The 72,089-nt window shown below is 41.4% G+C and overlaps 1 protein-coding gene across 2 annotated transcripts; it reads right to left on the minus strand.

Annotated features, from left to right (window-relative positions):
* Positions 1 to 600: 600 nt before the first annotated feature.
* Positions 601 to 44,460, minus strand: oprl1 (opiate receptor-like 1). Of its 2 annotated transcripts, none has more exons than XM_048242191.1 (4): positions 43,943 to 44,460; positions 43,295 to 43,501; positions 27,949 to 28,301; positions 601 to 2,321 (listed from the first exon to the last, which is right to left on the minus strand). In XM_048242191.1, the coding sequence occupies exons 2-4, from the start codon at positions 43,495 to 43,497 to the stop codon at positions 1,798 to 1,800; spliced, it is 1,080 nt and encodes a 359-aa protein (XP_048098148.1). In that variant the 5' UTR covers positions 43,498 to 43,501; positions 43,943 to 44,460; the 3' UTR covers positions 601 to 1,797. The 2 variants fall into 2 exon arrangements, with proteins under 2 accessions (XP_048098148.1, XP_048098147.1); XM_048242190.1 differs by having other exon boundaries at positions 43,295 to 43,504.
* Positions 44,461 to 72,089: the final 27,629 nt, after the last annotated feature.

The raw sequence follows: 72,089 nt of genomic DNA on the forward strand, positions 1-72,089 counted from the left end.
CATGAATTTCACTAGAGATGCAAAGCATGCAAATTTCACTCATCTTCTTTTGACAGCTCTGCTCATAGAAAGAAAAAAACTTCCTGAATATTCTGACACACTCAGTAAGCCATATAGATAACCATATTAGTGAGTCAAATGTAACTACAAGGAGATTGCTGTATACCTCGTGAATCAGTAGGTGTTTTTCTGCTGTGGGGAATGTATCGTTAGGGGAACCTTGTTCCAAACACATCTCCTCTGTGGTGCCAGGTATCACATAATATTTTTCCTGAGAAGAAAGCTGCTTAAAATATTATACACTATGCAGTGCTAATGGGGGAATAAAGTGCTACATGATCATGTGATAGCTTCGACCCTCTTCAGATGTTTTCACAGTGTCCCCAGGGTGCTCTCCGTGCTGTGGTCGATAAGGAAGAGAGATGCCAGAGGGAGAAAAAGACAAAGAAACGGAGTGCCTTTTTAATCACTGCAATTTAATTCATATGCAGAGAAAAATATATGACTCAAAATGTTAAAAGCCTCAGCAGTCATTAACTGTCCGACAACCAACTTTTCCTGTCCACTGGTGAATATATATATATATATATATATATATATATATATATATATATATATATATATATTCATAAATAGCTAATCAATATGCAGCAAGTGCACAAGTAAACATGTCATGTTACGATATCAATTACAGTTTACAGCAGTTACAAGTATGTTTACACTATTTCGCACACTTTTTAAAAAACTTTTTTTTTTGTCTCTTTTTTTTTTTCGAGATTTGGCTTCATCAACAGTTTGTAGACATTCAGCGGTCTGGCAAAGCACACCCTGCCTAGAGCAGCCCCCAAGAAAAAAAAAAAATAGGGAGGGTCTCCATCAGGCGCTGAGAGGCAAGATACTGCACACGGCGAGAAGAAAAGACATTCGAGATAGAGGTCATGAGAGTCTGATGACTTGAACAATACTTACACCCATACATACAGGAGTACAAGGTATGCATATATCAATATAACACCACAGAAAGAAGATTGATCTGCAATACTTTTGTCCTGTTTAAATCACTTGCCCTAACATTGAGCTACAAAACACTATGCAATATAAAATGTCATATGATTTCTTTCTCTTTTTTTATCAGGAAAAACGACAAAAATACAGAAATTAGTTTTAGCTATTTCACCTTTGTAGCAAACTCAGGCTTAAATTGCTAAGTCTCGGGTGTTTTTTCTTATATTTTTTTCCATGTCGGCCTACCTCTGCATTACCATGAATGTCACCCAACAGGCTGCATCAGTACTATAAATAAATAAGATAATTGATAAAACATATAGTGAAGCACCCGCTGGCATCGATCCACATACTTCATACAGATAGCTTAAACAGACATTGTGCAAAATTTAAGGCCATGTAGGTCAGTCTTTTTTTTTTTTTTTTTGTTCCTCTCAGGTACAAAACTGATTATTTCAAATGTGACAGAATGTGACAGAAATGACAAACAATCCAAGCTAGCAGAAACAATATTATGTACAAAGCAGTGAAGCCCGAAGACGGCGAGAAACTGAGGAGACGAAGCTGAGGACACTGTGTACGTAAGGACGTGAATAAGACACTGAGAGGAGAGCCCCTTTGTCCCGAGAGAATCGGAGGTCACGCCTGGCGTTGACCTTGCCTCTGACCCCTGCCTGTGCAGGGGCTCGCGTGGTGCTAGAGCGTGGTGATCTGCGTCAGCTCGCTGTTGGAGCAGCCTGTCCCCTGATTGGCTGTCGGTTCGGTGCCCATCAGGGGCAGTTCCACGCCTAGTCATGCGGGGTTCGTGTTGCCGTCTACTGTCTTGCAGTTGTAGGCCACCTCGCGGGCGATGCTGCGCATGCGGCCTGAGGGCTGGCCATCCAGACGGAACGGCGACGGGTAGCAGAACTCGCCAAAGCAGCGCTTGAAGTTCTCATCCAGGAAGGCGTAGAGCACCGGGTTAAGGCTGCTGTTGACATAGCCCAGGGCGATGCAGAAATGCATGAGCACCACCGTCAGCAGGCTGTGCAGGTTGAAGCCCAGCGTCTTAGCAAGCGCCATGATCTGCACCGGCGTCCAGCACACCACAAACACGGCCACCACCACCAGCACCATGCGCGTGATGCGCCGCAGGTTGCGGTCCTTCTCCTTGGAGCCAGACAGGATGCGGACGCTGCGCAGGCGCTTCACCATCAGGCTGTAGCACACGCTGATGATGGCCACAGGAATGAGGAAGGAGAAGAGGAACACGCACGTGCCGAACACCGGGTCCCAGTAGCTGCGCGGGTGGGGCAGGGCGATGATGCATTCGATGCCTGGACACACAAACATGGGAGAGAGGGGGGTTGGTTATACAACAATCCAAGCAGGTCATCCTGATTATATACTGTATTTTGACAAATATATATATTTTTTCACATATACACCAAGTGTTTTTTTATGAACAAAATAAAGTGATGTATGTCCTATGTATAACACATTCTTCTTGTTACAAAAGCAATTAGTGGACTGTACTCTGTGCAGGGCATCGTATACGTCATACCTTGGATGGGAGGGTTCTCCTGTTGCCAGGCAACACATTTCCCAACTAATTAACCATCACTCATAAAAATCTTTTAAAGATGCATAAATGAAAACCTGCAGAACTGACGATGATTTGCTGACGCACACCGAGAGTTGTTCACAGAGAGAAATTTGGTTTATGTTAGGACATAACATCATTGCTGATGTATGAAGCAGAGGTCAAATGGCAATAAGTCAATAGATACTGTCTGGACAGTGTGCTGAAATATAGTGCCAAATTTGGTTTAAATTTGTTGAACCCTTGCTGAGATTGCTTGGACCGTCTCCAGTCAGTGTGCCACATTTAAGAGAGAAATATGTGAAAGCTTGGGCCACTGGAGACTCTATTCAGCAGTGAGAAAAAAAATAAAGTGCTTTGAGCCTCAGGAATGTAATGAAAGATATCCCAAAATAACAGCAATGCAGATAAGACACTATATCGTTCTTATGGTGTGTGTGTGTGTATGTGTGTGTGTGTACAGTATGTGTGTGTGTGTGTGTGATTACAGGGGGAAATTACAAAGATTTTCCTGAATCAGCGTTTCATATTTGAGAATTCCTGTACTGATGCCCAAACCAGACAGTAAGACAATGGGCTGATGCAGTGGCCAGGTGGGCAGAGGATGAGTAGGCTGGGACAGCTTAGAAAATGGCTGCTTTTGTTTCACTGGAGATGAATCATGTGGTAGGTGTTTGTAGGGCAGTAGTTTTTTGAGGATGTACAGTGTGGGATGTCGTCACACTCGTAAAAATATAATCTGAGAGGAGAGGAACTATTATGTTGTGACATGTTGTGTGTTATCCTGTACTTGGTATGGATTGTATCTATTTATAAATCACAGAAACGTCTGTTTGTTTGTCTATTATTCGCATATCTCTTGAACCGTTCATTCGATTGATTTCAAATTTGACAGGTGTCTTACTATGGGCACGAGTAAGTGCAGTGCCAGTAAGTTTGACGTTGTCTGGATAAGAAAAGCAAAAGATATTGTTAAATATATCGGTAAAAAAAACATATATTTGCTTTCGCCGCTCTACTGTAGCCACTCCCCCGTCTGTGTGTTTGTGTGTTATTCTCATATCTGTCAACCGTTCGTCCGATTAATTTCAAACTTGGCAGGTGTCTTGCTACGGGCATGAGTAAGTGCAATGCCAAATCTGACGTTGTTTGAATAAGAAATGCAAAATATATCGTTAAATATATCGGTAAAACCAAATTACCAAATTTCCCTCACGGGATCAAAAAAGTATGTATACTTACTTATACTTATACTTATATATATATATATATACTATATAAAAGAAGCAACCATTGGCTTTCGTCGCTAGCCCCTCCCCCTCCCCCACTGTAAGTGCTGAACTGGATCAGTTACACTGGTAAAAAGTTAAGTGAGTGCAAGATGTGTTAACATGTCTGACCTCAACAATAAAGACCCCCTGTATGCGGTTTGCTTGCATAAAATGACTTTGCGGATTTTGCAACACGCCAACACACACAGGTATGCAGTGGCTCTTCAAAATGACGTAAACATTATGTGCAATAAACGGACACTTCGAATAGCCCAGGCTACTTTGGACTGTCTTTAGACTTTGAATAAACAAACGACAATTCCGACTGCAAGGTCCTAAATTGAAACGAGCGATAATGGTCCCGAATTAAAGAACGTCTCAGAATGCCACACATGCAAAGCATAACCAGAGACAAGCAATGAGTGGCAGACAGAGTGTGATGTCACCAGTGGTGGAATGTAACGAAGTACAAATACTTCCTTACTGTACTTAAGTAAATTTTCCACGTATTTGTACTTTACTTAAGTAAAATTTATAGTGCATACTTTTGACTTTTACTTAGTTACATTTTACAGCAATTATCTGTACTTTTACGCCGCTACATTTCTACAACACCATCGTTCCTTTTTACGATACATTTTATGATCAGTTTTTTTTTTTCTCTGACAAACACGTTTGTTTTACCAGGGGCGGGGTTGCTACCAAAGATTCTGGAGCGCTACGTGCATTCTTAGAAACATAAGCTTCTAGTCTAGACCAGGCAAAGCGTGAGCTTGTAGCCATCTGCATTCGGTAGGCTATATTCACCAGACCCATGGCTACACTGTACATGCAACTGTGTTCTGTGCCTTTCTCTGTCTGTTATCTGCAGCGTTAGGGCCTCCTCTCCGATGAGATTGCTATCCGCGGATCAGCGAAGTTACAGGCTATGCCCATGCTTCTGTCACACGTCTGATCATTTGCGGCACAAATGAATGGTAGACTATTAATGAACCGGTGGCCGGAAAAAAACGTAACATTTTCCAGATTAGGAAATATTCCTTAATTGTGTGTGATCAAATAAAGATGCATAGCCTACAATTGGGTAATGTGAGCGTTCATTCAATGTCTATGCGTCTGAACCTAATCATAAAGACACCTTTCTCAGCAACTTTTCTGTTCAATCAGCATAATTGGCATTACGATCCACCCGACGTTTCCCTTGTCTACCCCGTTAAACTTCAGGCTCTCGTGTTTTGCTGACTGATATTACTCAGCAGATCACCCTAGTTAGATAACCAGTATTACAGTCTCTAGAATTGTAGGTCAGAATGTAAACTGGGCCACAGATGGTAAGCACAATTGCATTAGCTTAAAACTATCTAGTCGAGTATAACCTAAAACTAGCTTAATTAAAATGCCACAGCCCATACTGATTTTTCGTTTTAGAATATAGTATATAAATCATTATGCAAATACTTTTACTTTTAATACTTAAAGTACATTTAAAAGCAGGTACTTTTTACTTTTACTTAAGTAGGGTTGTCATTGTGGTACTTTTACTTTTACTAAAGTAAATATTTCTCTGTGTATTTGTACTTTTACTTAAGTACTGAGTTTCAGTACTTCCTCCACCACTGGATGTCACTTATAGGCCACCTATAAACTGTTTTTGAGTCACACTGTTGCAAATTTCATATGATGATGCATCATACCACAAAATGGTTTGTTTTTTCTATCATCAAGCATATAGCCTTGACTCAAAACAGCTGTTAGGATTATGTAATTTTTATTTGTAAAAAGTGTCACATGCAGCCATGCTTAAATTCTGCTCACTTCACATTTATTATATCATTATGTAAGGGATAATGTATAGAACGCCGGTCATTATGGGGAAAATAAGTCCTGACAGTCCTAGGGACTTATTTTCCTATTTTCCTAGGGACTTATTTTCCCATGATGACCGGCGTTCTATACATTATCCCGCTTATTATACGGCTACTTGCCAAAACGAAAAAAATAACTCCATGATATGTCTCTTTACACTTATTTGTTACCGTTTCGTCGTGGCTTTTGCTGAGAAACAAATAGTTCGCAACACACGCTGAACTTGAATCAAACATTCTTTAGAACACAGCTGATCAAACGTCTGCTTTCACTTTTGAATGAAGTTCCAAGCACAAACTCCGTTGCCATTGACAGCGGTCATTCTTGTTTTCAGAGGTCCTTTCCCAAGAAATAATGACCGCTAGAACTTTCGGAAATCCCATTCAAGTCAATAGACCATTCTACTTGAATTGTGAAGAGCCGTATAATAAATTGTTTTATTGAATGCTTACCTGGAATTATGTTTTTCCCTATCATCCTATTTTTAAAGCAGGCCTACCTGCAGGCATGTAATTGGGCTACAGGAATAGCATGTTTGAACGGGCACTGCACTAGTAATTACAATGCAACGACACAGTGCCTACAAACAAGATGTTACTCAATAAATAAACATAGCTGTCCACAGTTTATCTGCACTGAACACTGTAAATAATTTGACAATCCAAGCACTAGTTCTGATAGACAGAGTTTCCAAAGTTCATTTCAACCTTTATCCTTTGAACAGACATTTACTCCTTTTGGCTGCCAAAAATGACACATTCAATTTATTTCCTCCAACTGCTCAGAGGAAAACCTCTCCCTCTGCAGCAGCCAGACACAGTGGCAGCCATTATCACACTTCAGTCGAGACACTACTTCAAAACACCATCCAGCCAAAAATCTCCTCATTGATTGTGACAGTATTTTAATCCCTGAATCCCCTTCACTTCCGTCTGCCTCCATTGGCTCTTGAAAGCAGTCCCCGTGTACGCCAGACGTCTGCTACCCCAGAGAATGACCTCCCTCCCCACTCAGATGGCAAATGGGCATAGACAGATTCACCAGTGGGCAAGAAATGACTTTTTGTTCGTTTTTTTTTTCCTTTCTTCTGATGCATGCATCTGGTTCCCTGGCACTCTGAAGGACCCAATCAGCTCCTTGCACTTACAGTGTCTTAATGTCAATTGGGTCATGCACTAAAAGCCCTTCTTGAGATGCTTTGAATGTACATGTAAAGACAAGGTGTACACTAGTGCCTATAAAACGTATTCACCCCCCTTGAATATTTCAACTTTTACTGTTCAATTTAATCACTTGATCAATTTAATGACTTTATCAATTTAATTTGGCCTTTTTTTTACAATAATTGACAAAAAATTCACTAACCTTGTCTTTGAGTTGTTTGGAGTATTTTTTTTGTCTTCATGGAGGAATTATAGTCAGGAATACTGATTGACCAGTGACTGGAGCTTCCAGATGCAGGTGTCTTTATATTACTATACTCCATTTCACTATTTTACTATTTACTAATACTTTATTTTTTAATTAATTAAAACTACTTTGTAGAAATTTCCATTCACTTTGACATAAAAGAGGGGAATTTTGTAAATTATTGTAAAAAAAGGCTGAATTAAATTGACAAAGATTCCATTTGTTAAAGCAATATCCAAGGGGTGGTGAATACTTTTTATAGTCACTGTACAAGAGGCATGCAAAGGTTTGGTTAAGCTTTTGAGTCAAGATTGCTTTTGGATCCAGTAAATAGCAGGAAGAGAATCATCTGGGTGTTTTGAAGTAACTATTGTTGAAAAAAGGAGGGTATGGATGGGTGGGGGGATGAAATCGATTTGTCTGCGCGGGCGAGAGGCCGAACTCCATTGCAAACTCTTGAGTGTGTCCACTGAGCTGTGAAAGGGTTTTACTCCAGGCTGCCGTGTCCGGGTGAGGGAGGTCGGGTGGATGAGGCGCAGACCGAAAAATAAAGCCCACGCTCTTCCTCATTTCTCTGCTGCCGTGGCGCATCCCATCTCTGTTAGAGACAGAGAGAGAAAAAAGGAGCCTCTATCTGCGGCTGCATCACCCTATTGATTCCATCCATTCCTCCACTCGGGGTAATCTAAGAGGCGCTCTCAGGAGGCTCACAGGCTCTCACACAGTCCACACCACCTGCCTAAAGCCCTCCTCCACCTTCTCTAGGTGCTCAAGATTGCAACTGAACCCTGCCATCGGAAACAAGGCTACTCTGGCTCAGCAGGGAGGCCCATGGTGCATTGTTAACCCTCTGCTACAGGCTGTCTACAACATGTGCTGTGCATCTTACTACTGTGTCTTTGGGTGATGTACTACAGGCAGAGTTCTGAAACACCACATTTGGCAGAAATCTGATAAAAAAAACATGAGCTTGGTAGATTAAACTTTTATATAACACTGACCCATACTTCCCTTGAAAATGAAATGAAAATGTCTTGCAACTGGTCTCAACTGACTTAATTACATTGCGTGAGAACCCTAAAGCCCACACAATCATGGCACCCTGACAGACTATTACAGTATAATTTCTGCAAGTGGGTCAATCTTGTCACACACTGCACATTGCATGATGTTTTTGTCCAACTAAATAATGCTATCAGTGTCGCAGAAGGCTTCTCTTTTTTTCACCCCCCCACCTCCTCCCCAGACAAAGGGCCACCTCCTTCACAGTCAGCTCAGTGGAGCATCTGTTTGTGGGCTGCTTCCTCCTCCTCATTTCCTGGTCCTCTCTCCTTTTTTCTCTCTCTCTCCCTCGGTTATTCCCTCCTCTCTCCCTCTCTCCTTTCCTCTCTCTGTCTCTCTCCTTCGCTCATTCCCTCCTCTCTTAGTCACGCCAAAGGCAGCTGGGCAAAGCAGCGTCAGACGATGAATAAATAAAAACACAGCTGGGTGCTGGGGTAGTATTTGGGCAGACATCATTACATTTAGTTGTATCCTTCGTCTTTTGGGTGCCGTCATTCATTTTTTATTTAGTCATTTGAAAACTTAATTTAGCTTGGAACTGGTTTGGTTTTAGTTTGAGACATATTTGACTTACATTCAATTTAGCTCCTTAACTTGACTGCAATATTATTAGACTTCTGTTTATTGTGTTTTCTATTGACTCTTTCAGACATAGTTATGGTAAATGAGTATAACTGTCTTTATTTTTCCAAATGGCTCATTCAACAGTAAAGTCACACTACTCAACTCTTTTTCATTTCTTTAAAGGAAAATTCTGGTATTTAGCACTTTCCCTTTTCTGGTTTGTTTTGGATGAACTAGAGTGGTGGACACCGAATTTTGACGATTGGTCCTGTCTCAACTTTTCTGACTCGTTTTGAATCGCCTTTGACTAGTCAGAGTGGCTGCCTACAGGCACGCTCAAACATGTCCTAAAACAACCCTCTTCATAATGCTGCAGAATGCTCCATTCACTTGAATGGGCCTTCCCAACGTTCGGTGGTCTGCTAATTCTCAATAACAGACGGTTGCTAACTATAACAGACCGCTGTCAAGGAAAATGGGCTTTGTGCTTCTATTTCACATCTTTCATATCACTATGCAAGGACTGGAACTTCATTCAAAAGTGAAAGCAGACGGTTGATCAGCTGTGTTCTAAAGAATGTTTGATTTAAGTTCAGCGTGTGCTGTTGTCAAACTATTTGTTTCTCACCAAAAGCCACGATGAAACGGTAACAAATAGGCTATAGCCTAGGCTATGTCACATCGTGGGGAGTTTATTGTTTCGTTTTGGCAAGTAGCCGTGTAATAAGCGGGATAATGTATAGAACACCGGTCATTATAGGGAAAATAAGTCCCTTCAGGGCGGAACAAGACCCCTCCGCTGCACGTCGGGGTCCGGTTCGCCCTGTCGGGACTTATTTTCCCAATAATGACCGACGTTCTATACATTAGATATTTTGAGAAATGCTGAATAAACCACAACCAATTTCAATACTTCGACACGGTCACCGTTAGACTAGGGGGGAGAAGGAATGGGAAAAGATCTGGGCACAGTTCTTCCAGAACTTCGTGCCAAGTAAAAGCGTTGAATGAAACGAAGCGTAGGCCATAGTGTGACATGCGTAAAACCAATGGTGTAGAGATGACGCCACAGGGTTTTATTTAAGTAAGCCTACGTTTGCATGTAGGCAATTTATATTCAACAATACTTAGGCCTACTAAAATAAATATTATTTTATTGCATTTGTATTGTATTTGTATACGTAAGTTCACAACCAGCAAGTCGGTTGGACTAAAAGGGGAAAAAAATAAATATTTGGGTCGGTTCTAAATTGACAGGGTCGGTCGGGTTACGGCAAACGAAAATATTTTTAAGGATGGCCTCATCCAACTAGCTAAAATCCACCTCCGTCATATGCTACAATGTTGCTATGTTCTGAACGTCTGCATTTTACAGCTTGGATGCAACGTGACAGTTCATTGAAACTTAACCAGTTTGGCAAATTAATATACAACTGTGATACGGCCAGCAAAATCAAAAGCAAAAAAAATCAGCTGTGTTCTAAAGAATGTTTGATTCAAGTTTGATTCAAGTTCAACTTGAATCAAACATTCTTTAGAACACTTCTGATCAACCATTTGCTTTCATTTTGAATGAAGTTATATTGCATTCCATTGCCATTCCATTGAAGTTCCAAATGTGTGAGTGCAATGAGTGTTATGAAAGATCAGAAGCACAAAACCCGTTGCCATTGACAGCGGTCTTTATATGTTTCAGTCATTACATGGTACTTATTCCACTGCTTGGTTGAATTTGTTTCTCAGCAAAGCATGACTAAACAAATAAATGTAAAGAGACATATCATGTGGAGTTTATTTTTTCCTTTTGGCAAGTAGCTGTATAACTAGATGTACAAAATATGACAGCCGCTCAGTCCTGTACATCTGTTCGAGAAAATAAATCACACTTATCAATTTGTCTCCATCTCCTACTCCATCCCTCCCTCTTGAAACTTTTGTGTATGCTTGGTTGACATGCCTGCTTGTGTGTGTGCGGGCCGCACAGAAAGTAGCTTACTGGCGTTGCAAAAGGTAAATAGATTTGTAGCCCTAGCCAAAAAATTTTTAGCATTGTTATAAAACCTTTGCCTGGGTTTTCCCATGCTGCCTTACGCGCGCAATTTTATTCACACTGCTAAGCAGCCTGGATTCTATGGACTTCGTTTTCACCTCAATGAAGGAACCAATCACAGAACGGAGGGAGGGCAGCAAGACGATGACGACGCCGAAGCCGTTATGAGCTATGTACAGACGCATTTGATAGACATTCGTAGCGCCCAATAAACGGCTCTGGGCATTTGTAAACCACGTTTCAAATACGAGAAAATGAATGTCTAGTTCCCAGACCCCATCTCAATTAGCGTGTTTCCATCCAACTTCCTAATGCGCATTTAATCTATTCGAATAAGAAATCCCGGTTGGAAACACGTGAAAAATCCTAATGCGCATCTATATTTGATTCGCTAGAGGGGGGTGGATTAACTTTCAATGCGCATAAGGTATAATGCGAATAAAGTTGATGGAAACGGTTTATTCGCATCATATGACGTAACCTTCAGAGAATCTCAGCAATTTCTGTCGCTTCCCTATAACATTTAGGCAACTTGATGTGTTCTCTTGCTTGTTTCCGTAGAATAAAACAAACTGAATACACACATCGGTGCACAATTGTTTTGCTGACGCTAAAGTTTTCGCCAACAACTCGATCGGCACACATCGCAAGTTTATACAACTAGTGCAGTGCCCGTTCAAACATGCCATTCCTGTAGAAAACCTGTAGCCCGATTACATGCCCGCAGGTATGCCTGCTTTAACAATAGGATGATAGGGAAAAACATCATTCCAGCTAAGCCTTCAATAATGTATACTGAATATTATAATATATTAGCCTATAATTAATGTGCAGTAAGCAGAATTTAGGCATGACTGCATGTGATTTCTACAGATCAGAATGGCATAACAAATGTTTTGAGTTAAGGCTATAGGCCTATAGCTTATTGCATAACTTTTCTGATAGTGAAGACAAGCCATTTTGTGATCGTTTGACATTTGCAACGATGTGACTCAAAAGCACATCGCTTTATCGCTCTATCGCTTGTTTCAATTTGGGACCTTGCAGTTGAAAATGTAGTTTGTTTATTCAAAGTCTCACGTCCAATGTAACCTGGGCTATTCAAAGCGTCAGTTTATTGCACATACTTTTCATGTAATTTTGAATAGCCACTACATACCCGTGTTTGTTGGCGTGTTGTTGCAAAATCTGTGTAATCATTTAATGCAAGCAAACATACAGGAAGTCTTTATTCTTGAGGTCAGAGATGTGATTTAGTGCTGCCAAATCTCCGCTTATCCTCTCTCTGGTCCTGCACGCAGTGCTGTGTGAGAGGGTGGCTATGGTAGAGCGGAGAAAGCCAACGTGTGCTTCTTTTACCGACATATAACGATATATTTAGCTTTTAATATCCAAACAATGTCAAACTATGCACTGGACTTACTCATGCCAGTAGCAAGACACCTGCCAAGTTTGAAATCGAACGGACCAACGACATGCAGACAGACAGACATGGCTTGTTTGTTGGGATAGGCATCCGACAACGAGTACTCGGGGCAACAGCCAGGTCTATCATTCATCATAATTCTTCAAACCCTGACTTGTGAATCTAAAGGTCTCCACCCACTGTTGGTCAGTGAAGTAGAGCTATAATCGGGCCTTACAATTTAGGCCCGACAAGACCCGAGCCCCACAGAAATCAGCCCGAGCCCTGAACGAGCCCGAGACTGACAGCTTTTTAAAAGCCCGAACCCGTTTACAGCCCGGCATTATTCAAATGTCCGCACGCACACAGCTCTTTTGCCTTTTGTCAAGAATGAGTAACATTTGACATCATTTATTCATGACTAACGTAGCCTAGGCCACTTGGAAGTTGGAACAAAGAAATCAAATAGCCCAAGTCCTCTCAGCATTCTGAAGTTTGCGGGAACCCTCCCATACGTTCTTGTCTTAGTTCTTGTTCTTGTCTTAGTTCTTTCGCCAGCTTTTCAAACCCCTCGCCATTTACAATATTAAAAGGCCTAATGTCTTTACAGCAAAGCTGACACACTTCTTCTCCGTAACCATTTGTTTCACCTTTGCAGGGTTTGATTTTGTTGCTGTAGCCTAACAAACGTGATCCTGATGGGCACTGACAGCTTTGATCAACATGCCTTATCAGCGACGAATTCCCTGTCGTTCTACAGAATGTTGCATCCTTTGGATTTTACATAATCACTGGCTCATTATTCTCATTATGATAAAAACTTTTCCACACCTCAGACTTTGCTTTCTTTGCCGGTGCAACTAAAACGCCAGTCACAAGAGGCCAGCCTCCGTTTCACTTCCTAAGCATCCATTTCTGCATCTTTCTGCGCTAACCAAACGCATCACCTGACCGCTCATTTAGCCTACCGCAAGCCCGGAGCCAGCGTGAAGTGATAGAAATGAAGCTCTACAGTGAAGTGCCAAATTTGACAAAAAAACTGCCGAGACCTTGGTCATTCCCAAGTGTATGGCGGTCTCCGGCGATGGAAAGCTGCCAACACCCGATTGCGCAATATAAACATTCTCCGCCTTCTCCTTCTAATCGATATTAAACAAAATATTTTCAAAATGAAGGAATGAATTAGGCCTATAGGGCCTAGGCTATTCCGACCGCAGAGAGGAGGGCGTCCATTTCACTCAACATAGGCAAAGTGTCCCAAAATACTTAGAATCAATAGGTGTTGGAAACGCTGACTAATGCGCATTTAATTTATGCGCATTACCACGGATGCGCATCACTAATTCGCATGAGTTGGATGGAAACACGCTAAATGAGATGAGGTCTGACGTTAGCCAGGCTAATAAAACCTTTAAAATCTCGAAACAATCACAAGTAGGGCAGTTCATCACAGTTCATCCATTGCAACTGGACTGATGAAAGGTCATGTACACCTGTAGGCTACATTGTATTTGGGAAAAGCAGAAGGTATCAGCAAAATGTTTCATTTATTTATTTATTTATTTATTCATTTATAAACAAAACAATCCCTGTCAGTTCCATGCAGTTTTCAACAGCTATCAAGAACAGAGGTCATGCCATGGATTTTTGTGAATGTTTCTTCTTCTACATATGCAAGATTTTAGTCATCTTTACTTCATATGATATTCCACTTTATTGTCAATGCACAAATTAAATACCAGTAGTCTAAAACGAAATGCAGTTTTACATCTAACCAGTGGTTCAAATAACTGGCATATCTAAAAGGGTCTTCATCAAATGCGTTGCTAGACTGTTCATGCACATACAGTAGCTGAAGGTCTGTGGCTAAAGCAGCCATAATGAAAGTGTTGTCATTGTTTGGATACTTCACACACACATGCCTAGCTAGAATCAAAGCACATCGATTCCCCTCTCACACCCTACACATGCACTTCAAACAAACCAACAAGCGTCTCAGTCTCTCGGATTAGCATTGCTGTTTATTGTTAAACTGCAATTTTCAGCAGCCAGCGGAGGGCATTTAGCCTACTATGCTTCTGGACAATATTTTGCGTCTCCCCTAATTCTGAAGCAGTGGCACCACTAAATGAAGTGGAAACACTGAGAAGAAAGTTAATGTTTTAAATAGGCTACATCAATACAATATATAATAAGTGAAGTGAAACAGGACGGGCCATAATAATCTCTGCCCTGATTGCGCGTCTGCCCTGATTCTGATACCGTGGCAGTATTAATTAGAGTAGAGGAAACACTGCATCCATCGCACAGAATGATTTTTGTAGCATGTGCACAAATATGTGTACAGCCCTGCCCTGGATACATCTCTCAAAGTGCGCTCTAAAATATTTGGTTTAAATGGAGATGCAGATCATCACGGGTGTGTTAAAAAATCTACATTGCAGTTGACACATTATTCACTTTGACAAATTTACAGTATGTAGTCAATTACGTCGCCTCAGCCCTAGTTACTTTACTTTGAGCCATGCTCTTCCTTACTTGAAACACCTTTGAAAATAGAGGATTGAAGTAGCCTAGTCGGTGATTGGGAATAAACATTAACTCAGATGCTTTTTGAGACTTTTTGTGGTCTTAATGCAACATTTTTCAAAGCACTGACAGGGCCACCAAGGACTGAGCAAATCAACAGCAGAAAAGCCTATTTAGCAACAGAAATGTCCCAGCCCGGTGTTTAGGATGCATCATAAACAGGTTATCTTTCAGGTAGGGGTAGGCGATATTGACAAAAAATAATATCTCAATATTTTTGGGGATTTTGACGATAACGATAATTTGTCGATATCCTTTACAAAACTGTTTGTGAAAGTCCGAGTTACTTTACAGCTTATTATTTATGAATAACATCATTACAATAATAACCAATAACCTAACCTGTGACTTTTTAACCAAACCAATACATTGTCACTCATTGTGACACATTTCCAATTCTGCCCCCACTTTTGTGTGTGGCAATGACATGGTCTAGCCAGCTACATTAGAGAAGATAGAATTAACAGTTTCCCAAGATAAGATACTGTAGATAGAACAGTTTCCCAAGAGAAAGTCTGAAGCTAAACCTTTACTTAGGTTTCACTGTAAAACTAAGTAGACCTTACAGAATATAAACTAATGAATTATCTTATGGCTAATGTATGAGAAATCCCATAAAGATGCTAGATAGATAGATAGATAGATAGATAGATAGATACTTTATTGATCCCCAGGGGAAATTCAAGGTCTCAGCAGCATACAGACAACACAAACACATTCTTTAACAGTAGAAAGAGTAATTAAAGTATATAATATAAAAACACAACTAAGCAATAAGGACAGTAGAAGATAAAGAATATGCTAAATATACTAAAATACAAATTATACTAACTAACACTTAATCTAAATCAATTCTAAAAACAGTATCCACATAGTGGTGATTAATCAATCAGAGGCGCTTGCAATGACTGAGGCAGGGACTGAGCCTGTGATTCTCTGTGCATAGTAATGTATGGTAAGGTGCTCTAAGGTGCTCTGTGTGAATGAGTGTCATGGTGGTAGTGCAATGGTGATAGTGGTCATGGTGATAGTGCAAATGAGTAAGTCCAACAGTGCAACAATGCAGAAATAAAGTAAAGTAAAGTCTATATATCTATATATTTAACTATTTAAAGAAAATGTATAAGTGTGGCCACAGTTCGGCTGTGGCATGGAGGGGGGTTATGCATATGTGCTAATGTGCTAATATAGCATGCAAAAAGTGAGGCATAAAGACATTGGTAAAAGTGGCTAGTGGACAGACAGTATCCAAACATGGAGGGGGTAAAGAGGCAGACAGACTATGCAGAGAAGTCTATCTCTCCTCTTCCCTTAAGTGAGGCATTGAACAATGGCCCTGGGGACAAATGACTTTCTCAGTCTGTCAGTTGTGCAAGGCAGTGAGCGAAGTCTCCAGCTGATCAGGCTCTTCTGCTTAACAATAGTGCTGTGGAGTGGGTGACACTCATTGTCCAAGATGTTGATCAGTTTGTTCAGGGTCCTTTTGTCAGATAGTGAAGTGATGCACTCCAGTTCAGCTCCCACTACAGAGCCAGCTTTCCTTACCATCCTGTCAATTCACCCCGCATCCTTCTTCCTTGTGCTTCCTCCCCAACATACTACTGCATAGAAGAGGACGCTGGCAACAACAGACTGGTAGAACATCCTGAGGAGCTTACTGCACACATTGAAGGACCGCAGCCTCCTCAGGAAGTACAGCCTGCTCTGCCCTTTCTTGTAGAGTGCATCAGTATTGGCTGACCAGTCCAGTTTATTGTCCAGGTGGAGACCCAGATACTTGTAGGTGCTAACCACCTCCACATTGACCCTATCAATGTGGACTGGTAGCAGAGTGGGCTTAGACCTGCGGAAATCCACCACCATCTCCTTGGTCTTTGAAGTGTTACGTTGAAGATGATTGAGTTTGCACAATTGCACAAAGTCCTCCACCAGGCTCCTGTACTCCTCCTCCTGCCCGTTCCTGATATACCCCACAATTGCAGTATCATCAGAAAACTTCTGCATGTGGCATGTGGTGTTGTAGCAGAAGTCAGATGTGTACAGGGTGAACAGGACTGGAGAGAGCACAGTTCCCTGTGGCGCTCCGGTGCTGCAGATCACAGTGTCAGAGAGACAGTTCTTCAGTCTGACGAACTGTGGTCGCTCGGTCAGGTAATCTGTAATCCAGGTTACCAGGTGAGCGTCCATGCCCATCTGCAAGAGCTTGTCTCCCAATCTGAGGGGCTGGATGGTGTTAAAAGCACTTGATAAATCAAAGAACATGATTCTCACAGCATTTTTCCCTTAGGTGGGAATGTGTCCTGTGTAGAAGATAAGTGATGGCATCGTCCACGCCCACTTCCTGCTGGTATGCAAACTGTAACGGGTCTAGTGCATGGCGTACCTGGGGTCTGAGCATACCTAAGACCAATCGCTCCATTGTCTTCATCACATGTGATGTAAGAGCGACAGGTCTGTAGTCATTAAGCTCACTAGGGTGTGGCTTCTTATGGATAGGGGTAAGACATGATGTCTTCCACAGTGTTGGAACTTGTCCAAGGCGTAGGCTCAAATTGAAGATGTGCTTCAGTGGCTCCCCCAGTTCAGCAGCACAGGCCTTGAGTAGCCTTGGACACAGTCTGTCAGGCCCCGCTGCTTTATTGCTGCGCAATTTCTTTAGTTGGACTGTCACTTGATCTGTTGTAATGGTGAGGGGTGTAAGGGGAGGGGCGGGGGAGGGGTGCATCTGGGATCTGTGTGTCTGATGGCTGTTGACTGAGGTCGTTGTCACCTCATTGTTTGTGATCGCCATGTGGGGAAGGGGTGCAAAATCCAGTGATGGTGGGGGTACGATATCCTGTGATGATGGAGGTGAGTGTTGCGCTGGTATTGGGGGTGTGGGGGGTGGGGGCTGGGGATGGTGGACAGACCACCGCCATTGGAGCTGGAGCAGGGCAGTCAAACCTGTTGTAGAAGTGGTTCAACTGGTTCGCCCTGTCCAGGTCCCCCTCCACAGAGCTGCTGTTCTTCTTCAGGCCAGTGATAACCTTCATGTAGTCCCATGTCTCCTTCAAGTTGTTTTCCTGCAGCTTCTGTTCCACCTTCTTTCTGTAATCCTCCTTAGCTTCCTTCAGCTTGAATTTGAGTTCCCCTTGCACACGCCTCAGCTCTGCCATGTCCCCCTCTCTGAACGCCATCTTTTTCCTGTTAAGAAGGATCTTGACATTGCTGGTTATCCAAGGCTTGTTGTTGGGAAAGCAGCGTACAGGTGGGAACAACAATGTCCATGCAGAAGTTCAGGTAGTCAGTTGTGCACTGTGTGACCTCCTCTAAGTCCTCTCCATTCTGTAAAACACTCGAAGCAGTCTCTCAGAGCCTCATCCACTGTCCACTTCCTGAAGGTGCTAACGGTTAGCATAATCAATAAAAATTGATATTTAGAGCGAACTTCAGTCCATTTACAAAAGGGTAACATCAGAAGAGTTCTTTGTTTATAACTGACTATTAAAATACTCAAAGGCTAGCCTAATGTTTACATATAATATCGTGTAGGAAAAAACGTGACTAACTCATCAATGCCACTTGAACAAAGTAGCTGCACAAAATAAACATTAGGCGTGTGTGTGACAACGTGGACCACTAATCATGTGACTTGGTCTACTGCAGCCAGGGGCTTCTCTCGCATACACCTCCTGGTTTTAGTGAATGTATAGGGGTTCAATGCGCAATTTCTAGTGTTTTCCCCCTAAGTAATTTAAATAATTGATAATGTCAATTTGCACATTGTTAAAACAGCAATCACGATATTATCGTAGACGATATATATCGCCCACCCCTACTTTCAGGTATATTTTCTTTTTTTTTTTTTAATTAAACTTTTTTTATTGATCAAACTTTAAACACACACAAAAAAGGTCCACACAGTACATTATGTTGTCCTATTGTACATAGTTTCCCTATATGCCACCTTGACATCTCCAACAGAAAATATGGTCCAAAAAATAACAGTAATAATAAATGGAAATAGAAATATAACGGCTGTCATCAAATACACCTTATGTCCCTTTCATGTGTACCCAGAAATCATCCCAGATCATTCGTTTCTCATCATTCAGCCTTTCCAGCATGCTCTCATATGAGGCTGCTTCAATTACGGCATTGACCCAGTCTTTTAATTCCAAAGTTTTAACACACTTCCAATTACGTAGAATAATTCTCAACGTTGTGATGCAGCAGAGTTTTACCACAGTGAATGCCTGTTTTGATATGCTTGGTACCACTGACTTGTCTCCAAGTAAGCAAAGTCTGGGATCAGCAGGCAATGAGAAAACCAGCCATTCTTCTAATATTCCAAGGATTTTGCACCAAAATGGGTGAACATAAGAACACTCCCAGAGCATTATGGAGATATGTACCATCTTTTTCCTTGCACTTCCAACATAAGCCATTTTCAGCAATACCCATCCTATGAAGTCTAAAAGGAGTATAGTAGTACCTGTGTACCACTTTATAGTGGATACATTTTCCTCTTGCTTGCCTGATGGTTTTACCCACATTTGACATAATCTTCAACCATTCACCTTCAACAAAGTCAACCCCTAAATCCCTCTGCCATATTAATTTCAAACTACAACAATTATCTGCAGTTACATTAATGATTAAGTTATAACACACAGATGCAGTATGGGCTATTTGTGTTTTTTTTTTTCAATCGCTAACAAGCGCTTACCCATACTTCAGATAATTTTTCTAAACTCTTAACACAGACTCACACCTACAAAACACAATTGGCCAAATGGATCATTTTCTTCTCAAAAACACATTTTGTTAAATATATACTAACTCTTCATTTCAAAACAGAACACATCTTTCTCTGCACACACTAACTTTACCAAAACACTGGAAATCTGACTCAAAATGAAATTATTCTGTCAAAGAATAACACTTGTTTTCACTTCACAAAGGTACATGCAGTCAATCAAAGTACACCAGGTTTCAAAAAATACTGGCTATTGTTGACATTACAAAACTGCATAGACTTTTATGTCTTACAGGTATTTGCATGCAAAACATGCTATCCACCGTTTTTACACTAAATTTCTTGGTTGGGAACTGTATGTCCACATGCAATGTTCACACTCAAAAGCATTCCAGTAAAAAGCAAATCAGTTTTTTTCCCTTTACTGTTTACAACAGGAGGTACAGTAGAATTACTGTTTACAGTATGATAGAACAGGAAAAGTTTTACAGTATTGCTTACAGTGAACAAAATATCCATGAAACACACAATAGCATTCTGAACAAAAAACAACAGCAAAAAGCCCAGATAAAAAGGGGGGGAACTAAAAAAAGCACACAATTACTGTATCTAATCTCTGCTATCTTCAGTTAGGCCACATGTTTTCATCAACATCACATCTGATATTATCCAAGGCGATGTACCTGGGATAAAACCATTTGGTAGCAGAGCAGAAGCAGAGGTTTTGATAGTGTATCTAAGGTTTGGAATATTGTGTTTGCTATTGTGGGATGTTGTGTGTTAACATTCGTAAATACTACAAAAACAATCCATTGTTTTGTTGGGAGTTATAGCTTGTCTGTTAAGAAAATGAAAACATTGTGGAAATGTGTTTACTGACTGCATATTGTGTGAAAACGACAAAAAATGTGTGAATGGTATGGCCACAAAAGACCGATGCTGTGCTAATTGTGTTTAGAGTTTTGAAAATGTGACAACTGGTTAGAGAAACGCTTGTTAGCGACTGAAAAAAAACTGTAAGAAGCCACTGTTTCCAAAACACCTTTTTCTTTCCATTGCGAATGTCCAGGGTTATTCCACAATGATGCATAGGATTGTCTGTAGTGTGACAGTTTGAGGAGTTTATGGATTTTACACCAAACATATTGCGAGTGTTCGATCACTGGGTTTGGCTCCTGTATCGGTCCAGGGCGTTGTGAAAGAATGTCCAAGGGCTTGCATGGAGAGGCCAGACTCTGTTAGAATTTGACCCAGTCCAGGTCTGAGTCAGTATTTCTCCAGTGTTTTGCAAGCTGCGCCATTTCAAAAGAAAGGTCATACATTTTCACATGTGGTAGTCCAAGTCCTCCTTTATCTTTCAAGGCACACATTTCACATTTTACTCATTTTAATGCGGGGTCTTTTTCCTTACCACAGGAAGTCCTTAACAATGTTGTCATATTATCTCCTGAAAATTATGTCTGGAATGTTCAAGGGTAACATCATAGATATGTAATTGAACTGAGGAGCTACAACCATTTTGATTACATTCACCTTTCCCCACAGAGTTAGTTTGAGGTGCTTCCATTTTTTCACATTATGTTGTATCTTTGTCAGCAAGGGATCATAGTTTAGTGCCATAATCCCCTCTAAAATTCTGAGTCAAGCGCACACCAAGATACTTCATATCTGTAGGAACCCATTTGAAACCAAAACCAGTTACCATGTGAGAATAACATGTCCTTGTTATTGGCATTGCCTCTGATTTTCCCCAGTTTATTTTGTAGCCAGAAACAATTGAGTATGATTCTATTACCTCCATCAGTAGTGGTAAAGAAGTGGATGGGTCACTCATTAATAACAAAATGTCATCGGCATACAGCATTAGTGTCTGTTCTGTCTCTTCGTCTACCCCTTTCAACCCTAGGATATTTGGGTCCTTCCTAATCTTAATAGCCAAAGGTTCCAGTACCATGGTATCATACCATTGGTCATTACTGCTGCTCTCGGGTTCTGATACAGCAAACTAACCCATGCTCTGAAGACCTTGCCTAAGCCAAAATTTGTCATAGTTTTGAACAAAAAATTCCACTGAACTAAGTCGAACACCGTCTGCGCGTCCAGTGATAGCGCCACCCCTGGCGTACTTTCAGAGTACAGAGTAGTTTAGCCACATAAGATGCATTAATCTCCTTGTATTGTCAGCTGATGATCTTCCCTTTATAAAGCCTACCTGATCTTTATGGATTATCTTAGGTAAGACCTTCTCCAAACGTGATGCTAAGACTTTTGCTAATATTTTGCAGTCCACGTTTAAAAGACTAACTGGTCTAAAGTTTGCAGGCTCAGTTGTGTCCCGATCTTTCTTAGGTAATAGTGTTATAATCGCCTCCATAAATGAGTTAGGCAGACAATTGACTTGAAATGCTTCAGCAAGAACATCAGTCAGTATTGGAGCCAGCGTATCTACAAATTTCTTGTAGTATTCAATAGGGAGTCCATCTGAACCTGGGGATTTCCCAGGTTTCATAGAAGATATTGCATTTCTCACTTCTTCCTCAGTAATGGTCTAATGATTTTGTTTGTGATGCGTCTAATGTGGGGAGATCCATGTTTGCAAAAAACTGGTTTAATTTTTCTTCATCTGCATTACAAGGGGCTGTATTTAGCTGTTCATAGAATGTTTGGAAGACGCTATTTATTTCTTTTGTGGTTGAGACCATGTTATCCCCTTTCTTAATTGCTGGAATTATGTTAGCAGCATTCTGTTGTTTTAGCTGCCTAGACAAAAGTTTGCCTGTTTTTTCGCCTCCTTCATAAAATCTTGTCCGTAACCTGAACAATGCGTGTTCAGCTTACAAGTCATGTAACTAGTACTTATATTTACAAATCTCCTGGTATAGATTCTTTTCCAGAGTACACATTTTCATTACTAGGTCACTGAGAATTTATCTTCGTTCCTTTTTCATTTTAGATGCATGTGCAATTAGTTTTCCTCGGATATAGGCCTTAGACGCGTCCCAAACTGAGGATAATCTCTCTGTGCTTCCTAGGTTTAAGTCAAAAAAGTCAGATCCTCGGCCAGCATTGTGCTAAATGTTTCGTCCTGTAATAATGAAGTATTTAATCTCCATCTTCCTTTTCTACCTATATCTGGGTTTAGAATGATATCCAGTTCAACCGTAGCATGATCTGACAATGCAATTGGTCCGATTTTACAGTTTATGACCTTATTAATAATATCTTGTGACAGTAAGAAAAAGTCTATCCTTGAATGGGATTTGTGGGAATGCGAGAAGAAAGTGTATTCCCTTTCCCCTGGATTAACTAATCTCCATATGTCATTTAGACCTAAATCCTCCACCAGCATATGAAGGGCAGCCCTGTCCTTTGGCATGGATGTTCCCTGATATTTACTCTTGTCCAAAACACCATCCATAACCTGGTTAAAGTCCCCAGCTAGGATTATTTGCCCACTTTTACTCCCCAAAATTGTATTTAAATTATGGATAAAGCTTGCATCTGCAGTATTTGGTGCATATACACTGCACAGAATTACTTTTACACCATTACAGTAATAAGTGCTTCAATACATATAATTCTCCCCTCTTTGTCCTTAGTTTCTGATATTATATTAAAGTTAAGGTGCTTATTAATTAGAATGACTACTCCATTCTGTTTGCTAGAGAAAGAAGAGTGGAAAACATGTCCCACCCATTCTCGTTTGAATTTTAGCGCTTCTGTAACCCTTACATGACTTTCTTGTATAAAGGCTATGTCTGTGGTTTTTGTTTTAGATAAGATAACACCTTTCGCCTTTTGATAGGACTTCCGCAGCCGTTAATATTCCACGTTACACATCTAATATGACTACCTGTTAACATAAATCATAATGGAGATACATGTCAAGATACATGTCATGTAGTGGGTAATGGCGTAGTACAGGACGTTCATTTAAATTCTGAAAAAAATAGTTGGACCTTTGAAACAAAACAAAACATTTCTGTAACCCCCCATTAAAAAGTAAACAACAACGTATAACATTGTCAGTACCCCCCTCTTCAAACACAAGAAAATAAACAAACAAAAAAGAATGAATAAAGACCTGCGGTCTTCTCTCCACAAACCGGTCTGTAGCATGCCGGGTAGCCCCAAGGGCTATTCCTGAACAGCAGCACAATTAGCTAGTAGTCCCACCCACCAACACCCACATCACCAGCTCCCCATCCAAGCTAACGTAAAATGAGTGCTCGCATCATTATTCAGTTGACCCACCACAGCGCTCTCGAATGAACTTCTCAGCCTCCTTGCTGGAAGTGAAACTTTGCTCCTTCCCGTTCCATGTGAAACGGAGGGATGCTGGAAACGCAAGTGTAAACCTCGCGTTGAGTTTACGCAGCATCTTCCTTGACGCAGTGAATTCTTTTTTCGCTTCTTGGCCAGGTCCCTCGACATGTCGGGGAAGAAAGACACTCTGCACTCCCTCCATTCGATAGAGCCTTTCTCTTTGGCTGCTTGTAAAACCTTCTCCCTCGCGGATGTGCGCAGGAACTTGATCAAGACGGTTCTTGGTGGTTTATCCTCGCCGTCATTGTCGGTAGCCCTCGATGCTCTTTTAGCTTCGCACTTGCCTACACGATAAGTCCCTTCGATCTCAAACTCTCCATCCAACTCGATTCCCAGCCCGTCGGATATCAGCTGTTGAACGCAGTTGACAAGTCCATCTGTTTCTAATTCCTCCGTTAGACCGATCAGTCTCACATTCTTGCGACGATTCTTATTTTCCAGTTCCTTAATTCGGTTATACAATGCCTCCAAACGTTCATCTGCTCTCTGGCTGTCTTAGCCTTGATGTAGTATCCTCAACCGCTGATATACGGTCCTCTGCTTCATCCAATCTCACCTGAAGTGAGCTCACAGAGTTCTTTAAATCTGTGACTGTTTCTTTAATCGATGATACATCTGTGGCGACCGTTTGAAGTGTGGTGGCAATTTTACCCATTTCCAATAACTAATTGTCCATTTTGGAGTGTTCAGGCGTCGGTGAGGTCTGTCTTGTAGCCATGCGGGTCGAGGATTTTCCTTGGAAATATTTCGATGTAGATGACGACATCTGGAGCTTTTTTTTTGCAATATTGGAAGCGCTATATATAATGTTCAATTGTGGTAACAACTTTGCTTAGAGTAAGGAGTAAATTTGTACTGATATTGTAATTAAGTTGGTGGGTTTAGGTACCAACAAAACTATGCTGCCATCTTCCTCGGCTGCCCCACATGACTCCCTCAGGTATATATATATATAGGGGACACACTGCTTTGCTAGCGCCGGTCATAAAAAGCGGGATAATATAGAATATAGAATGGCAGTCATTTTCGGGAAATAAGTCCCTTCAGGGCGAAGCAAGACACCTCCGGTGACATGCCGGGGTCCGGTTCGCCCTGGATTTATTTTCCCGATAATGACTGGCATTCTATAGCCTACATTATCCCTTACTTGTGGTCCCCAAATGGTGGAATGACCTGCCAAGTGCCACCAGGTCAGGGGCATCCTTATGTATCTTCAAGAAGCTCTTGAAGACCCAACTCTTCCAAGGATACCTCCTCTCCTAACACTTCCTAATACACATTTCCCATGCACTTCCCACTCTTTCCTCCTCTACCTCTTTCCTCACCTTTCCTCCTACCACACTTTGTGTAGCACTTATAATACCTGCACTCTTATCATCTTGTAACAGTACTGACTGATGCAGTAGTAATTCCTAGCTAAGGTCTCCTCTGTACCATAGCTTGAATGTTATTCTCTGTTTGTGAGTCGCTTTGGATAAAAGCGTCTGCCAAATTTATGAATGTAAATGCTTGAGACGTTCTGAATGGCCTGGAATGCTCGGAGACAGAATCTGGCTGTGGCCTCCACTGGGTATTCTCGCAGGTCACTGAGGTCTCTTTGTACTCCGCTACAAAATTATTTTACCAGTGCCGAGACAAAAAGAATGCAATCTATGCCTATTCACTCTGGGTCAAAATGATAGGAATTTTTGTCTAATTGGAGGGCATTTTGTCTAGGCACAAATGTTTACTGGCTTTGATTGCTCACGACAGACTGTGAAATGTGTCCTGAATTCACTCCTGGAGAGTGAAGGACGGTAATTTCAAAGTCTCAGGTGTCATTAGAACATTCACATACAGTATCTGTTTTTCCTTCTTTTCCTCTCTGAATAAAAATAATTAGTTATGTAACATGTTTTCCATAATATCTAAAGATAAATAATGAATTTGCAATGATCTCAAAGTAACAGGGAGGGAATTGGCATATCTGAATTGTTAAACAAAATGAAATCCATTAGCATAACAACACTTTCATTATTTTCGCTAATCAAACGGCTGCAAGAACACCTCATCTTCAAGCACAATAAAGAGAACAAAAGGACTCATTGATTCACTGAACTAATTATGTTAAATGTGGTGTATTTTTTTGTGAAGGGCTAAGGCCTACGTGTGAAGTGCATGGTCTCTTTGCTCTATCTGTTTTCTGCAGAGAGGACAAAGGCTGAGAGTGACATGGTTTAAAAATGCTATTTATTATTCAGCATCTATTTACCTTCAGAATGAGTCATGAGAGAAGACAAGGTACCAAAGAGGCGACACTGTGTGTCTGTTGGCTCTCCTTGATGCCAATCCCACAGAGGTCAAGGTCATATACACCCATCTATCTGTTGGTCTCTCTGTCTTTCTGTCTGTCTCTGTTTTGTTTATTTGCTGTTACTCTTACCATATTCTTCAGAAGAGGTCTGACACCTGCAGGAATTAGGGAGTGGTGATTGAAACTGTGTCTCTGCTTGTCTGTGCACCCATTTTCCACAGGGTTGGTTTGTTTGTTTTGTTCTCGCTGCTATGGAAAATGCACTGTGTGCTGCTTACACCAGTTCAAGTGTGCAAATGAAGGTACTCCAGTCAGGTATGGTTCATGTCATTAGGTGTATTAAATAATACCTGCATTCATAATCTCAAAGCTAATTTAAGGATAATGATTGAAAAGGCACACTTAGTCTATTAAATTCTCCTGTGATGTCTTCATTTCATTGCTAGATTGAGCTTTTATGTCCCCAGTCACTATTTTATATTCTAAAGCACTCAGCTGTTAAAGTGTGATGTAACAGAAAGTTAATTTATTCAGGCATCTCATCAGTCAGCAAGATTATTAGCAGTGTACACACACACACACACACACACACACACACACACAGAGAGAGAGAGAGAGAGAGAGAGAGAGAGAATCACTCTCACTCCCACATTCAGAGTGCACAGATGTACACACATGTAGACACATGAAACATGTAAGTACAGGTGTTAGTTCCGTATCAGTATTCACAAGCACATTCAGAAAAAGCAATTATGTTCTAAAATACCTAGAAACATGTGTGTCAACACAGGAGCTAAGACATATTTGCATATCATTCGCTCCTTCTGTTCCGTTCACATACATACCCCCCACACACACACACACACACACACACACGCCTTGCGACGCGCCGCGACACGCGACAGGCACAGACACTGGCAAACGCCCTTGTCCTCTGTTGATGTCGGCGCTTACTGCTGCCCTGTTTAGACAGAAGCCTTGGCATGAATAAAACATTTCCACTGCGCAACAATCCTTTTCCAGCCAGTCCTCCTCCTCCTCCCCCGACCCACCCAGCTCTTCCCACTACGGTACGGATGCGTCCCTGTAACGTGGCTCAGGTGAGCCGCTGCTCTGGACAAATCCGCCTCGTCATATCTCACGGTAGATTAAACCTGTGACACCAGGATCACACCGGAGAGGAGGGGAAAGAGGGAGAGGAAAAGGGAGGATGGGTGCTCCTTAAGAGTCATTTGAGAGGGAGATAAGTCAATAATGTGCTGGCTGTAGCCTGACGGGGGTTTGTGGGAATGAGAGGGTGGCGTGGGAGGAGACGAGAGGAGAAAATGAGGTGGCTCTTCCAATTGTGCAGGTGTTCCTGTGCAGTGGGGAGCGCACGCTAATATGCATGCTAATTCCCCACTGAATACCTCAATAATGTGGATTCTGGCGTGTTACGCATAAAAGAGAAATAATATTGCTTTACTTTCTCAGTTTAAGTTAATAATGCAGAATTGAGTCCAATTTAAATGTAGGTAGAATACAGAAAAAAAGATTCAATGCAATTTGGCACTATGAATAATTAAGTAAAAGTATGACATTTTCTGTAGGATATGATAGAACACCTTGCAAAAGATTGATTCAGTGCAGCAATTACTTTCCCCCAAGCAGCTCCTTCTATAACTTCTATGACATTCTTCTTTCATTGAGGATACCGGTACACACACACACAAACTCTCTCTCTCTTTCTTTCTCTTTTTCTCTCTCACACACACACAAACAAACTAACACCAATGTGACAGCCTTACCTTCCTCCAGGTCCATATTGCCCATGACCATTGCCGGCACTCCAAAAGCTGAGGCCAGCACCCACACGCCGATGTTAACCAGCTTTGCCTTGTGGGGCGTCCGCATGTCCAGGGCCTTGACGGGATGGCACACGGCCACGTAGCGGTCCATGCTCATCACCGTCAGCGTAAAGGTGCTCGTGAACATGTTGTAGTAGTCGATGGAGATCACCGCCTTGCACAGGGCATTCCCGAATGGCCAGAAGCCCAGGTAAACATCGGTGCCTTGGAAGGGTAAGGTGGCCAGCACCAACGCATCTGCCAGAGCCAGGTTGAAGATATAGATGTTGGTGGCCGTCTTCATTTTGGTGTACCTGATGGAATCAAAGGTTGGTGGTGGTGATTGTTCAGTTTGAGGGGAGCAACACAAACAATGACCCACAACCTTCTGTCTGTATCCTTTATATCAAATCTATATTTATATCTAATTAAAATATTTTTTCACACATGGTTTGAATGCCAGGCCCTTTTGAGTTGTGCGTTTCATTCTTACATTCGTCACATGAGTACTATTCAATATCAATGCACTTTCAGTGCATGCTGTCTACTGGCAGCAAACCACTGCCTATTCTCTTGTCTTTATGCTGATGTTGATTTTTAAATAAACACTGCAAAAACTGCTTATCTAAGAAAATCTAACCAAGTGTTATTAATCTTATATCTAGATAAAAAAAACTAGTTGGTATTGTTTTCAGTATAAAGAGACTTACCTAGCGCTTTCTTGTGAAATCATTTGACTTAATTTAAAAATAAATTGACTTATTTTAAGACATCTCATCTTGAAAACAAGCAAATTTGTCTGCCAGTGCGTTAAGCAAATTTATCCTAAAAACAAGCAAATTTGTCTGCCAGTGCGTTGAGCAAATTTGTCTTGATAAGACTCCTTAAAATAAGTTAAAGTCTTCTTAAATTAAGTCAAAATGATCTTTTGAGAGGGCGCTAGGTAAGTCTTTTCATACTAAAATCAATACCAAATAGATTTTTTAATCTTAATATAAGATCAATAACACTTGGTTAGAATTCATTTTTTGCAGTGAACCCTTTGTTTCATATTCTTCACAGTCATGAAATAGACCCTGTGAGAGACAGCGTATTCTACAGCAAGGTACAACATTCAAACAGGACCTAGCTAAGTCCAAAAGACAAGTAGGAAGAGAAAAGAGTCTTTCTATTCAGAAAACCAGCCCTTTAAGTATTAGACAAAATAAATGATTTAGAAGAAAACCTTTACTGCTATCTATTATCTGCCTCTGCCTTTTAAAATGGGACTCTTTACAACCATACCTAAAATGTCCATTGACTGCTGTTTATGAAGTTGTTGTTGCATTATATGTTGACAAGTGAGGGGAAGTTATTAATAGGGCCTTTCAGAACAGGCGTGGAATGCCATGTTGTCTATGTTCTGTGCCTTTTTATGGGAAGCGGATTTCAGGTGTCAATGACTAGCTTAGTGAACTAAGAATTTAAATGTGCAAAGGGTCTGCTTGGAGCTGATGCTGTCAGGTGCTCAGGATCAGGAAGTACAGTAAGAACAAGCACTGTTTCAGCTGTCAAAGCAAAGGCATACATGGAAATGACAGAAGGCAGGTGGCAGCACACATGGGGAACCTGGTAACAAAAGGTCATAACTGGACTGGCATAAGCGGGAATGAGTGTAGGCTTTTAGTCAGGGTAGGTGTTGTAAGCACACTGCAATACTAGACATCAATGATGTAAACGACTAACAGCTTTATTTGAGGAACAGGAAAAGGAAGGGATTTATGATGTCAGTAACAAAGAAAGAATAATGTATGAATTTAGATCAAGAATGAATTTAGATGAAGGAAATAGTCTAGTTGGATTTGTGTTGGCCTAACTGGAGCCACTTCACCTAACACAGAGAACATGATGCAAGACTGAAATTTGAAAATTGGGCTGTAAGATGGATATATGCTGTTAGGCTCTACATTAAGTCGTAGTTTGGCATAAGGTTGCTGCACTTGGAGACATGACATGTCTCTAAAAGGTGCTGACATTGTTATCACTAATATAGGTTTGTACTCGGAGGGTAAAAAAGTTTAAGAATTCAGTTTGAGGATGTAACTTCGACACAAACGTTTGAAAAGAAAAGAAAAAAACTTAAGTATGCATAGCTTGTAGGTATCATGAGGCAACAATGTTGGCAGTCATACATAATAAGATAAGATCAGTGGGAATAGGATTGGCAGCTGAATTATCTAGTGAATTGCTACATACTGACAAATATTATTTTGGTTGTTCACTTTAGAGTAGCAAAACATATGTTATTTGAGGCAATGGAAAGAACTAGCTACGTTTTGCAGTTAAGGCAATTTACAGATGTGAAATTCTGTGACATTAATCATATACAATTATAGGTGTAGAAACGACATGGGTGTTGGCTGGGTGTACACATATATGCCACATTTTTTACATAGTTGTAGGCAATGCTCAAACAAAAACAAATCTACATACTAAACTGAACTATACACCCTTGATACCTTCCAAAACTGTGAGATGAAATAGTTATTCACAGAGGCAATTTTCCATTTTGTTTGAGATGAGCCTAAAAGGAAATGTGTGAGGGAGCACACACATTCTTACTTTAGCTGAGCGCTAGGAGAATAACAACCTTCTCAACATCAGTGATGGTTTTTAAGTTTAGGCACTGAGGTGCCAAAAGTTTAGCAACCGTGCAGTGAGCTCTGTTGCAATTTCCTGGCAATTGTACATATTTCCCCTCTCCTCCTCCACATAGGCTACAGCTCTTTTCTTCATCGAGAGTGACACATTTCCAATGGGCCCACAATAAACAGTGTCAAAATCTTTTGACGACATTGAAATAGGTTGATACTGCTCTCGCTCGGGGAGCAGAGACAAAAATGGAACAGCAACTTCCTCTCATCTGCTACTTTTCTTTTCTGCATCCTAACTTCCCACCCCCACCAACCTGTCACCTCTCCCCGACTTGCCTTCTGCTCCTCTCCCACTTCACACCCCCAGCTCGCTCGCGTTCTCTCATTCTCTCTTTTCGTCTACATCCTGCATTTGTGTACCCTCTACCTTTCCACCTCTTCCTCATCTCTCTTTTCTGTGCCGCCCCTCGGCATCTTTTTGAAAACGGCATAATATATTTTGAAACGCTCACAGAGATTATTCCAGTGCCTCTCGGCGTGGGCCTTTTCTGGGAGGTTTAAGTGTGGCTTGTCTTTTCCTTTGAAAGCATAATGATGAGATAATTATGCCGCATAGCTCATTTCCTCACATTGATTCTTTGTACAGCCTGAGCTGGCACAGCGCAGGGGATGGACTGGGAGCAAGAAATGGGGCGAAGAAGAGACCAATACAATACAGCCTCTTTGTACTGGGGCAAGAAGAGAGCCTTATTCTGGAGTGCAGCAGACTTGGCTTGGTTACAGCAGTTAGTAAAGTCTAAAAATATACTAATGTGGAGGTCATAAAGAACAGTAATTCTCAATGACATGTTGTTGAGATCCATCACTTTCTGGATCTTCATTAATATGATGCTGTAAACAGGTCTGCGTAAGTTTTGGATCCACTTAATGCCTGCATCATTTGTATGCTTTTTTGGTGTTTTTCTTCTAATCATGAAGAATGAAGCAGTTTTAGCATCCCTTACTCTTTGTATGTCCAGGTCAATACTGTGGAAAATGCACATCTGACTCACATCTGAGTTTAACAATTCATACAGAATATGAAGATAAAGGAAGTAAAAACAAAGTAGATTACAGTCATTTAGATGTATTCATTACAGTAATCTGACACCCTATATCAGCTGAGTTTCTCTGTAAACCTGTCCTGTCGCCCTGTCACCCCTGTCCAGGAACCTGGCACTAAGAGTGAGAGTAACTGAGTCTATTAACCTACAGTATCAGCTCCATCAGCAGTGCCAGCTGTCTCCCATCTCCCTGTTTGTGGCCGCCACTTCGTCCCCTTAGAGGGTTGTGTGCCAGGGACACGACTGTGACTCTCCAGGCCCTGGATGTCACCACTGTTTTTTCTCCAGCCCTGTGCAGTGTGCACTTACTCCATAGTTATACTATTTCTCTCTAACTCAACCCCTAACAAGAGGGGAAACTCTAGCCCACCCTGCGCTACCATTCCCTCTGCATTCATCATTGAATTCAGGCTTTCAAATTCTGTGCATGCCTTGGCTTTGGTTCATACTGCATCCTGTATCTCTCCATTTCTCTGCTCAAGACATTGCTGTCTTCATTCTGCAGATTTGTGCTTAAACCTATGCAGTTATTTTCTCATGGATGTTTCCATACTGGCTTGGATGTTGTGTTTAGCAGAGTGTTTTGTTACCCTACACTATTTTATTAATATGAATGAGCATGGGCTAGTTTTCCATGTTAAGTTTTGAAAGTGTCACCACAATGCAGTTGAGCTTGTTTTTAGTTCCTGATGTAATTATCATCCCAGGTTACAACGTCACTGTGTGAAATCCATATGGTTGGCCACGTAGCTGTTTATAGATAATTCTTCTTTAAAGGTGCCATGTGTAATGTCTGCCAAAAAATCAATTCATACTCCACATTCCATAAAAGATGGGGCAGTATACCTGCAGAAAGTGAGTTTGTCTACCCTAGAGTAACAACCGAGACACGTGTATTGCAGTTTGGCTGGCGGTAATGTTACCCGCATACTGCCTCCCATGGCCGAAACTGGTATTATGACACTTGTCGGGCTGTGGCTAGTAATTTAGCATGCTAATTCAGGTTGATATCTCTTCAGCACTATACCTTGTCATTTTTTAATGACATCATCACCCCATTATTTCCCTTCCATTCTTTTGATGCGTGTAGCTCATTTTTTTGATATTTTTACCTCAATTCTTACACATGGCACCTTTAAACACACACAATGTGGGAATTACCCTTTTCAATTTGATTTCCAACGTACTAGGGGGTACACATTTAGCACTAAGGGGGTATCCAAATAGTCTAAAAGTTTAGGTGATAGAACTACACTGTTGCTTTAAACAGTCTTGTAGACTCAGTTCTGGTAGACCATATTGCTCAGACAGCTGTTAAAAGTGTTAAAAGTGTAGCTTCTTAAAGCAAATGTCATTAATTTGTTTTCCGCTAGGTTCTGATTCATACCTCGTCTATCTTAAAACTGAGAAACATTACATGTAACCAAAAATGGCAAAAAGTAACACAATCAGACTGAGTATGATGCTGAACATCTCTGACCAAATTTGACCACTCTGTTCACACTCTTGTTGCACCATTTATCAGTAAGATGCTTAAACGCACTGTAATAAAGTAAACACCAGTATAAACAACAGTCATGCGCCTCTCTAACACTCATCAGCTTACTTTGTTTGTTTGCGTATGTCGTTTACATCTTTCTGGTCAGTATTTATTTCCACAATATCTGCCTATGGTTGGCATAACAATCCAAACAAGCGCAGTGCCCTTTTATGGGGCACCAGGGGTGTGAATTGGACATACTCCCTTTTAAATGTTGAGCGATGTACAATGGGGTTTCATGTTTATAATTTGAATTCATTTTACCAGCAGAGTGGTATTTGTTTGATGCAAACCAATTAGCAGAATAATTAGTGTCATCATGCTATGCAGAGCTTAATATTCAGCCCAGTGCTCCTGTTCAGATGTCATTTGGGTTTGTTTATGTAATCTGTCCTGGCGTTTAAAGTTGGCAGGCAGGGTGTTTATGTCCTCCTGGGAATTTAAGCCATCAGAGAGGGTGTGAAAGCTGATGGGACTTACGAGAGTGTTAGACTTGGTCAGTGGCAGAATTATCTCTCTCTCTCTTACGTCTCAGAGAGAGAGAGAGAGAGAGAGAGTGTGATGGAAAGAAAAAGAGAAGGAGAGAGAGTGAGACAGGGAGAGATGCCCTGGGGCATATTAGAACTTCAGAACACCAAAACAATTCGATCATTTGCCAATAAGAATGAGAGGCCAGATGGGTCCCAAGACAAGCTTTTGAGTCAGTCAGTGCTCCTCATAAATACAACTTTTTCAAAATGCATGACTCCCCGCATCAGTTTCACTCTTGGGCCTTTGAAGCTATGAGCAAATCATAATATTATATTGGATAATGTTAATTAAGTGTAATTATAAATGAGTGATGAAATCATTTGGTCATGAAAAGGTGATAGTCCAGTGGAAATTATGGCCAAGCCTCATCCCATGTCTCAAAATATTCGCCTATTAATATATTTTACTACTTTCAAAAATGCTTTGATGGAGACACGAAAGAAGTAGGGGAAAATCTCTTAAAACTGTGCCACATAAACTTTTCATAACATCTCATGTATGATGATTTATTCAAAATAACTGTAGCATTTTTCTGCCTTGTGGGCACAGAGCAACTCAATAAAGGAAAATAGGAGAAAAAAATTGACTTGAGGAATTTAATTCCATCTCCTATACCCTAATATTTCAAAATTTAATGAGGCTCCTGCATTATTAAAGATCAGTGTCAATACGAAAACTGTCAGAGAGGCAGTGTGATGTTATTGAGGGGCAGAAGACAGCTTCTCACTCACTGAGGGCCCATAAGTCATACCTGTTTATTTCCTGGGGAGGGATTGTTCTCTCCCAGGACAGACCAACAAACAAACAAATGCACTGAATGCACTTTCAGAGTATGTCCTGCCATTTTACAATTTCAATCCATTTGATGATAGATTCAATACCAACAGAAATAATTTCAATGTGATATAGCGCTTATACTATAAAAAAAGGCCATTTTGAAAAATGAAACACATGCCAGTTATTGAACCGGGTTCAATCATTCATAAAGTTCTCTGGCAACACCCGGCTAATCTGAGAGGCAATTAAAACTGAATATACGGTTGATAATATAAGTCTAATGGCAAATGAAATCACTTGGCTTCATGATGTCCCTTTAAATGGACAAGTTGTTATTAAAAGCCCTTTGCTATGGCACAGCGATCAATCACTGGCGGGCAGTAAAATCACACAGCAGGGCCTGCTGACAAGGACCTCTTAGATGAAGCTAATGATAATGTTTCTTCATTTTGTAAGATCGTGCCAGTGAGTCAGCAGGCCAAAACGTGCATTTCATGGATATACCCAACAGCTTCAAGAGTAATGGTCAGAGCTCTGATGGATGAATTCCATCTGTAAAGGCCAAACCATTGTTCTTTAGTACGGCACTGTCTCTGTAAAGAAAGAATGGAAATGACAAGTATGATGTAGAGAAAATGACACAAGGATGAAAAGCTCTGAAGACTCGACCAAACAAAGGTACTGACAACCCACTATGACTGCAGAACTCTGGTGACATAATTATAACCACAGACTTCTACAATTCTATAGAGACACTTACGTCTCTCCATGACTCTTAGAGTTGCACTTGATGTTCCGAGAGCTTCAACAGAAGATGCGGGTGCCATGTCGCAGACTAAATATATATACAACATTTTGTCTGTTCCGGGGAAATCAATCTCTCTCGACAGCAATTGTGAAACACTGTGCTCGGGGTAATTGGGTGTAAAGGATTCCAAACACACCGCGGCGCTCAGGGAATGTGCTGTACATGTCGGTGGCGTGGCACACGGTGATCAGACTAGACGGCGGGCTGGGTAGACTTGCCTGCTTTCCATTTCAGGCAATAACACTGCCAGCCCCACCGGACCCCCCTCTCCATTATATCAATCAAACTAAACAAAGTGGAGGGTGCTGTTAAGGTGAAGCATGGCACACACAAACACACTGCCGTAAATGTTTACATGGGGATCTGTCACAGGTTGAGGCTCAAGAGGTTTTCAATGGCAACATACATTCTTCTTCCATGCATTATATTTTCCATACAACATGTTCCAACTCTCTTTAGAATAAACAAAGTGCTTAGTTTGGATGATGATGCACGTGATCAATTACCATCCAATACAGCCACATTATCAGAGCCATGCATTAGTGAATGGACCAAAGGAAAGAATAAAGTCAATTTAAAAGCGCTTGCGTGTACAGTACATTCATTCTTGTTGTCAAAAGAACACACAGCCCTAATGCACCTTCATTAAAATCAGATAACTTTGTGGAAGAACCACATCTTTGAAAAAAAGAACCTGAGTGGAAAGCATCCTTTAGGAGATAAACTTACCCAAAGCTACAATGAGTCAATATAGGCATATGCTGAAAAGATGATGAATGTGAACACCTACAGACTCTTATCCAATATCCATATGTACATTCTACACATTGTGCAATATACATACAGACACTATATACTGTCTACAGTCAAATATCAGTGTCAGTGCTTTATTGTACATGTTTTTAGGGGATTGGAAAATCACTATGCTTTCATAAACAAAGGAATATGCATCTCTCTCAGAATTTATTCTAAAAAATAAATATGGACCTCTGAGTGAGGATTTAATTTTAAATGCACTCTAGTTGTCTAGATGGCCTTCTTACTAGGAAAGCCATGCATATTATGCTGATGCATTGTTTGTGTTAATGTTAGGCTGACTTATTGCAGTCGTGGCCCATAATCAGTTTGGGGTCATTGAGAGATATTACCAATCAGCTTTATGAACCATATGAACTCAGTGCTTTTGGAAATGCCACAAGCTTTTTGTTAGAAGGAAAGTCATTTGAATGTCTATATTGATTCGTGATCAACATTAAAAGAACAGCTAAAGAGCGTAAAAGACACACTTGTAAATGGCTGTCGTCTTAGACCTTACAGGCTTTTATTTGTACAACACACAACGTGCAATGCAATGTGTTAATACCGAGATGCACAAACGAATGCTAATTTAATGAACTGGGCAAAACATTTAGCTAATATCATACCATGCAACGCAACACTATACACAAGCATAGGGGTCAGTGCACAGGCCAGGAAGTTCTAAGTACATTAATTTCTTTAAAGTGACACTGTTTCCTAGCCTGGTTGAACCCAAACAAACCTGTTAAATTTGAATTTGCTCTAGAGGTCTGTTTAGGTCCATTTGGAAAGGATCCCACTGACAGATTCCGTTTCCGAACTTTTGAACTTTTACAACTTCCAGAGGCATAACCAGCAGTGAAGCTTAAATGGTGCTAAACTTTTACTTGTTTCAGTGTTGTTGCAAACACATCTTTAAATGCAATCTTTAAATGCCCCTGTAAGCGTACTGCTGGACAGATCATATTTTCCTGGATTTGAATGTGGAAAATATTAGATAAACATCTGTGAGCAGCAGATGATATTTGCATATTTGCCCTCGTTCTCTGTGCATGGCGGTTTCATGAATCCTCATTATCATAGCAGCAACTGTACTGTTGGTGGGGGACAAAGCAGAGTTCTGCATTTACAGTAATACAGAAGTGGTTCTCGAAGAGGCATAGAGGTTGGTTACAGCTGAGCCTGGTGCTAACATCACGTGGCAAGTCACCCTATAACAGTCTGCACCAGACTCAAACAAGGCTTATTTTCAAAGGAAAACCTCTGTAAAACCTCTACTTCAGGTAAGTCTCCCAGAAGGAAGACAGGGAGATTATTATTATGCTTCCTATCGCTCATATCCGTGAATGATGAATGATTTACAAATCTGAGTGCAGTGTCTGCAGCTTTCTGTAGTATTTTCATACAGGTTTTGGGAGGATGCCAGCCAGAGCAGAACTGTTCGCTGAAAGCCAAGAACACTACAGGGTCTGTGTTTGACTGCAGGGGCACTTATGGTAAATAAAGTGCATTGTCAGCCAGTGAGCTACAGTCAGTACACCCCCCCGACACACACACACAGGCACACATAAACATATTGACCTACACACAAACACCAGTACCCTACCACCACTGCACAAAACTGCACTTGGATGCTGATCTGCTGGAGAAAATTAAGTCTCATAAAAGAAAGCGGAAAATATAGAATGGCTGCACATTGAGCTTGAGCTTGGGGAAATTACCCTCAGTGAAATAAATTTGTCCTCCCCCATAAATCGCCATCTGAGGCGTCATTAGCACAAACGACTTGCACCACAGCGATTCCATTCTTAACTCCTTAGGCACCACGCCGAGGATCAAATCAAAAAGAGAGAGCTCCAAAAGAGTCCTGTGATGAATGTAAAACACATTTAAACCATATTGTTTCTGTCTGCAGAGGATAAAAAAACACATTGGTAGTTGCAAAGGTTCATCTTTTAAGAACTGACCTGATAATGACTTGAAAAGAAGCCTCTCTGGTACTTGAATGGCTGACTATGGCTATTGTGGTATTGTGAACCCAATTCTTCTTTGGAACAATACCAACCCCAAAAACCTCCACAAGGACAGAGGACAAAAATAGTCTTATGAAACAACACAGATTTGAAAAATATGCAAGTTTGATAAGAATGGGGTCATACTGTTAAAATCATACAAGGTGCACTATGAGCAAATACAGTATTAGGTGAAAACAGGCCAATATATATATTTTAATTTGGGTATATCACTTCTTGAATCTAACTATTTCTTATCCCTTACAAATAATTTGAAGGTTTGGAGGTAATGCGTTTCCTAGACCAAAGCCACATCTGGTCAAATCTTTGCTTCAGTAACTGGTGGAGTTAAAAAAAAAACATGTTGTGAGTACAGCCTCAAACAACTGTAAAAAGAGAAGATGACAGAAATGCTAACCTGACCAGAGTACTCATACATGTGTTATTGTAGAAAACTCTTATTGAACCAACAGCAGCAACAATCATGAAAAGTGCACTTAAAACACTGCAGGACACAACGAACAAAACCGAATAGGCATCAAACCAAGTTCATTCAATTTCCTATAGTTGACCACGATATGATCTGATGACTGGAAACAATGAAAACTAAATGATGGCTATCAGAGAAAGCAGCAGCAGGAGGATGAAGGACCCAGAGAGGCACAGAGTCCACAATAATACAACAAAAAGGTTCCTAGCAACATACGTCATCTGACAGATATGGCTCACTCAAGGGACAGCTTGTCGATGACTCTTGTTTTGGAAAAATGATGGAGAGAGTATCACCCTAATACCAAAGACATCGAATCACAGCGAGAAGTCAGTGGGCTATGACAACTCCAAAATCCCTGGGGATTCTCACCTAAGTTGATAAATGCAGAGGCAGATAATGGAAGGCCTCGATTCTAGAGCACCTTTCCAGCTCCAGGTCTTGTGTGATTGAAACAAAGAAGAGCAGAGAACAACCCCAATAAAAACTCAATGATCTGACAAATCCTGAGCAAATGCTCTGTTTCTGTCTCTGTTGGCTGCGAGGAAGTAACATGAAATGAAAACATAGAAAGAACATCTTGAGGGTTTGGGAGAGAAAAAAAAGAGAAAGAGAGAGAGAGAGAGAGAGAGAGAGAGAGAGAGAGAGAGAGAGAGAGACTGATTTGTTGATCTCACTAGGAACCTTTTTTTTTTTTTTTTCAAAATTATCACCCTCCACTTCAGGCTCCTGCCTGTCCCCCATGAGTCCTCTATTTTATTGGTTTCCTTCCAATGAAACACAATTTCCAAGTTTGTAAAATGAACTTATAACTCACAGCCAACAGCTAAAGCCATTAATGTAACACCCCTGTAGCCCATTCCAATATTGCATGCCTGAAGTCATTAACTCATATTGCAGAGTGAGATAATTGACTAAGAATTAGCTAATTATTTTCATGCCTATTTTAGGCATCTATTCCAAACCTGCATAAATAACATCAGACATCTGATTATTCTTAAATAGGTCTAACAGGGAGGCAACGCCAGGCACGTAACTGAAGTGTTCCATTCGCACAGTGTCTGCTGCACCAATTAGCTTCCACTATAATCAATGGAACTGGCTAAATCAGAGAAAATAGCAGAACATTTTTAGAATACAATTTGGACCAGCCTTTAAAAAAAAACTATTTTTATGCTCAGCAAACGGGAGTGCTTCAATTGTACCCCGGCTGTAAGATGAGGAGATAGGGGGTAGATAGGGGGTAAGATGAGGAGATAGTAGGGGAAAGAGGGCATCGTAATGGGGTCCGTCTGTCCTTCTGTCTGCGTGTCCGCTCACACAACTTTAAAAGCACTGGTCCAAAGAACTACAAACTACAACAGGCAGAGGGTCTCAATTTCTCTGTCCTCTCGACATGATAATAAGGATCTGGCTCAGATACTGAAAGTCAGTTTCATTAAAATTCAGTTCCACTCTGGTTAATATTTTACTGATGCGAGGGTCTGCAGTTGGCTGACTGCTTTAGTTGATATTGGCTTTGGGTTAACATTAAAATATTTCTTCATCACATGCTATCACAACGAAATAAAATTCACACCATATTAAAATTCCACCTAAAGGTAAATCTAAAGTGTAGAGCATGAAATAGAGAAGCTTCTGGACAGTTACAGTAGGTTTGACACTGAGATTTTCCTAATAGAGACTTCAATGTAATCATGTATTTTAGTGCTGATATTGCACATGTAACAAACCTGTGGCTCTCTCTCTCTCCCTCCCCCTCTCTCTCAGGACCCATATTACTCAAGATTATCGCTACAAGAGCACAAATTACCCCACTGACTTGGAGGCTATATAGAAGTGCAGATCAGTGCAAAAGGCAGTTAGTGCACTAACTGCTGTAGGCTGCACGTAATGTCAATCCATGATAAGAGTCAGCTCAGGAGCCAACAGTGTGCTTTCTCCTCAGCTTGAGCAACATCACTCAGGCATCATCCCTGGCAGATTCATAAGTATTGCCTGCAACTACCAGATGCCATTGTGTAAACAAACACACTGTCAAACACACTCAAACGACCCCCCACACACACACACACACACATAACATATGACATGGCTCTGCTTATGCAAGGTATGATCATTCCCTGTGTAGTATCTTTCTTCCTAAGCTCAATCTAAGAACCCTCCCTTGGTTGGAAGGCAGCAACATCTTGACAGCAACAGTGGCATGAGACCAAAATGCAGTACAATATTTATGCTCCATACTGTCAGACTGAAGCCCTCCTTTTAGATGGGGCTGGAGGCCGGCGCATTCATTAAGCCATAGCATTGATCAGATGGAAATAGACCAGCTACAGTATAGTGAAAAAGTGAAGGGCTTGCAGCCATTTCCCATTTCACTCAGCCGACTTGCCCATATGTTTTCTAATATACTTTTACAGAGATGGAGCAGGCCTGTAAAGAAAAACAGTGGCTGACTATGGATGGTTTATGGCTATTTGGAGGTCTATTAAGGACGAATAACCCTATTGGGATGATAAAAAACTAATTTTATCATTTATTTTTATAGCTGAGATGAAGACGGGCTCAAGTACTTTCTCATGCTTCAGGGAACTGGAGTAATACCTCTTTTAGATGATCTTTTGATCATGAAGATGAAAAAACATTAGCTTAATGTCACAGATATAAATCTAACCAGCATCTAGAATGGAAATTCCCAGTTGAAACCAAAACTAGTCCAGGCTGAGACAACTGTCCTCTTCACATGGTCATATCCTGGAATAAAAGCCTACATTTTAAAAATAATATAGAGTAGGGAGAACTATAGAGCATATACCTTGCATATACCATAGTGAGCTTTACATTTAGCAGAATAGTGTTGAAGTACATAAACAAGATTCATCCATCCACCCAAAATCCCACCCAAAATGTAGTAGGTGTGTCACAATAATTATGTTATCAACCCATCGTAATACATGTATATATCAACACAATAACTCTGATCAACAATAACTTCAATGTCAATATTGCCCAACCACTTTGTTTACATTCGCGGCACTGGACTTATTTATTGCATATTTGTGTTTCAAGAGATATCCCAAAACATAGCAACGACTAGCCTAACCTATCCTACAGGCCAGCCTTACTATTACACAGTCGTGGATATTCTTGTATTGCTGTTGCTGATATGTCTTTCATCTGCACAAGCAGTATCACCCAATCACAGTGTTTGAGCTGTGAACATACTGTATAACTGCACTTGCAGGTGGAGAGAAGCCTTGTAGCTGCAATATTCTACAGTTACAGTGATATTAGCGTACGGCAATAATATCAGAATACCACAATATTTACAGTGAGATTAAGAACGATATTCTGACGCTATCAAAGCCAAGTTCACAAACTGACCACTGGATTATAAACACACCACTCGCAGAAGCGGGCGGCTGACCTTACTTCGAATAGGTCAGGAGTGAGCCACACACTCATCATCACTTCCACATCAAAGGCCGCTTCAGCACATGCTACCGAGTCATTACTGCTGGACAACTTTCTCTCTCACATACGAGTACACACACATACGCGAAAACACACACACACACACACACACACACACACACACACACACACACACACACACACACACACGCACACACACACACACACACACACACACACAAAAGGAGATGGCCAGATGGAGGATCCACAAACTTTATACCAAATAAGGTTAATGAAGGAGGGCGAGAGGGGCAACAGGTGTGACCTGATCAGAAATGTGCAGGGGGTCCTGCTGGTGACGATGGGGTGGGGTACATGGGCTTAATTTGATCAAATCTGTGCCTTGAAAACAAGCCAACTTTTGGGGATTCTAGGGGATGAAGATCAGTTGAATGACACAGAGAGGGGTGGGGGGGGGGTTTATACATGTAACACATAGATATGTTGTTTGTGTGCGGAGTGGAGGGTTATGCGACACACACATTAAAGACACACAAACACACTAAAGTTTACATGGTCAAAACAAAGGTTGTCAACGCTAAACAATGGTGTCAAAATGAAGAAAAAATAATATTTACATATCACAATCATTGGACATTTTTTTGTTTATGAAAAAACTCCATGATAACCAAAGTCCCTATGATTACCTTGGAGGCACACTCCTTTACTCTTTTGTCTTTTCACTCAATTACACTCAGCACACCAGCATTGTCAGAACTCAATGAAGTTTGTAAATCACAGCCTGACATGTTTCAGACAGTTGCTCTGGACTGCTCAGTACAAGACCCCAGATGAGCACAAAGCATGTGTATGTGCCATGGAAGCCCCTCTCTCTTCTAAGAATTACTGTATGTCTTCACTTGGCTAGCTTGACCTTGCCAGAGTGGCTGGCTTGAATGTGCCAGACAATCAGAGTCATCAAGACTTCTCTGAAGGATACAGTCTATAGCAGATGTTTCAAGTGCTGAAAGCACAGCCATTGTGGCGATTCCCAGTTCCCAGAATTCCCCTCTATTGCCTTTACAATCTCCTCTCCACCCACTATTGGGAAACTGCCCCAGGTAGGAGCGACATGAATACATAGGTGACACACACAAACACATTATCCATGTGACTGTGTATTGGTTTTGAACAACCTTACCTGACAATCACGTACATGACCAGACAGTTCCCCACCAGCCCCACCACGCAGACAATCATGTACACCATCACGATGGTGATCTTCAAGCCGCTGGGGAGGAAATTCTCCTCTGTGTCGTTAGCAGAGTGGTTCTGAAACAGCGAGTCGTTGTACAGTTGCAGGTGTCTGAAGTCGACGAAGCCCGATTCGTTTAGAAACTCCATCAGCCTACTTTTGTGTGAGGAGAGAGGGGGAGAGGAAAGAGAAAGCGAGTGTAGGACAAAATGTAAACACAACACTCACCATGCAAGATGCCTGAACTTTTGATATAGGAGATGCCATTATGTATAAAGCAACGGGCTATACAGCGCCACATTAAAATGGTCAAGGAGATTTAGACTCTTAAAATCCATGGGCGAGCAGCTATTACAGATATACTACGCATCCACACAGTTTTTTTTACAAGCAACAGTTACACACTGATGGAGATAATGGTTTCATACGAGGTAATCTCCTGCCAACGTCTGCGTGTATCTTATTGCTTTCACTACATTCCATGTTGTACTGCTAATAGCTAACAAGAACGAAAAAAGGCTAGCCTAGTTGAAGGAACAATGTAAAAATGCAAAAAGTACATGCAGCGGGAATTGAAGGTTAGTGTTCACATACCGTTGATACCGAAGGGAACCGAGGTCCGTGCGATCCTTATTCGAGAGGACGTACCCTCAAGCTTCCCGAATGGAACTCGGGGGGTATTTTCTTGAAATATATGTTTAGTTTAAATAGTACAAGTACCCTGTTTACGTCTCAGTCTTTCTGCGGTGTTGTCTTTTCCATAGTCGCGAGCTATTCAGATTACTGTAGATTTCAGGGAAGAGAGAAACATTTTTTTTCTGTGAGTCGGAGAGAGAGAGAGAGAGAGAGAGTTCAAAGGGAGGGGGAGGTGTGTTTGAAGGCTTGCTGGTTGTTTTAGTTCCCTGGAATAGGTTTGCTCGTCAAACTACAGTGGTGCCTGCTCTCCGCTAGGTTCGACTCCCTCGTGCCCCCTCTCCACGCTCGCACTGTTTTCTCCGCACGCGCTTTCCCTAAGCTCATTACGCACGAGTCCCGCGCAGCTGGACAGATTGCATCGGCCTAGCTAAAACACGTTTCTATCTATCCTCTCAATTCCCTTGGAGCTGCATAGGAAGAAACTTATCGCGATATAGACTACTAGGGTATTTGCAAAAAGGCTATGAAAGTAAACATATTATATTCGTTGTTGTACAGCTCCACAGGTTCAGACAACCCCGACTGCGCCTGTGGGCTTGTAGGATCCTGGGGGATTGTTTATATTTCTTGGAAAATAAAAGGTTTAATTTGTTCTAGTGCACTGACTTGCTCTTTGGGCTTAGTGTACAGGCGAGATTTCAGTATGCCTGAACGCATCACTAGAGAACAAATTATTTGTTTACTTAGAAAGTTAATCGGTCTTAGATGTTTGCACAAAACTTTACATCAAGGATCACCAAAGCAACTAAACACACTTGCAAAAACTTGGATTTCTAGAATGAATAACGGCTGAATAATATTCCACATCTCGACTTCTCCATATTCTTTCATTCGTGATGGATTCTCCGTGACTTTAAGTCATCCTAATGGCTACAGGGGGTGCTAGTGCTAAGACATAAGAACGCAGGTCATAAATCACATCGATATACTGTAGTCAGAACGGCTAATGACAAATAATAGGCTATAGTCTACTTAAATACACTCAAATCTAAAACCAGATTTTCCATAGAGCACACGACCACGCCATAATATTTACATGTTTGTGAGCAATGTGCTAATAAAGACTTATAAGATAGTGTGAGCTAAACCCATGTATAAAACACAACCTACAACATAATTGACATGGAACTGTTCTGTCGTTGTCCAAGGTCTTGAAACTAAGGTTTTTGTTTGACTTTTACTTGGGCTTCGCCTATGACTGCGCCATGAAAAAAATAAAATCAAACCAGATCGAAAATAAGTAGTAGTTGGCTAGTAATGTTTTGCAGTGGTCTCTACATTGAATATGACCGGCAACTCATTCGAATGTCACTCAGCAACCGTAGGATGACATCAGTAAAATGTGCAGTGGCCTCTTAATTTTTACCAGAGCTGTATAGGCTAAATACGTTATTTATCTATGCTCATGATTGCGTGTAAACACATCGTACAAATGTCATAGCCCAGATAGACTTTAAATATTTAGGTTTCTACATTCAGTGAGGTTTAGTTCATACTTTATTAATGTTGAGTCAAGAATGTTACATATGTTCATATGTATGCATTTACTGGTATGCAGCCTGTTAACATATGATGCTAACTGTTCATGAGTGGGGAGAAAAAGGTAATTGCCAAAACATCAATGTCTTACAACAGCAAGCATGTTCAGACCATACCTGTATATCACAAGAAAAATGACACCCTCTTCATTGGTTATGAGCAGGTATCAGCTATAAAGGATTTGCAGAAACCAGTGTTTCTAACAGCAAAAAAACTGGTGGCACTTTTCACACTTTTTTGTGAGTGATACCATTGTCAGAGGATCTGTCAACATGTTCTCTCTGTAACAGTAGAATTATCTCATGTCGACTTTCACAAGTGCATTTTCTTAAAAAAAAAAAAATCAGGCAACCAAACCTCTACTCTTTTATATTGTGACTGAAGGCTATTTTCTGCCATATAGCTTATGGAACAGGCTATTTGTCATGTTTTAGAAGTGTCTACTATCTTTAACCCATTCATGTAATCCCTTTTTATCCCCTTATTTTCCCTGAACATTGCACCATTATAGGCACCATGCTTTGGACCAGGTAAGGAACTTTCCATTTGTAAAAGTTTTCTTGGGCACATTTTATAGGATATTTTTTTACTGCACTGCTGAGAAAATAGATAGTCCTTTAATTAGGACTGAAAGTCTGTGCTTTGGAGTCTGCATTCAAGAGAATCCTACAGCATCCATGTCAACAGTGCGGCCGGTCTCCGACCGTTACCATGGCAACAAGGAGCATGGGCACGTGGAACTAGCACAGGCTCACTAGAGGACGTTCTGGCGGTGGTGGAGGTGTGTGTGTGTGTGTGTGGAGAGAGGGGGGCAGAGCTTGTTGCCTCTGGTCTGCCTTGGTTACAGTGACATCAGGGACTGTTTGGCTCCATAAGGAGTGTGAGACATGGTATAGGAAGATGGTCCAGGGCAGGTTATTTTACATGATTTAAAAAAAGATTATTTGCTCGACTGAAGCTGAATGCCGCTAAGGCGGTGATGCCCTACAGGCATACTGCAGTTTGTGGGCACTGCAGCTCATGCTACATATGCTGCTTGTTAATATTTTATATTAGTTTGTTGACTCTGAATGACATCACTATAGTGTGCTTCAACAAGTTTCTATTCTTAAGTCTTTCATTATTACAGGTACCTAGTTCTTCCCGTTCTTCATTTGTCTTTCTTGTCTGTCTTCTCCTCTTCTATCTTCATCACCATAATGATCCTTCTTTCATTATTCATTATGCATTATTCATTAGTCATATTCATTCCATAAACTGTGCACAAGGCTAGAATATAGTCTGACAGGGGTAGTATCAACATTGGTTAGACATAGAAGTCAAACTCTTGTTATAATGCAATATAATGTCTTGCAGCTGTCATCTTAGACATGATCATAAGACGCCATTTTTCTACATTATCATCACCCTGCATTTAAAAGAAGTGGGTAGCAGTCCCAATGTCTGGGAGGGAAAATTATCAAATTTATAACACCAGTGGCTGAGTGAGAACTTACCTCAATGCAATCCTTTGTGCTGTCACATATTTCTGCTGCTCAGTTTGTTGGGAACATGAATGATCAACTCTCAGTGCCTCACTCTAGAATGACTATGTTAAGCAGAGAGATGCCAGCGTGACAGCTGTGAGGCGGGGGGTGGCAAGGCCTTGCAAGGGAATGGTGACAGGAATGCTGTTCTCCCCCGGGAAACTCCTCTGGGAAATTGACAGCAATGTCCTGGCCTTTGACAGGGCAGGGTATTTGCAAGGCTGGCAATTAAGTCTGGTACAGAGGACCGGCAGGATCACAGAAAGAATAGAAGGGACAAAAGTGTCCCAAAGGTATTGGAGGGAGGGATGGAGGAAAGGAGAGGGGCAGTGATACACTGATAGGATATGGAGAGAGGGAGAAATAGAAATGGGAAAATATCAGGAGACCAATAAACATTAGTGCTTAAAGTCTTATTCAGTGCTAAATGTCTTATTTTTTACCAGAAAGGTAAAACTGGAATGGTTGCTCATTTCATAATTTGTTGAAAATGTTGAGCTTCAACACATTTTCACTATGCTTCCTTCCTGGAAGATAACATTTATTGAAGAATTGACACCTGATGATGCATTATCTATAGTATAGAAAGGAATCTCAATATGAGAGAGAAATGGTGTATTTAAAGGTACAGATGTGGAAAGACCAAAAGCAAATAACTAGAGAGCCTGTTGGACAAATAGTCTTGATCAGCATATTCAGGCAATGACTGTGAGTAGACAGAGGTACTTGGCTCTACAAAGGGTTTCTTTCTAAGCCCCCCCCACTCCTTAAAAAAAAAGACGTGTTGGGAAAGTGTGTGCTTTAAGCACAATGGGGCCCAAAGAACCTGTTGGAGCTGCGGCTCTTTGGAGAAGACTGAAGGAGCTCCAGCTGCAAGTGAGAGGAGAGAAAGGAAGACATGGCTAATTACTACAGAGGCCCAGTCACGCTGGCCCTCAACACCCAAGCTGGCCCTCAACGCCCCATCTGCCTGACGCAGCTTTATATCTCTGTCTTCAAAACACAGAGAGAGAGAGAGAGAGAGAGAGAGAGAGAGAGAGAGAGAAAGAGAGAACATTTTCTAATCTTTCATGGCATAATGTTTTGTAGATTTTTGAAGATCATGGAGTGTTTTTCAGCAGGGGATATCAGGTTTATTATGTATTGTTGCTTTATATGTTTCATCTGCTGACAATGAGAATCACAAATAGGCTTAGGGCTAGATATCAAATGCTTATTTCACATATGGTGGTGTTTTATAATAATGCAATGGTGCAATACGCTTTCTACCTTGTTAGCTAGAAAGCCATCATTGCTGGCTATTAGATTAGGTGGTTGACCAGGGTTTAATTCCTGTCTTTATAAATATGTATAACACATTGCATTCATATACAGTAGTGCTTGATCCAGGCACCCAAAGCGTTTTACAGAGATGGGGGACCCTTACTATCCACCACCAATTTGTAGCACCCACCTGGATGATGCATAGCAGCCATTATGCGTCTGAGTGCTCACCACACAGCAGTTTGAGGTGGAGTGAATGAATGAATGAGCCAGTTACACTGTGGGGTGATTAGGAAGCCAGACTGAGTGAGCTGGGGGGTATTCCATCAACCTCACTAATGAAGGCGGCGCTTAACAGAAATAGCCCGGCTTGAACTAGCGTAGACTTTCACTTGGGGCTGAAGCCGTTCCATTAACTCAAGTTAGCAGCATCTTGGCCTCGTTTATTCAAGCGAGGTGTAGTTCAGCTTCATCTCTGCTCGTGCACGAGGTAGAACAGTAGACCAAAACAGTAGATTGACGAAAAGAGGATATATGTCGTAAAATTAAGACAATACTAGACGATTTCTGTTCGATTTGGCAAGCGCCATCTACAGGATTTTCATCGAAAGTCAAATTTAACATCGAGAGAAAACAAATGATAGTTGCCTACAGAAATTGGAGAATAATGAAAGCATAGGCCTACATTTAAAACAACAATGCTAATGGTTTGAAATAAATTGCGAGTTTGATTAGCTTCACTGATACAGTCATACTGTCTATGCTTGAACAAAACGAGTGAATGAATAAATACTATAAACTAAAAACAACTTTGGCATATGGATATTCAAAACTATCTATACTATAGCCTACGTTCTTAGATTACTGTAAAAGAGTTCACTCCAAATTATTATCTAGGTGTAGATGGTCATAAAATAAATTAGTATCAACATAATAGTATTCTCCCATAAGTCCCAAAGTGTTTGAAATATAATTATCTGAAATGCAATATGGCTTTCAATTTGTCATTTATGCCTAGTATTTAATCTGTGTAGCACACAGTTGATTTGACATTCATGAACAATCGTCGACACATGAAGCAGTTTTAATTATTAGCTGCCTATAGGCCTACAGGCTACAGAATTATCCTTTGGCTTGCATCAGATATAATATAGCCCACTGCAAAGCATATTACTGTCAATGAACAGCCTACCAAATGTGCATGACCCTTTATCAACAGTGTATGTCTTTCATTAAAGAGTACTAAAAATGTCATTATCAAGGTGATAAGCAATGAAGCCTTAATATAGCCTACTTCGTGTGGGACACGCAATAATGTAACTCCTTTGATGTGTCGTCTCGATGCACGTTACACCACCACAGAGCGTAAATGACGTAGAGTAGCAAGATCCATAGAACCACACGCACGTGAAGTTAAAACATTTTAAGTCGCATAATCTTCATAAATTCTTTGGAGCAAGTGAATGTGTAAATCCATGCTTGGTGACACTGTCGGAAAAAAACATTTCTAGGCCTACTTCTATTTTTGAAGTTGTAGGCTACAGGTGACGAAAGCACAGATTGACGGAACCATCTTTTTTGACCCGTTTTCCGACTGATTGTTTTTTTTGCAACACAGCTTAATTTAGCTTGAAAGTTAACCTGATACGGAGCAGGTTAGTTCTGTGGCATAAATTCCCATAGTTACCAAGCTGGGATTCACGTTAACCTCATTAATGGAACGGAATTCTCACTAAAATTAGCGAGACTTAACTTACCTTATCGAAATAAGCCAGGTTTGGCCTTTAGCGAGGTTGATGGAATACCCCCCTGTGTTGGGAATTTAGCCTTTAGTCACTGGGAAACCCCCTACTCTTTGTGATACGTGTCATGGGATCTTTACAGATCTTTACCTCAGTTTAAGATCTCACCTGAAGGACAACATCCCCTAGACCAGTGGTTCCCAAACTTGTAACAGGCATGTACCCCCTGAGACATTATGATCTTCCGGAGTACCCCCAACACCACCAATTCTTAACAAGTTTTTTTTTTAATTGTTTTATTAATATTTATTTGTATCAATTTTGTCAAGAATAGTGAATAGGATCATAAACATATGATACAAATCTCATGATAATGATTTTAAATAGATCTGCACCTAATCTCACACACAATCGTCTTGTTGAATGCAGTGGTCTTATCTGCTAGGTGCTTGTCTTTGCCTTGTAACTGGAGATTTAACTCATCGAGCTTTCCAAAAATATCGCTAAGATAGGCCAGCTTCGTCAAGAAATGTTCGTTAGTGAACGTGCTTGCAGATTCAAACATGCGAAGAGGCTCTTCCTCACAGCACTTTTTTCACCTTGCCTCGCTGCAGTACAGCCTTTTGGTCAGCTCCCATCTCCTCTCAAAGTCGCGAAAATAGACCCGCTTTTAAGGGCGGGTCTTGATGAAATTCACTACTCTCACAACCTCGTTCAAAATCTCATTCAGGTCGGAAAAACTATGCTGCCTTGACACGGCTATGAATAACACAGTCGTCCATTGTCTACCTGGGCCTAGGCTACAGATAAAAAAATAAATTAAAAAACTCCTATTTTTCAGGTCAGTTCGCACCCCACCTGGCATGTCTCCGCGACCCACCATTTGAGAAACGCTGTTTTACCCTCTCTGTCTCCACTCTCGAATATTTTGTTAATGCAGAGAAAATACGTTTTTAATGTGCAGTGCAAATGCGGAAGTTAAGTTACCAACGTGGGATAGAGAAAACATTTGAAAAGGCATATGACTTAAATCTTTTTTTGCGTACCCCCTGAAATCAGTCCACGTACCCCTGAGGGTACGCGTACCCCAGTTTGACAACCGTGGCCCTAGACGAGCACAGTGTCCCCATCATTGCACTGGGACATTGGGATTGTTTTTTGGCCAGAGGGAAGATTGTCACCTACAGTACTCAAGATTGTCACCTCCTCAACCATCACCCTGAACACCGGCGTACCACAGGGATGTGTGCTGAGCCCTCTCCTTTACTCCCTCTTCACCACGACTGTACACCTGTACATGGCTCTAACACCATTGTCAAGTTTGCAGATGACACCACGGTAATTGGTCTCATCAGCAACAACGATGAGACAGCCTACAGGGAGGAGGTCCAGCACCTAACATCGTGGTGCAGTTTCTGAGGAGACTAAAGAAAGTCCACCTGTCTCCTCAGATCCTGGTGAACTTCTACCGCTGCACCATCGAGACCATCCTCACCAACTGTGTCACAGTTTGGTATGGCAACTGCTCTGCCTACGATCGAAAAGCACTGAAGAGGGTGGTGAAAACTGCCCAACGCTTCATTGGTTCCTCACTCCCCTCCATTGAGGCCATCCAGGGCAAGTGATGCGTGCGTAAGGCGCGCAGGATCATCAAAGACTGTTCTTTCCCCAAACACAGACTGTTCACCCCACTCCCCTCCAGGAGGCGTTACAGGTCTCTCTGCACCCGAACCAGCAGGTTCAGAGGAAGCTTCTGTCCTGCGGCTGTCACCCTACTGAGCAACCACACCTGCCCGATGCCTCCTGCCTGTGCCTGTTGAGGTGTCCACGACATAGCAACCTTGACAGGGACAACAAGGAGGCGGACCCCGCCCCGGACATTTACACTACCCTATCCCATCTATAGTGTTCTATCTATTTATTTACAAATGTACATAGTGTAATTACACTTACATATAGCCATTCCATTTTCTACTGCTCTTCATTCTATTCATCTTGCACATACACTTTTTCTTAATACTTATAATGTTACTGTTTCTGCACTACAATGTTACCAACCACACTGCACATAGCTGTACATATCTGTCTTTATTTTTCATACTGAATATCCACATGTATTCTGTTTTCTTATTTTATATTCTGTTAATACACTGTATATACTGTATCTATACTACTATTATAATGTTACTGCTACTACATTGCACATATCTATACATGTTGTTCATACTTTGTTCATATTGCATAGCCATATTATTCTGCTCTTAAAGAAGAATTCTGTGATTTTGACGTGTGTTGAAACATGATACCGAGTGTGAACGTATGATAAGGGATCAAAATCCAAAAAATAATTCAGTGGAAATGCATGGATTCAGTTGCTTCCAGTAGCAGCAACTGGAATCCATCATTTCAAATTTTTTTGAATCTGATCCTATCATACCTGGCCAGTTCGAAAGCATCTTAAGCCTAAAATAAGTAAAGTCCCTCTTCTGAGCGTCTTAAGATTTGCTGACTGTTTCCCGAAACCATCGTGGCTTAAGGCATCATTGAAAACCTTTCGTAGATCTACGACTACTCCAGAGTTCTCGTTACCGGCTAAGAGCGTCTTAACAGTACCTGTCACTGAGGTCACCAACAGGACATACAGAGGAATTACAACTTAGAATACATAATCTAACTACGTTCCCATTCTTTATTGTGTTTACCTGATGAATCTGATTTTAGCAAGCAAAATAGTATAGCCTACATTTAACGGTCATAGTAATGTGATGAAAAGTGGACAAAAATGCAATCCAGTTATGAAACGAGACATTGACAGAACAGTTTGCCATTATCTTTGCTAAGTGAAGGCTAAATTTTTATTAGGCCTATGAGGTAAAAGCAGAGAAAGGAACATGTGGTTTAGTCTGTACTGCATCAAAATCTAAGCCTATGTGACGGGTCACTCCATTCTACTGTTGCTTCTACACATCACCACGGACAACCACTTGGATCAGGTTTCTTTATTGCTGGAACAAAGTATGACAGTGTGGAATTGTGGGTTCAGCAAATAGATCTCGGGACAACAATCTAAATAACATGTAAAGCAAGTGACAATTAGCACGCTAGTTCACATGAAAATATGCTTCGTTGCAAGTCTCTTAAACATGACTTTACAAGACACATAAATCATCAACTGAACTCAAAATAGTTAACTGAAATCATTATAAGTACATTACATGACAAAATATAGACATATGTACTTAGAATTACAAGAAAAACATTGTTTATCCCAGACCTCCCAAGTGTGACTTACCCAGTCTCTCAATCCTCCAGTCTGAGTAAATGCAACGCCAATCCCACTGTCAATTAAATCAACCTGCCTCTAGATGCATGAATTGCACTAATTTAATAATATAATTTAACTAGCAACTCTTTTAATTCGCTACACCTACACATTTCCTCACTTTCTTACCGACTTCTTATCTTCAAACGTGCTCTTAAGGACACCGCGAAAAATTATTGCATGGTGCAACAATTCAATCTTTTAAATAATTACAATTATTTATGTCTGTGTGTGTGGTGGTATATAACCTAGCGTGCATTTTGGGATGCTTACATGCAGATGTCAAAGTGTTTCTATTTTCGCATTGATGTGGATATTTCAGAACTATTAATGGGACAGCTCCCTTAAGAGCATCTTAAGAGCAGTGCACGCTGCTCACGCCACGAAAGCATGTTCGGGAAACAGTCGGAAAACCAAACGAACGATCGTGAAGATGAATCATAGAAAACCCTCTTAAGAGCGCGTCTCCACAAGTATCGGAAACTGGGCCCCTGTTCATTCAGACTGCCGCCGACTTATCGGACTAAATTCAAGATGGCATCGAACGTAAAATTCCTAAGGCAATTGTCTGTATAAATCATCTTGTAAATAAAACTACCAGTGCTTTTCAAAGTTCTCAATGTCTCGCTTTAAATGTCAAGGCCCCTCTAGTCTACCAACAAAGTATGGAGCTACTTTGAGCCTCAGAAATTGTGTAAAACAGTGATTTATTTGCATGGCTAGGCCGATGCCCGAGGCACCCTCAACTTAAAAACTGTTGGTAGCATTGGCTAACTAGCCAGATTTCTGAGTGCAGGGGACAAGCCGAGGTGAGCTATGAGACATACGTTCACACTCGGTCTCATGTTTTAACACACTTTTGGTCAATATCACACCGGAATTCTCCTTTAAGGTTACTGCTAATACACTCCACATAATTATATTTAATTTATACTACTCTAAACCACCTTCTGTAAATCAACTGTATACTACACTGCACTATATTTATTGTCCTGTCTATGCACCACCTGCTTATACTTTGTATATCACATTGCACTTTTCTGCTTTTTTTTGCACTTCTGGTTAGACGCAAACTGCATTTCGTTGTCTTTGTACTTGTACTCTGCACAATGACAATAAAGTTGAATCTAATCTAATCTACTAGTCGTCCCACCAACACCACTTCCAGCAACAGCTTCAGTTTTCCTAGAGTTGTCCCATTCAGTAATAAGCAAGCCCACACCTGCTTAGCTTCAATAATTCAACATAGACTCATTATATTCATTGGTGTGGCTTTTGGCTATACCAGACAGATAGCGTCTTCTGTCTCAATAGGGTCTGTATACTGTATTTTATTCTTTGTGTATATTGTACATCTTTCATCTGTGGTAATGTATTATGAAAGTGCAAGGTATATGCAATATGCTTTCCATGGTTGATGACAAAATGTTGATATGTTTAGATGGGCAGGAGATTTCTCTAAATTGCAGTAGATTTTGTTCATTCTTGTAGATTTTGTTCATTCTTTGTGTGGACATATTTAAGCTGTGATATACAGTATTGATAGTGAAATCTTGTATGCAATATCCTTTCTGCTTGATGGAGCTAAATGTAATTTATGAGTGTTTAGAGTACTTCTGAGTTTCAACACTTATTTCTCTGAACTGTATCAGTACATTATGTAGTGTATATGAAAGTGAAATGGTGTATGCACAGCGGATAATGGGGTAAATAAGGACATTTGCACAAATAACTGGAGTAAGCTGAATAATGACCATGTGTATTTATTTCTCGTTCTGTGAATTAGAATAGAACTAGAAGATACAGGAAAAGTAACAAACACAAACATGTGTACTCTTGGTTCTGGTTATAGTTTTTGGCCACCATTTGTTGTATTGTTTTTGCTGTGTTATATTGATCTCACAACAGGAGAAGTTGTTGATGGAACTGGCTTGTTCTGACCCTGACATATTGGTGTCATAAGCGGGAAGGAGATGTCGCCACTTTGACAAATTGAAGACTATATCATTTAGCTACAGCTAGAAGAGCTCATTGCTCAGCTGAAGTGGGTAAGGTATGTGGTGGTCAAAGGTTTACATTCAGAGCAAACTGTTCTCACCCAAGCGTACAATGAAGAGGGTCACTAGACTGGGGAAACCCAGCCTGATCTGCCGGCGATTGCTTTTTCGCTCTGCAGCTCGGGCTGGAAACCTGTGCATCTTTCTCTGCTGCTTCCGTTTCATATATTTTGCCGGGACCAATCACAAGCTGCCTTATCCACCTGGCGCGCTATTGGCAGGTTTAAAACGATGACGATAGCGGAGCAACAAAAGTCTCTCTCACGACCGTCAATCCAATTAACCTCTTGACGTTGCTCAATGTCATTTTTAGGTTAGGAAACAAATAGATCGAGTGGGTGTAAATACCATTCACTTTCATGGTTTTTTTGCACAACCTGCAAAAATCGCTCGATGCCATTGCTGCTTCTGCAGACCGCTGATAAATGGAATGTCACCTATTTTGTGTATGTAACTGTAAATCAGAAAGGGGCGGAAATTGGTGCTTTTACAATACGTTTGTTGACAAGTTTCCAGCAAGTTTCCTCCATGGAGTTTTCGCGTCGCTCTGCTCTGTTGGTCAGATTGGTGAATGACTATCCAATTGCAGACAGAGTCATTTGAACTATTGCCCATTGATCACGCCTCTTCTGCAGTAGAAAATACATAGCAGACTCCCCAGACCAATGTTCAATCTTAAAAGATTGAGCTTGGTCTGGTGATAGCCAGACTAGAGGGTCACCAAAGACATGCAATACATTTGGAGTGGCCCCTCCTCATTGCACTCTGCCGAGATGCTCTTGACACCACAGGGTTAGCATTTGGATGAGCCACTGTGAAGTTAGAAGCTGGGGGGCGGGGGTAATGAATGCCCGTCAGTGGCCTGGGTGGGGAACGACACCTCTGCCCATTTTTGCCCTCCCCATTGCAGATTTGTATAATTATAAACTGCAAAAAACTGACTGAGATTTTTTTTTTGTGTTTTTTACATATTGTTAATAGTATACATTTTCCCTGCAAGAAATACACAGACAATTTATGAGAGCAGCTAAGTGAAAAAAAAGCATGACTATGATTATGCCATTGATTAAATATATCCTGATAAGCATTACAAACAAATACTGCCACAATAGACTATGCTATCGCCCAGGCCCCAGCTGTAGTCCTCGAGCTGATAAAGGCTACATTCATTTCATGCTTTGCTGAATGAAGAAAATGAGAGAGCGTCTGCTTAAGTCGAGTGTGTGATTTCATACTTCAGTCTCCTCATCTGCAGCATGTTTTTCAGTCCCTTTTCACTGCAGCTTTCGCCTCCCTCTGCTCTGGCTTGTCCTTATTTGCATCAGATCCATGGCGCATCATTCTGCCCTTTCCTTTGTTCGTCGGTTAGATGTATGCTTGATCAACAACACTAACGGGCCATGTGGTGCCCACTGAAAGTCAATATGTCTTCCATTCCATTCTTATGCAAACAAATACTGTATGTATCTATAAGCTGAGCTATATACAGTACACTATCTAAAAGGAATGTGGCAATGCACATGGACACAAATGCACACAGACACGTGCACAGACAGATACATCTGCACTTACAACCGACATAAACACCAGAACCACTCCAACTGTGAATGGATCAGATTAACGTATTTAATGATAGAATTACAAAAGCATTCAAATGGAAGGCAGGTTAAGAATAAACAACACTGCATAATATAATAATATATATAAACACTATAATAGATAGCTGTAAACAGTAACCAACTGTTTCAGAAGGACATATTATAACTACTTTCTAGAAGTGGAAAATAAACAAGTAAAAAGTTTGTCAGAATGACATAATGTGTCATCAAATGGCACCGGCTCTCATTTCCAAGGTGACTCATCGAGGCAGACTGCAGATAAAATGTTTTTGTTTTCCCCAGACAAAACCGGCGACTGAATGTTTAGGTCTAATGCGACAAAAAAGTTAGACTGCTTTTCTGGCATCCTTTTCACAGTTTACCTGCACACCCACATGTCTGTCCTCATTCAGCGAAGTCATGGTTCTCACAAAGCTAATGGATCAGTGTGTATACAGGGTAAGCCATGCATTTCTAAAGAGGCCCTTTCTCAACACCAACGCTCAATTACCATTTGTACCAAGACCCTTACAGGGAGCCAGGCAGACAGAGGGCAGATTCATAAACATACACACAACACCATATAAACAACAACTCTGGCCAAATCTCAGCTAGACCCGTGCTGCCGGTCTTAAAACACTCCAGATAAACACTCTAAACCAGCGAGCAGTGAGAGGTTGTGCTGAATGTAGAGGACAGAAGGTAGTCCCAAGAAAGTTAGTAAAACAGCAATGTGTCTACGTACACACCAGATACTGCTATCGAATGGATTTAATTTAGAGGACAGCCGTGGCCCACTGGTTAGCACTCTGGACTTGTAACCAGAGGGTTGCCGGTTCGAGCCCCGACCAGTGGGCCGCGGCTGAAGTGCCCTTGAGAAAGGCACCTAACCCCTCACTGCTCCCTCGGCGCCGCCCGTTAAAGCAGGCAGCTCACTGCGCCCGGGATTAGTGTGTGCTTCACCTCACTGTGTGCAGTGTGTTTCACTAATTCACCGATTGGGTTAAATGCAGAGACCAAATTTCCCTCACGGGATCAAAAAAGTATATACACTTATACTTAATGGTTTACCAACTTTTGTGTGGGCCAGGGGCCAAGCCCTTCCTTAGACAACAGACGCAGCACAACTAAGCCCTTCCTTAGTCCCAGGAAAGTTGTAGACACTAATTAAACGACTGCGGAACATGGTCATGGAGACACAAGGCCCAACATTTGGACACAGAGGGAGCAGATGGACGAGACACTTGGAAAGGGGAGGAGGAGCCAAGATCGAGAACTCTATTCCCTCCATTCCTTCTCCTCACGTGGCCACAGACAGACAGTGCTTGTCCATTCCACCCCCCCCCACCTCATCATCCTCTTCGTCCCTGCATGTGCCATGGAGACACACTTGTGTTCTTTTGAAGAAACTGACAATTCACCATGCACACATAAGGATTATGCGCTGTGAATACTCATAAATAAGAGCCCTCGAATAAAGGTATCCTGCCATGCAGAATGTACTGCACACGCACACACACACACACACTCTCTCTCACACACACACATCTGTTAATATATATACACTCATACTGTACACAGACGTGACTTATACACACATATATACAGACAAATACAGCATACACACATGCACAGAGATACAAACACATTCGCATACATGCCTAAGCCCGTACACACACACACACACACTCACACATACACACACACGCGCAGAGGCACCCATGCTTACACAAGCATGTCTGCCTCCCGCAGACAGGGCCAGGGCCAAGCTCCATCTGTCCGCCCCCACAGCAGATCGCTGGCGCACTGGAGTGGAGGCAGGCTGACGAGCGGGGACTGAAGTAATTACCCACAGAGCACGCCTGGTGGACAGGCATGAAGGTCAGGTTATCGATGCAACCCCCACCCTGTCCCCACCGTCCCCTTATCCTTGCATCCCCTTCCCTCCCTTCCCTTCTGTCACACTGAGAACTGGACTCAGGTGCCTGGGCGAGATCTCATTTTGCTGTTCCCAGATGGACCGTGCAGTCAGGCAGGCTCCGGCTCGGCTGTCGCTCGTAAAAAGCAAATGTTCAAAAAAAAAAAAAAAAAAAAAGAGAACTCAGAGTAGCAGGGGTAGACTTCAGCCCCAAGAAAGTCCAGAGGGATTCTTTTCACAAGGATTTTATTTTTTTCGCTAACTGATATCTTTGTTCCAGTGTGTGTGTGTGTGTGTGTGTGTGTGTGTGTGTATTGAAGGTCTACTGTGCAATAGATGGGTCAGTATGCACCATGGGTCAGGAGTGGGTGACGATTAATCAATGCCAAAACGGCCTGATGGGTAAGAAAGTGATCTGATGCACAAAGCACCACAAATGTGCGTCACGCTGGCTGAACTGCTCGCCGCCCATGCGACCGCAGTACTCTCAGAGCTGAGGGCATTATAGAGCACCCTTATAAGCAATATCGGCCACTCTACACGTCCGCCTCCTTGTTGTATATCGTGTTTTTGCACTGTGCGACATAAATACTGCAAGTGAGCAGTACCAATAATCAATAAGCAATGCATCTCCATGGCTCTGCTGATCTACGAGGCCGTCTCCCTATTGATTTGTCCGGTTTGAGAGTGCTGAATCAAACACGCGTCCGTCTCTGGACTTGGTGAAGCAGCGTCGCAGTAACTCATCTCAAAGCTTGCGTGTTTTTTGTTTTTTTGAGTCCCAAGAAAAACCTCTTCATGGCCGTCGAGCAGACAAACATACTTCTCTCCACTGCCCGTCCCAGCATGGGCCCATAGTCTCATAGTCTCGCCCCCCAACCCCCATTCCGTCCCCTCTCCTCATCACTCCTCTAGCACTCTGTGGACAGAGGTTGGCCACAAGTCATGCCTGAACAGGTCCTGTGGTGATTAATTGTCTGTCTTTGCTTGAGACTTTGGCATGTAGTCATTATCGAACAGGCAGGGGCAATGCTGCTTGCGAAGCACACACACAAGGTGTACTGCTGATGGTGTCAGAAAAGAAGAAGAGTAGAAAAGGGAACGTCAATGCCCATACATGACTGTATAGACCCTTTCAACAAGGTAAACAAAAACTATGCTTGAACGTTCTATTTGGGCCCCAATCTACTTCCTCTGCATTAAGAGGTCAAGTCAATCAAACCTCATCAAAGGTCAAGTCAAATCAACGTATTTCATACACATTCAGGTCATTCAATGTGCGTTACATAAACAGAAGCAAACAGGAATAGCTAATAAAGCATAGAAGGGCAATAGTCAAATAGTTAGAATAATAAAAGAATAATAAAAAATAGTAAAAAGAAAACATTAAACACACAAGGTAATAGTACATTAAATCATAAAAGGGCAATAGTTTAAAAGTGTTATAAAAAGTAATAATTAAAACATAAAAAAACATAGAATGATTATACAGCAGCACTCTATGTAGATTCTTAAAGTAGTCCCAAACTGTGTGCACACACATATATCTCCTCTCAGGGCCAAAATGCCCAACCACAGGGCTCGACAGTCACCCTCGTGGAGTATTAACATCCAAATAGTTAACACTCAGGAGTTTCAGAGAAACCCGGTAGAGCTGTAACTCTTGAGCCGTAAAGAACGAGCTGTTACACTCTGACTATGCTCGATCTGTCTATTCTGATAGAATTACAGGACAACTACTTCACAGAATCCCCCTTTGCCCAACTAAGGACAGCAATAGTACTACAAGGAACAATAGTTTTCACCTGAAGAGTGCTCTGTGAACTGAGTAATGAGGATCTTACCACAACTTCACTCAGACTGCCTTTAACAGACAATCACAAAGCAGTACAAAATCACATACAGGATGAGGTGACACACATACACATAACCCATGAATAATAGTCAGAGGCTATTACAATTTTAGTTGAAAGACTTTCCCAGATTCAGAAATGAAATTCATTGATAATGATCCTAGTCAAACACCCAGTGAACAGCAGCACTCTATGGAGATTCTTAAAGTAGTCCCAAACTGTGTGCGTACACATGTTTCCTTTCAGGGCCAAAATGCCCGACCACAGGGCTCGATAGTTCCCCTCGTGGAGTATTAACACCCAAATAGTTAACACTCAGACCCGGTAGAGCTGTAACTCTCGAACCGTAAAAAAACGAGCTGTTACATTCTGACTATGGCCAATCTGTCTATTTTGACAGGACAACTACTTCACAGAATCCCTCTTTGCACAACTAAGGACAGCAATAGTACTACAAGGAACAATAGTTCTTTCAGTTTTCGTGAGAACCCTAGCCACTGCATTTTGTATCATCTGAAGCTGTTTGATATTCTTTTTAGGAAAGCCCATTGTATGTCAAATTATCATTTTTTTTATCTTATCTCAACAGGTTTGTGTGTGTGTATGTGTGCGTGTCTATCTGTCTATGTGGGCAGATGTGTGTGCGTGTGTGTGTGTGTGTGATGTAGGTTTTGAACAGTTAAATAAAGGCAGCTCTGAGAAAGAGTCTAAGATGTCAGATCTCAAAAACGCATAACACGTAATTGCACTCCAATCCAAATGTAAGGGATAGCAAAAAGTCATGAAATATGTATGTGTTTTTCAATTTTACCAAGGACATATGAAAGTTATTGAGACCTTGATATGCAGCAGTCTTGTATAAACAGAAAATATCTCAACTCTGGATGCAAAACATCACAAATCACTAATTCAACTCCCATCATGTTGAAGTGGTGAAAGCTTTTGCATGCAATCGCATTATGTTGCATTAAGGGCCTGCTGTGTGTCACAGAGCATCAGTATGTCTTGCATGACACGAGAACATAGACCACTTAATCTTCGCCAGCCCAGGTCTGCATGTCCCCAACCACTGCCCCCTGCCCCCGCTTGGCTCTGCCCTGCTGATGTTAATGGCCTTGGGTTGGAGGAGCCGGGAGTGCTGCACACCTAAACAGTGGAGCAGCAGTAGGGCAGATTTATTGCACTCCTGTGCTCCATGGCTTGGCTCTAGCCATGGGGCCTTCATCCTTCTAGCCCTTCTTGCTCTCACCTCCTCTCTCTATTGGCTTACTCACCCCTTTCCCCCCTTCCCCCAACAGACATTAATCACAGGATGCTTCATTGTTGCTCTCCTCTAGTTCGAGGAATGGTGAAGGAAGATGAGGAGGAGTTGCTTCTCTCAGCTGGTCTCCCTGGCCTCCCTCCACATCACCCTCACAAATCTTTAATCGTAATTCAGGCAAATAATTAAACTCCCCTGCTTTCCTTCAATGTCTTGTTTTTTTTTCTTTTCATTTTCTGGCCCCCTTCTCCCATTAAGCTTTAATGGCCATCTCTCATCTAATGAGTCTCAACACAGACGGATGGGTCTGCATCATTTATAATTTATATTACGGAAAATTGCTGGCTATCAATGTTTGTCTGTGAGAGGAAAGATGAGCAATTTACACAGCACCTTATGGTACCCTTATGAGGAGCAACGTGATTGTATACCTTCCCACGTAAATAGTGTCATTAGGGAAATAGCATCCAGTGACCCACGATGAAGCACTCAGCACGCCGTCCACATCACCACGTCATGCCGCAGCATGTGTAACAGGCCCGTCTGTTCAGATGACATGGGAGAACTTTTTGAGGAAAATGTTGCTTGGCAACCACATAACCAGTTCCATGTATTCTGATTAGGATGATCATGACAACTTGCCCACTGGTGATTAAAGTTCCCCAGAAAAGAAATTGTTGCCCAAAATCAGTGCCAGAACCACTATAATGAGGAACATTGCCCAGCAACATCAGAAAGTTGTATCATCACCTTTAGGTTGAGGCCCATCTGGAACTGGACAGACAATACTAGACTGGACAGGGACGACCACCAGCAATAAGTCATTGCTGAGAGGCAGGTGAAAAGCAAGGGAGATGACACTAAGGTAAATAGAGTGTATCTCTCTCTCTCACTCTTTCTCTCTATCCCTCTCTCCATCCCTCTCATGGGAGGAGAGCTCTTTCTCTCTCTATCCCTCTCATGGGAGGAGAGCCCAGGCGATTGACCCTGTGTCTCAGGGGGCCATCTCTCACAGGGTCTGCCTCCATCAGCTGCATCGCACACACACACACACACACACTTCTGTGCTGCGTCAAGCCTGACATGCATCTGACCCCAGCAGAAAGCCTCGTTCACATGATGGGAGGGAGTGGCTTGGCGTGTCATGGCGTGGTGGTGAGGCAGCTCCTCCATGACACCCAGAGCCTCCCCGCACTGCCAATGAGAGCGTGCACGTTTCACTTGCAGAGTCAGCACCCGGCCGCACCAACAGCTTCTCGCTCTTACTAGAGACTTTACGATTTAATGAGAAGAAAATAAAACAGGGTATTACAGTAGAGGAGCAACACAACTCCAGTTATCGCCCCAAGACATGCACACAGAAATTTCTGTAAATGCAGTCAAGCTTAAAAGACTGCCAAAATCAAGCCCTTATTACGCCATCAAATTAACTACTGTGTTTACCAGGGGTTGCTTGACTGCCTTTGGTTTGTGCCTGGCTGGCTGTAATGATCACGTTCATCATCAAATACTTTCTGTACTTCTCAGCTCTTCTTCCTAGAGGGGGGTATGCAGGGCTCCGAACCGGTTCAAGGAACGAAAACGAAAACCGAAAACGAACGGAATTTAACGAGGAGCGGAAACGGAAACGAAAACAAAATGGTCTTCAACTGTTCCGGAACAGAAACGTTATTCTGAAATCCACAAAACCGGTTAATAACGGTTTTTTTCGTTCTCTATATATTTTATAAAATTTCACAAAAGCATATCCTAAGTGTTCTACTCGTTTTATTGTAGGCGAACAGCCTTTCTGCAGTTTGAAACGAAAAAAAATAAATGGACCCTTGGTCCAAATGTGTATATTTTCTCTTGCTGTTGTAATGTAACCTATCCGTCTGCCACTTCGGATCTTAGGCCAGCTCGTAGCGTAGGCTACTGAAACTGATTTGGAAATTGTTTAGCCTATATGCGTAATAGCCTATTTTGCCTGTCCACGCCTTGTCGTTTTAAAGTCAGGATTTGAAATGTTTGCGCAATTATAGCCTATTCTATGTAGAAGAGTTAAACGGAAAATTGAGATAGGCCTTGTCAGCAACAGACAGGTTCGTTTATAATAAACAGGGTTGGAATTATAGCGCAAGCCTTTGAAGATCTCCATATGGATAAAACTTTAGCACGGAGTTTAGCACGTATCCAGAAATATTTTTGATAAGAAATTATTTATATAGGTTAGGCCTACAGTAAGTCTGTAGGCTATGGGATGGATAGCCCATCTGAATGTTTTTGGATACCGCCTGTGATTTATTATTTTTGGGCATAGCTACGGTATAGGCTAAATCAAGGGGAAATAATGAGTACGTCTATTCTAAGGTAAAGTCCACAAAAATAGACTTGATAGGCACGCCAAACACTGCCGGAACTTATATTTTGAACAATAATATTTTGAACGAACAATATTTTGCATTCCGAACCGGTTCAGGACCGATATGTTGGTGGCGGAACGCATGCAAGAACGAAAACGTTAAACATAGGCCTACCTGAACCGTTCGGAACAAATTCTGTAGCATCGAATAGCAGCCACAAATTCTGCCACAAACATAGGCCTACCTGAACCGTTCAGCCACAAATTCTGTAGCATCGATATAAAACCTCTAAAATCTCTAAAAACAATCACAAATAGGGCAGTTCATCACAGTTCATCAATTGTGGTTGGAATCTAGGCCTACTGCAACTGGATTGATAAAAGCTCATGTAGTTGCAAACATCACCTGGCTACATTGTCTTTGAGATGAACAAAAGCTATCAGCATGATATGTTATTTGGTTGTTGTGTTTTTGTAAAAACAAAAAAACAATCCCTGACAGTTCCATGCAGTTCCTGATACTAGGGTATCAGGAAGACAGGTCATGCCATTGATTTTTTGTTATCGTTGCACGAGGGAAATACCGTAATTACATCTAACCAGTGGTGCAAATGAGTAGGCTAACTGACATGTCAAACAGTGCACCCATGAAATGCATCCCTAGACTGTTCCATACACATAGGCTACAGTATGTAGCTTACTAAAGATAGCTGAAGGTCTGTGGCTAACGCAGTTGTAATTAAAGTGTCAAGAAGTTTTTTTCGGAACCGATCTTGTTAAGCAAGCGAGACTGTTGCGCATGAAGTGGGCTCATATTTGACAGATAGAAGCGAACGTCCCGTTGGACTTTTTTCTTCTAAGTTTTAGATCTGAATGGTGTTGTTTGGATACAAAGTTGTTCGTTTAAAACTGAACTAAAAATGCAAAGCAACAAGGCGATTGCCACAAACTTCTACCTCTGCTTGCCTAATCTAATCACCTCAGCCCGTCCCGGTCGGAAGATACTTTCGCTTTAGGCTAAACATAGCTATCACTTGTTCGATTCGCGAGGATAATTTGCAAGGTGTTGTTTGATTTGGAGTTGGATTGTTTGGATACTAGGCCTACAAACAAGTAGACATACTTTTTAATCGCGTAGACTGCAACTAAGTTGAAATCAAAGTAGCCTACATCAATTCCCCGCTCACAGAAGTAGTCTATACGCACTTCAAACAAACAAACAAGCGTTTCACCAGGAGCCTACACCGGGCACGTAACGAATAGGCCTGTCAAACTCGATTCCTTTTAAGGATCCGGGTTATTCTGAGTCACTCACTAAACTGATCCGGGTTGAACGAGTCCCTTGAGTCACTATTGCTAAATCGCAAGGAAATTCAGTCCTACATCAAGCAGTGCAGTGGGGTGCTTCATTTTTAAGTGCCTTCTCATGTTGGATGTGGATCCTCCATGATTTGAAACCAGGTTTTTGCAGTACTTGCATTTAGCCTTTAGAGTTTTGCTCTCCTGGTCGAAGTGTATCCACACATTGTTCAACTGGTGCTCATGTTCAGAGACTTCTTGAAATTAACCTCCAAATTGTCTTGATACCACTCTCACTTTTCTTGTCACTTCTCTTTGAGGTGTTTTTGGACTTGGGGGTTGGGGACAATAGGTGGGGGATGGGGACTACCCCCTTACCTCCCAATCAGATAAGCCTGTTACTAGGGTAAGGGGTCAAGTACATTACCGCTCATGTCACTCATGTAGCTTTCCGTGCAGCCACAGGGCAGAGGGTCAAACAGCCAGATATAATGCAAAAGAGAAGGGGGGAAGGGCTTTATGACACTACCTGAAAACATGTTGTCAAGTAAGTCTAAAGAAACCTATTTGAATTAATTGATCTTATTGACAAAGAGGGTAGCCTATATTATAATAAATGATTTGTTGTTGTTTTGTTAACAATAGAAAAGTTTGCCTAGGTCTAATGCTACTCTGCTACAATGTTTACTACCACTACTATATACTAATAGTAGGCTACTAGGAATCTATTATAATAACCTTGACGAGGAGTTACTCGCTTGTCTACAGATCCACGACAACGTAGCCGGCTGATTCGGCTGACTCGCACTCATAACAACATAACGTAACCGACTGACCCAGGTAGGCTAGCCTAGGCCTACTCAAGCAGCTCCATACAGAGCTTGCAATGTTTCGGACTGTCTTCGCGACCTAATTGCATTTTAAAGTAGGCTATGCGTGCAGAACATATGCTATTTCAGAAGTGAAAGCATGGCTTTTGTTGTGGATTTGCTTTTCACCTTAACGAGGAGTTACTTGCTCGTCTGATCCACTCATGACAACGTAGCCGGCTGATTCGGCTGACTTGCACTCATAACAACATAACGTAACCGGCCCGCCCGGCTGATCCGACTGACCCGGGTAGATAGCCTACTCAAGCAGCTCCATGAGCGTGCAGTTCGCTGTCTGCACGACCTAATTGCATTTTAATATGCTACATCTATACACCAAATCTAATTATGTCTAGGCTACATGCAGAACATTGAATGTTATTTCAGAAGTGAAAGAATGGCTTTTGTTGTGGAATTTCTTTTCACCTTGAGGAGGAGCTAGCCTACTCGCTCGTCTACAGATCCATCATGACAACGTAGGCTGATTCGACTGACTCGTACTTAACGTAGCCTAACCGGCCGGCTGATCCGACTAACCCGGATTGCTACTCAGCAGCTCCATGGTCTGCGAGTCTGCAATGTTTCCGGCTCTGCGGGAAGTTAACCAATTATCTCGGACTGCCTGCTTACTCAGTCGCTTGAGTTGATTTGTGGAGTTGTGGTTGCCTACGAAATTGTTACATTTTTGGAAGCTACGATGGCTAGGGCTAGGACTAGTAGGCTAGCTAATGTTGCAATAGGTTTGTGTGTGGCGCTGTTTATCGTTTTAGATTGAATTGTAGTTGGACTCAACTGATCCGAGTTAATGATACTAGAGACTCACGACTCATGGGTTAATTTAAAGATACGGGTGAAAGATCCGAGTGAATCACAACTCAAACAGGCTTAGTAACGAAGAGCTCCGTTCGCGATGCGCAAAAACAGTAGACGGGTCTATTTTTTTTTTTTTACGTAGCCTACGCGCCTCTATCACATCTGGTGTAGCCAGTTGCACTGATCACAGTAGAAGGTAATGGTAACGCTTTAGAATAACATGTGCTTATTAGGTATTAACAGTGCATATAGCAGTTAACAATGTATTACTAACAGTTAGTTAACTGTTGTTATCCTTTAATAACATTAACTAACGGTTAACATGCCGCTTGTAAGTGTTAATAAGCAGCCTTTTAAGTGACTTACAAGCATATTTGTTAACAGCTAACATGCAGCTTGTAAGTGTTAACAAGCAGCTTGATAATGCTTGTTAATGTTGTATAAGACAAAGAGGTGGATAACTAATACGCTTATAAGACCTTTCTTATTTATTTGTAGTAAATTTTGCAGCCCCCCAATCTAAAGTGAGGACCATGTAGCCTATAGCTCCACAAGCCCAACCTTCTATCTCTACTGCATCTATCTATCTAGCTTGGTTTAGCTGTGCGAAATGCACCTTGCAAAATTGCTGCAGTGAGCAGGAATTGAACCCTGGTCTCCTGAGTCTAAACTAGGCTACTTTACTGTAACAGTATTGATGAAATTGTTCATTTTGTTCACAGCTATGCGCTGACAAGTGACTAGCAGTTGAGGAGCTTTGCTTAAACTTAACATACTGTTGCAAGTTCACTTGAGTATAAACTATCCACTTTAACTAATGTCAGTAATGTTATTCATCTAGTTGTCATTTTAAAGAAATTACACTTATCCATTTAAAATGTTACCTTAGATAGGCGGCTAGCTAACTCGCCAACAACTGGACAGTAACTGACAGTAGCATGGTCTGATATTAAGTTATTTTGTTTACAAATTTTCCCCAAAAACCCTCAACAAATCCAGAGAGACATAATGACCAATTTTTGGTAAAATTCCACAAGTCTCCCATTGACATTGATGCAGCAACAGACCACAAATGTTCGCCTCTGTTCAAGGCAAAGGTTTCAAATCGATCGCGAACATTCGCCTATGTTTGCGACATTGAACTTGTCGTCTTTAACTCTCGGTTGCTATGTAACCAAACTATAAACAAAGCTGGCATAATATCAAAGATCCTTGATTAACCCCATCTGATAATATCTTTAGACTGCTGACAAACTGACTGTTCACTGAACAAAGATTATGGAAATTAAACGCCACTTTTTTTTTTATCAGAAACATATTTGTAAAAGGCATAACTGGTATGATATAGAACATTAACAGAATATAGAATCAAGATGATCATTACATTCAAAGACAGGAACGTGGCTCAGTCAGTAGCACTTCACTCTTTGCCACAGGAGACTGGGGTTCAATTCCTGCTCGCTGCAGCAATTTTGAAGGTGCATTTCTCACAGCTTAAACAAACTAGATAGATGCAGTAGATATATAGACCCTTTCATCAATAAAAACAAAAACAATGCTTGAACGTTCTATTTGGGCCCCAATCTACTTCCTCTGCATTTAGATAACATATGGAATGTTAAAAAGGAAGTCTTGTGGGGCCAACTATGATGCTGATAATGGAACTCTCTTGAAAGGGTCCATAGAGATAGAAGGTTGGGCTTGTAGAATAGGCTACATGGTCCTCGCTTTAGATTGGGGGGCTGCAAAATGTACTACAAATAGGTAAGAATGGTCTTATAAGCGTATTAGTTATCCACCTCTTTGTCTTATACAACATTAGTTATCCACCTCTTTGTCTTAACACTTACAAGCTGCATGTTAACTGTTAACAAATATGCTTGTAAGTAACTTAAAAAGCTGCATGTTAACCGTTAGTTAATGTTATTAAAGGATAACAACAGTTAACTAACTGTTAGTAATGAATTGTTAACTGCTTATTATGCACTGTTAATACATAATAAGCACATGTTATTCTAAAGCGTTACCAAGGTAATTGATGTAGCCTCCCTGTCAGTCTCACTATGGCATTTGTATTGCCATAGGCAAAACTGTATACTGTACCACCAGTGCTACGTTGGTAAATCATCCATCGCACAAACAATTTTTTTTGTAGCATGTGCGACATATGTACAGCCCTGACTATAGAGAGCCAAAGTCACGCCCTTCTACTTCCGGTCCATGGGACCTATCTTTCAAAAAAATATGAACGGGAGTTTATGGAGAGATAACAATTATTTTTTGGTCCAGTTTGAATTGTGCCACGAATTTCACATATGATGTGTGTGAATTTAAAAGATAATTTTTCACGACAAGAAAGTACTGTTATTCGATACACTTAAAAAGTTATGTTGGTTTTGTGAGAATCCGCTCAGTGGACTACATCTCTTGTCTCGAACATGTCACCAACGTAATGAAACGATAAGATAAGCTGTTATGCTAGTTAACGGTTGCATCTTGCTGCCTGCTATGTCACTTAACAGTATCTTCTGTACAGTCTATGGATGAATACAACTGATGTGTTTAATCCTCTGACTCATGGTATTTTCATCAGCAAGGAAAGCCCAATTAAGACCTGTTGCTGGTATGCTTGTACAATCTAGTGTGGCTGTGAATGAGCTAACGTCACTAAGCTGACTGATGGGTTTGTAGTCGCTGGAATTACGATCTTTACAATGTTGTAATTCAATTTTAAACAAACTGCAAATGTCTTTACATGAAAAATTGTCTTTAAAATTGACAAGCATCATATGGGTAATTCAAGGCACAAGTCAACCGGGACCAGAAAATAATTTCTTTTTCGCCATAGACTGCCGTTCAAATTTTTTTGAAAGATAGGTCCCATGGAGGCAAACGGAAGGGGCGGGACTTCACCACTCTATTGGATCACTGACCTCAACACGATTGAACAACTGCAGCATGAATGCTGTAATTAAGAACACTACTGCTTAGCAGCCAAAGCAACCACATGAAGCCACTCCATGTCTGGCACGTTTTTAAATGACAAGACCGTTCCGGGGCATGTTCAGATGAGATGGGGAGGAAACGCACAGTTCTGCCCAGTGTGAGTCTCTATGTGGCTGCGGGTCCAGCCTCTTTTGCCAGATGGCAGCTGCCTGAGACATGGTAACTGCGGTGGGCCTTTGGGCTTTTGCGACGGCTGTCTGACGCGTCGCTAAGACAGCGTGCTGAATGTGTCACATGGGGGGTGAGTGCCAGTTGTGCTTTTTTTTGGCGCGGCTCGCTCCCGTCTGATGACTGGTGAGCGCGTGGCAACGTAACAGATGGGCCGGCACCAGGGAGGCTGCGGCCCGTTGAGGAGTGAGTGTTTAGGTGTGCGGAAAGTGGACCAGAGTGAAACACGGCCCGCGCCGATTCACATGCCAAGGGTCCTCAGGTGGCGACGTTTTACAGAAATGAATTCTGTCTGGGTTTGTTGTTTACTGTCCAGGCTCTTATATTGCTTTGAAAAAACATATTTTCATGATTATGCGTATGCAGGAGGGAGAATGACTGGGGCCTTCACTTTTGTAATTGTACTAATTGTATTCACAGTGTTGACACAAAACTACAGAAAGTGACAATTTAAATGGAAAAATAATTACTTAATAACATTTTGGGGATATTCACGCACAAAATAAAAAGTCCATTCCCCTTTACTTAAACCCATACATCCTATTGTGCATAAATGGCACACCAATTGAAAGTGTTGTCCTTGACCACAAGGTGACTAACAAAGCACACTTCAGTCTCTCCAGAGGATTTCAGACTAAAAGAAACATAAAGCAACAACTCCTGAACAAATTTTGTCCCCATGCGTTCGCTTTACCGTGGAGAGATAGACTTCTCTGCATAGTCTGTCTGCCTCTTCACCCCCTCCATGTTTGGATATACTGTCTGTCCACTAGCCACTTTTTACCACTTTCTGCCTCACTGTTTGCGTGCTATATTAGCACATTAGCACATATGCATAACCCCTCCCTCCATGCCATCTCCGAACTGTGGCCACACTTATACATTTTCATAAAATAGTTATATATATAGATATATAGACTCTATTCTTGCGCTGTTGCACTGTTGGACTTACTCATTTGCACTATCACCATGACCACTATCACCATTGCACTATCACCATGACACTCACTCACACAGAGCACCTTACCTTACCTTACTATGCACAGAGAATCACAGGCTCAGTCCCTGCCTCAGTCATTGCAAGCGCCTCTTGATTGATTAATCACCACTATGTGGATACTGTTTTTAGAATTGATTTAGATTAAGTGTTAGTTAGTATAATTTGTATTTTAGTATATTTAGTATATTCTTTATCTTCTACTGTCCTTATTGCTTAGTTGTGTTTTTATATTATAAACTTTTAATTACTTGTTCTGCTGTTAGTGAATGTGTGAGTGTTGTCTGTATGCTACTGAGACCTTTAATTTCCCTTGGGGATCAATAAAGTATCTATCTATCTATCTATCTAGCAAGAGGTCAGCGTGTGGATCAGCACAAATCAAATGATTAGTGATGTCAACCATGACGACAGCCATCTACTTCTGCAGTTGTACCAGAAATGGTTCACAGAGATGATCTTCAATTGTACTA

This window comes from Alosa alosa, chromosome 4 (genome assembly GCF_017589495.1).
Source record: "Alosa alosa isolate M-15738 ecotype Scorff River chromosome 4, AALO_Geno_1.1, whole genome shotgun sequence".
NCBI classification, from domain to species: domain Eukaryota; kingdom Metazoa; phylum Chordata; class Actinopteri; order Clupeiformes; family Clupeidae; genus Alosa; species Alosa alosa.

What these genes read in the sequence shown, in the direction of transcription:
- oprl1 (XM_048242191.1), bottom strand. Translation starts at nt 43,497, where the DNA reads ATGGAGTTTCTAAACGAATCGGGCTTCGTCGACTTCAGACACCTGCAA. An exon ending in GTCATGTACGTGATTGTCAG is followed by an intron (nt 28,302 to 43,294) that starts GTAAGGTTGTTC and finishes TGATTCCATCAG; the next exon opens with GTACACCAAAATGAAGACGG. An exon ending in CAATATGGACCTGGAGGAAG is followed by an intron (nt 2,322 to 27,948) that starts GTAAGGCTGTCA and finishes TTGTGTGTCCAG; the next exon opens with GCATCGAATGCATCATCGCC.